The sequence below is a fragment of the Neopelma chrysocephalum genome, unplaced genomic scaffold (genome assembly GCF_003984885.1).
Source record: "Neopelma chrysocephalum unplaced genomic scaffold, ASM398488v2 Primary Assembly neopelma1_76, whole genome shotgun sequence".
NCBI classification, from domain to species: domain Eukaryota; kingdom Metazoa; phylum Chordata; class Aves; order Passeriformes; family Pipridae; genus Neopelma; species Neopelma chrysocephalum.
Window position 1 is genome coordinate 1,626,448 of NW_020897737.1, and position 72,089 is coordinate 1,698,536.

General features: G+C 41.3%; 1 protein-coding gene across 1 annotated transcript; it reads left to right on the forward strand.

The window, feature by feature from the left end:
- The first annotated feature begins 17,675 nt into the window (after positions 1 to 17,675).
- Positions 17,676 to 39,378, forward strand: GRPR (gastrin releasing peptide receptor). Its single transcript, XM_027689218.1, has 3 exons — positions 17,676 to 18,118; positions 35,024 to 35,375; positions 38,284 to 39,378. The coding sequence occupies exons 1-3, from the start codon at positions 17,700 to 17,702 to the stop codon at positions 38,674 to 38,676; spliced, it is 1,164 nt and encodes a 387-aa protein (XP_027545019.1). The 5' UTR covers positions 17,676 to 17,699; the 3' UTR covers positions 38,677 to 39,378.
- The last annotated feature ends 32,711 nt before the right edge of the window (positions 39,379 to 72,089 follow it).

The window sequence follows — 72,089 nt, forward strand, 5'->3', positions numbered from 1 at the left end:
GAGAAGTGGAGATAAAGTGTAGATAACTCATAAAAGTCTCCTGTACACCAGTGTAACAGGGCTGTCCAAAGTTCATGGCAGGGAAAACTTGCCACAGAGAATCTGGCTTTGAGAAAGAGTTCCCTGCAGGTGAGTTTCCAGCCCTGGGTGGGATGATCTGATCACTCTGAGAGCTCAGTGTACACACACACATGAGCACTTGTTGCTGGGTGTCCTTAGGCTGTTGAGCCTAAAGTTACAGCCCAGCTTTGCTGCTGGGAGCCAGGCCACTTTTATTCCCAGGTTACCTCTGGCCTCATTTTGCTCTTGAAAAGGACTGCTTTTCCCAGGCAGATGTTGCTCCAGCACCTGCATTTTCCTTACTCTCTGTGCTCATTCCTCTGCTCTTCTGTTCTACAGCTCCAGAAGTAAGGCAGGATCGGCTCCTTGTGACTGGCATGTGGATGTTCCAGGGAGTTCTCTGTGGCCTGCAAAACGCTCTCCTTGCTGACAAGAGTAGGTCTGCAGTGCTACTCACCTTCCAGATGAGGTGGAATTGATGGTATGCTTGTTTTGTTTTGGATCAAAAAAATGTGATCAACTTTTGATTTGCCCATGGATACTGTTTAGTGCATACTTTTAAAAGGAAAACTTTTTGCTTTATCCTGCAAGACATCGAGCACTCCCAAATTTTGAGCAGCCTGGTCTGGTAGAAGGTGTCCCTGCTCATGGCAGGGGTGCTGAAACTAGGTGATCTTTAAGGTCCCTTCCAACCCAAACCACTCTATAAGTGATTCCCTGATCTAAATGAGAAATTATAATCCCCTGCATGACAAGGGAACCATCTTGATCATGTTCTGGTGACAGTCCCTGAGAAATGAGAGAAAGCCAGAGCTAAGCACTCTTCCTTTCAAACTCAGTATTCTATTTACTTGCTTGAAAATGTGGAGATTGGGTTTCCACGGCCTAGTGCAAAATAATTTCTGCCAAATAAGTACCTATGGAACATAGCTGTTCATATAATTTTAGACAGATAAAAAAAGAACAAGAACATTGTTGTGAAAATTACCACAGATAATGTTTTACTGTTTACCTTTTAAAAAAAAAAAGCAGTATCAAGCTAAAGACTACCTCTCACAACATCAAGAGTTTCTGCTAGCTAGGAGTTAGCTGGTTGATAGTGCATGTAAAATCAATACCAGATAACTTAATTGCCAACTAATCTCAATTCATACATTCCTAAGGAAAAGTGAACTATAGAGTCTACTGTGATTTTTATTCTCTTTGGTTAATGAAAAGGGAAAGATTCCTTCCAAAATTACCCAAGACACTCATTTTATAGATGGTCCTGTTGAAAAACACTGTTCTACAAAAGTGAGGAAACAGGAATCTGATACAAATCCGATACAGAAGGCAGTTGGGTAATTTATAATTTGGGCTCCATTCATAAATTTGTTAGCTTTATAAAGGCAGGAAAAATACTTACCCTCACACACACAATCTAACTCATTATCCCTGTCTGGTACTGTAGTTAGCACACTTGTCATTTAAGCGCTATTTTAACAATTTAAATTCATTAGGTACCACAATATCATCACTTACAGGGAACAGCATCTTATAGCATGAGTAGTCTCACCAACCTCACCTATGGAATAAGATATTGACTGACATCAGTATAGATTGCTCACCAGGGTCCTGGGTGCATGGTAACCATAGCAGAAAGAGCAATAAAATGTCACAACATTATGTAAGCATGAAAGGTCTTATTGTTCCCAGTCCAATCCTCTTTAGTCCTGAACATGTTCCTGTTACACACTTGCTGTGGGATATTCAAGCTATTTCAGAGTATTTATGATTCCGTTATGAATCTTCATAAACACAAATCATTGTCAGCATGAGCTCAAGTGAATTCAGCATTTCCAAAGAGAAATAAATAGCTATTTAGAGGTACACTTCTCATTTCATATGTCATCTCAAATACTGCCTCACATTAGTCAGATCTATACACTTTAAAATCTTTCCAGAGAGACTATGACTGCACTTTTAATTAGGAGCAGAAGCACTCAACAAGATGAAATGGAGTCACTCAAACAGAGGGAATGGATGTCACTGGACACAAAACATGGCAGAGACTCACAATGGAGCAAGACAACATGAAAGCCTTGACAGAACATGGGTTGTGTTCATGTTTTACCGGTGGCAGTTGGTTTGTGGTTCTTTTAAAGATAACAATCTTTGTTTCCAGAGGTGTTAAGTTTCATTTATTACTTCATTCTGTTCACCGTATAACAGCACTTTGCTTCTGTTTCTTTCTTTGAATCCCTCAGACAATACACAGCCTTTCTACCAAATGTAGGACACCAAAGCTTGGCAATTGTCTTGCAGGGACAGAAAGAGAAGTGAGTCACCACAAGTCTTTGCTCTTTCACAGGTCTTTGCTCTAACAGCCATGAAATTGCTGTATGATTACACTGATAAGGAGGTGCTTATCTGTCTGAGGCCAGTATTTCTATAAATCATTAGTAAATACCAGCAATTCGGTAACTAAATATTTTTTCTCCTTTGTCTGATAAGAACTGCATTTGTAAAAGAAGTTACTTAATTTTCTGGGAATAAACCATTAGCTAACAGATGTTTACCTCTTTACATTTGATTTAGGCTGTGATGCTTAAACCTAAAAGGAAGCACCGACCCACAAAACCCAAAATCAACATAAAGGAATATATATCATATCCTGCATCTCTCCCCATGGTGCAAATGTGAGGCCCATAGCATTGACCTAAAAATCTAAAATCCTTTCCTCTATTTGTAATAAATAATGAACTCGGGGGAGATGAGGAGTAGATATTCAAATCATGGTATCTCTTACAGAAAAGGTGGTAGTACTTCATCCCTGACAGGCATCTGCAGAGAGTTTGCCAGCTTGCCAATTCCTCTTGATTAGGGCCATTTGGGCCAACTCCAGTGAAAATGTTAATGATTCTATTGAACCAAGTACAGGAAGGATAAGATGGATGAGCTAGTTGGAGTAATGACTGCTGCATTCAGGGAAGGTGCAGAGTCAAAGGCATTAACGGAGAGTGCAAGGCTCAAGACTGGGAAGAAGATGAAAAAAGCCAGGGTGAGTAACATAAGGATGGCCAGCCATGGGAGGGGCTGTGTGTGTGCTCTGTGCCCTGGTCCTCGGACTGAAGTGGGAGCTCTGCCCCACTAAAAAGTCCTTTCCTTCCCCCTCTTCCCACTTGTTCACTTCTTCAGTGTGTAGCAATTGAACAGCACAAGCTACAGAAGCATCTTTGTTTTCTGTCATCACACAGTGCTTTTAACTCAAGGTTGCAGGGGTGAAATATTGGCTGTGATGAAGTCAGCATGAGTTTTACTGACTGTTTCTGTAGGTCCAGTTTCCCCCCAGCCGTGCATATTTCCAAAATTTAGCAAGCAGTGTTAATAATTTCCTGGGGGGAGAAAGTAGGGAACTGCATTTTTCAGAGGTGAAGAGGTTACAGGTGAGAAAGTCTCTCTGGAAGAGCTGTGCCTCCATCGCTGCTGACCTTGGTGGCATTTAGAAGTCCTGCAGCTACCACTAGGACCTATATCCATTCTCAGGGCTCAATCAGGTGGACCTGGCCCCTTGGGTATCCTGCAGTTTTATGAACCTAATTTGCTGAACTTGCGCATTTCAGATTAAAGTTTACAGTTTTGGGAACACTGAGAGGCTTATACTGAAACTCAGAGTAGGAGGCTTTGAACACCACAAACAAGTTGATAAGTGATTTCTCAGCGTGGAAGTATTTTGCACATAGCTTTTTATTGTGGCTTACTTTATCCTCATGAAACACTGAATGAGCACTGTTAATAACCGTTCTGAGTGAAAGAACAGCTTGGACAGTGAGGTGAAGGGCCTCCACCTGCTGTCTTAGCCCAGACAAAAACAGCACTTCAAATTGTCTTTACACACACAGAATTCACTGTCAGAAAAGGTATTTTCATTTATTGGCTCCCTCACAGATATCTCATAATAACACTTTTTAGCTTTTCTGGTTCTTCAGTCTTAAATCAGAGCTGTTCAGATGGGAAATGTCAGGTGTCTTTCTGTGTACAAATAAGTTGATACTTTTAATCTCCAGTTTAGGTAAAGGTTTTATGTCAGGAAAATGGCTGTGTTTACATATTGATAATTTTTACCCTATTGTTGGTAGGGCAGCCTACCAATAGTAGTGGAAAACCTCCCATTTGACTACCGAGGGTTTAAAAAAGAACCACAGAATCTGTACTGAGTTTTCAGATGTGGCTGAAAGTGATACAGCTGTGTTGGATTGGGTCTGCCTGAAAATTGTTTTAGATACTGCCACGGACATGGCTTCATTTAACCTTCCTCAAATTTAACATGCTTTTATTTTAAATTATTATTTTTATAATATATTAATTATTATTTTATAATTAATATATTATTTTTTATTTTAACATTTGCATCATACATTACAAAGAACAGCCTGAAATCTTACTGTTGTTAAATATCTTATCAATATTACTGATTTTTTTTTAATCTAAGGGACAGAATGTTTTTTAGATTTGGATGGCAAAGCATATAATCATTTCTTCTCCTAGCATTTTATACATTAGTATGATATCTGCATTTTGGCATACCCAAAAGAACAGACTGGATTAGGCAAAAAAAGTTTAACCTCAGAGAAGGTGGGTGAAGGATGCTATTGTTTTCAGCCATTGCTCAAGTTCCTAGAAAGGATGTGCTATGTGACAGCATAACTGGTGTGTTAGAGGTGTTGATAATTCAGTCCTCCAATGGCTTTCTTCTGCCTCTCAAACACCAGAACAGCTTTTTTTTCTGAGAGTAGCTATTCTCCTTTTCTTTTATTGGCAACATATTTGCAAAATAAATGCCTACTGAAAATCTTGTCTTTCCTGTCAGATTTGTTAGGTGGAAACTGAGGACTCCAGTGTTCTTCATGTAGTCCACAAAATGTTCATATTGTCTAAGTTTTTAACTCCTTTACCTGAATAGAAGTGAATAACTTAGCATCAGCTGCGAATTTCCTGACAGCTATAACAGTTCTTTTGCCTTTTCTAACACAGCATATCCTATCCAAATTAACAAAACAAGAAAACTAGGAGTATGCTAATAAGTAGATTGTATGGTGGATGAAAATCACCCCATGGTAAGTAAGTGTCCTATGTACATGTGTTCCAAGTAAAGGGATCAAAGCAAAGTGTCACAACTACAGCTCCAGTTGAATGATTGTATAGAGTTGTTCCTTGGTAGAGGATCCTCAAAGCATTTGTTAGATGCTTTTTTCTTTTCTGTATTCAAAGTTTCACTGAACTTCCAGGATGATATAGTCACTTTGCACTTGAATTCTCTTCTAATATTATCTGACAGATAATAGGATTAGTTCCATGAAATGCAGAAAAAGCAATAGTTATACTTGTATTGTATCAGAAGCCACTTATTTGGGATTTCTATCAATAGGATGTTTGCTGAAGCACAGTGATTTGCTCAGCAAAGGATTCAGAAAGTCATTTATTTTCCACACACTTGTCTGTCTGCCCAGAAAACCAATAATTTGTTTATTCAGTTAAATAAATGGGACACTGACTTGCCAAAACATAGAAATGAGTGTTGAGAGCTGTCAATACATTCATGAATACAGATAGTGCTTTACACTGACTTTGATTTAATTTTATCTGAGGGCTTATGCATTTTTTGAAAGATTTTTTCCCTATGGCATTCATGGTGAGCACTGTTAGGGCTGTAAATTCCAGGGATCTTCCAGCTCTCTTTTATCATATGGATAACATCTGTTGTAGGAAGAAGAGCTGTATTTTAGTGGAATGACATAACTGAATTGAGGTCTTGGTAAATCATATCCATTGGCACATTGTCTACATACCTTTTGCAGTCTGATTTATGAGAGAAGTTCAGGAACATATTTATGAATGAATTCTCCACAGATGGAGTGGGAATTGCACACTACACCTTTTTCCTTACAAAGGATGGTGAGCTCTCTTCTTCTGATTCAGAGCTGACTTTTTCAGTGCACTCATAGTTCTGCATCTCAATTTTGCATCTCTTGCAGTTGCTATAAATGCAGAATTGAATTTGCTGAACATTGTTATGTGTCTTTTTCTGGTAAATCAAGACAGCAAACCACCGAGTTCATGGAAGTTATGCCATTAGAAAAGCTGTGTGATATCAGAATTGGCTGTCTGTCTCATTGCAAGAAAAGCTACACTCCAAATAAGACTAAGCTTTACCCACTTCACACTTTCCCTTCTGATGTAGTATCTATTCTGGGCATAAAAGCTCAGTTATTTCAGCCTTGGAATTCTATTTCAAAGCCTTTTTTCCCCCTCTGTCTTCATTGTAGCTAATCTAATTTCTTGTTGCAAATGATTGTTTTTCCCCTTATTTTCTCCATTAGTATGTCATACATTAGATGCTCAGAGAATATCACAAGACCATTCTGAATACATGTCAAACCTTATATTTTCAAAAGCCTCTGCTGTCCTCAAGGTCCTCTCTCAGGGAGTTTCTGAACTGGGTCTTAAGTCAAAGAGAGTCCTCACAGATATGTAAAGTAATTTCCTCCTCCCAGCCTGCTGGCAGCTTATCACCAAACCGTGACACTGAACACCACGTTAAATTGAGAGCCTGCTCCAGTACAGGTATCTAAGTTTTGAATAACTGTTCACCTGGTTGTAACCTCCAACTTCTTGCTTTATTTTGTTTCTAACCTCTCCCTATCCTGGAGTTTTAAACTGCAGAAAGTCACAATTCCCCTGTAATTTCCTATCGCTTTGTGGTTTTCATTTGATAACGGAGTCCAGTGAAACCAGCAGATCTTTAGCTGCAATTTTCTTTGACAGTTTTTCTGTAAGATCAACTAATCAAAATCACTGTGATTTGGTGTAGTCATCAAATATTTCTTTTAACTCTTCATAAACTGATAAATCAGTAGTTTGTTGCAGGAAACATTTAAATAGGCTACAAAGAAATCCAAGAGTGTGTTCATTTCTTTGGTATTAGTCAGTTTAGCTTTTTTTCCAAGGGATGATGGCTTAGCTTTATTTGAGTTTTAATTTTGTTCCTCTTCAAAAGCAGAAGGATGACTGTGCAGGCTACAGCAGGGACAGGGATAGCACAACATACATGGCCCTCTACAGAGGCTTTTGTGTTTTTTATAAGAACAACAGTCTGATGGAAAATACGAAACCAAGAATCTAATCAGGAAACTCCAACTAAATTTTTTATTTCAGTTGAATTCAAACTGGAATCTTTAATTTTCCTGAACAGATTAGATAGGCCCCTTTTATCATTAATAACAAAAATACATAAAATTACATTTCACATTAGTCCTCTGCTGCATAGACCTGTAATTTATGGTCTGATTCTCTTGTATGGATCCAGTTGTATTTTCCAGGGTGCAACTGTGCATTTTTTTTGTGAAGATGGTGATGTGGAGCATCATAGAGGATGCCATAAGATTTTGCTTTAAAAAGGAATTTCTGAGAGTCAGCTTCTCCTATAAAAATTTCAAATAGTAATGTCACAAAATGGGAAATGCAATTACTTATTCAGCTGAATTGAAACCAATTAATTTGAATTTATTAGAAAACACTAAAATGAAGCATTTTGAGTTTATTACCAATTGTCCTTACTTGAGTTAAGAAAAAGAGTGAGCTCCCCCAGTTTATGATGGAAATCTGGGATCTCACTCAGGGGAACTGAATGGCAAACTAAAAACATGGTTACTACCAGAGCAATCCATATTTGTCTGGAACAGTAGTTCCTTTTCATTGCCTTTCTGTCTAGTTAATTAAAAGATCTGATAACGGTGATAGCAAATTCTGGGGTTTAGGTTTTTTTCCCTAACATTCTGACTTCTTAAGTTTATGTCACCTTTAGCAGTCAGTGTAAACATCACTGATAAGTAGAGCTGTGGGGCTCTTTGAAGTATCACTGAGGTGGTGATTACATCAAACACCAACCCTTTCCTCAGTGCCCAGTATTGATAGACATTAATCTTCACCTCAGCTTGGATTCTGATATTGGGATACTCATGACAGTGATATATTGGCTAGCACATTGGCAGAGCCCAGGGCTCATATCTTGTCCTCACAGATGAAATCCAAGTGTCCATCAGAGAATGTAACCCTTGGCTTTGTCAGTATGTTAATTAGCACAAGAATGTCAAGAGCATCCAGAGATCATTATTTAAATATAAGCCATGTTTTATCAGTTCTGTTGATCTATAGCCATGGAATAAGAAGAGAGTAGCAGATGAGTGAATTCACAAAGCATTTAAGTACTGAAGTCCCAATGATGACAGTGAGTTATGGTCCTAAATGTTTTTGTGAATCTGGACCAATGGTCGTTACATGTCTACCATCTCCCTATGGATGACTTCTGGAGGTATGGACAGTAATGTCCATGGGTTTGGTAGCACATGACTAGTTTCTCAGCACGGGACAATGCAGTACTTTTATTTGAAAACACTAAAAGCTAAAGATCTCCAGCCTATGCTTCAGCATTGCCCAATTTTCTTCTGTATTGCAAATAAGTATGTTCCAGCAGCCTCAAACACCACCATGTGATAATTGCTGGCAAATGCAGATTTAAGACTTTTAACATCACACAGAGCTGTTCCCACTGTTTAATACAATTATCGCTGCAGTTTGTAAGGGACAGGAAGCCAAGGCACTAAAACGAGTGACTTGTTCCCTCCTTATTCCTTCATCATTCCTTCCTTGTTTTTCACCTTTAGGTCTGTGTGCGCTGAGCAGATATTTTCAGAGAATTAATCACAGCGATGCCAAGGTTGCTTTTCTTATTGAAAAGAGGGTGTTTAGATCCTATCAAATGATTAGTCAAAGTCATTTATTCCCGTGAGTATGAAATTGTGTTTTTTGTCACCAATTGTCCATCCCATCAACCCAAACACCAAATTTTCTACCAGTCTTAGCAATCAGCTTTCCTCACTACAGCCTTGAGCAACTCAGGATCACCAACAGACTTCAGCTCCTCACAACTCACTCCCTTTTCCAAATCATTGTTGAATATTTTGGCCTGCACAGAGTTACAGGATGTCTCCCCAGGCTGCCTCTGGTCACCCTTCTCCTTGGCAAAGAGTGCCTCATAGCTACTCCTAGTATCTTATTTTGTAACCTTTCATAAGCCCTAAGTTTATGAAAGCTTTTGGAGAGTCCAAGTACACATTTATAGTCTGATTACCCTTATTAACAACATCAATGGCTGATAACTTAAATAGTGTTAGGTTTGAGAGTTATGACTTCCTTCTATGAAAGTTGTGTTGATTTTCCCCCTACGCTGTGTATTTCTCTGTTTGGCTACTGATTTTATTTTTTAATATACAGTCTTCTTCAGGTACCAGAAGTGAGGTGTCTGTCCTGCAGCACCCTAGCAGTTTCTCCACACTTCTTGGACATCAGTGTGACATTTGCACCACCTTTCCTTTTGCTACCCAGAGCAAACCCATTACTTGGCACAAAACCCAGCACCGCCAAACTCCTAGGAGGTGTTTTAAGAAATTCAACTACCCTACTGGATGGCTTTGCTTTCCAGAAAACCCGCTTTGTCCCTTGCTTCTCAGATATGCCAACCTATGCCCTCATATATTAAATTCAGCTGGAGTTAAGCAGTAAGGATTGAGTCAGATGCTCTGTTGATATGCAAAGCCACTAAAATGAATCCTGTAAACAAGTGCTGGGGACAGCCCACCAAATAAACAAAAGTTAATTAACCTGAGACAAAAGCAGAAGCCCTGCCCAACTTCTGCCTCTTCCTCTAACTGCTATAGGAAGATCCTCCAAATCTGTCACTATCATCGCAGCTCAGTGCAGTGGCATCTCATTTTCCCATTTCTCTGAGTCCTGCACAAGAGTAGTGACATCCCCTTAGCCACTTTTCTGTGCTAGACAGGTGGACTTCTTTTCAAGTTGTCACGTGGGATGCTTTCCAAACACCTTCACAGGTGGTTCTCCACCCTTCTTATGTGGCTTTATTTGTGACCTTATTAAAGATTTATTTTTTTTCTTTGTGCTTTACATTTTCCTACCAGTTCCTTGCTGGCTTCTCTCTCCTGCTGACGCAGAAGAGGTTCTCCGCCAGCTCTCGCTGCCTGTGTTGAGGCGGTGCCGGGGTCGCCGGAGGGAGAAGCCGCCGGGACTCCCACCCGGGGCCGCAGTGGCGGTGCCGGGAGCGCCCGGCCCAGCGCCGCCCTCTGGCGGCCGCGCTGAGCATCGTCCCGGGGGCGCCCGGGGGGCTCATCCCCGCCCGGGGGCTCGGCCTCCGCCCTCTCATGAGAGAAAAGGTAACAGACAGCAAATCAGATACTAGATGTAGATAAAACCAATTTGTTCGGAGTTAGCATTGCTGAATGCCTCTATATTACCTGATTTTCTGCTTGAAACGTCTCTCAAGTACAGTACAAATAAGGCAAATGGCAATATTACCTTGCTGTGTTTCTCCAGCACATTTTTTGGTGAGTTATGCTGGCCAGCTTTGGAACCACTCGTTTAGAAAAAAAACAGCCTTGTTGGTTATGGGTTTAATTTTTTTTCCTCTCTAAAACATGTATTTGACACTGAGTTGTTTAATTTCTTCCAATCTCCCAGAGTACAGTTCTTATTATTAATAGTAACTATTATTAATAATAATTATTTCCCTTTTTGTGTTTTTCTGTTAGGTGGGGAACTGTCCTTTCCCTTGACAACCAAGACGGAAAAAAAAAGTACATCTTACCTTATGACAGGAAAAGAACAGCATGCATTCAGCAATAATTTATTGCACCAGCTGCTTGTCAGTGACAACATTGAAAGAAAAAAATGTTCCAACCCCAGGAACCCAAGAAGGATACTGAGATGTTGCAGTTAAGGAAGGGAGTGAAACTGGGGGTGAATCCATCAGCACTGCTGCGCCCAGGGAAGGGTGGCATGTCCTGAATGTTGGTTTTGCATGCCAGGGGTCAGGAGGGAGGATTCATTCTTGTTAAATCAGCACCTATATATGCCAGCTAAGGACTGATGCTCACAATCCAAGGTCTCAACATAGATCTTATAGTCTTTAGCACTGCTGTCTGGCCTTGACAGAGTTAATGTTCGAATAAACTCTCAGGCTGACTCTGCCCGGGTTTCACCTACCAAGTAAAGTCTTTTAAATTATTACTAAGGTAACTCCTAATGGTCCCAGTGGAGTTCAGTGCTGTCTGACAGTAGATCCTAAAAATAATATGTTAGTAGGATGGATTTGTAGCCTTGTGTTTGGTGTCACAGGCCTGGGGCTACCTGTTTTGCAATGTGTATGCCATTCCATGCTCTGCTGTACTCACCTGTCTTGCCTGGGGAATGCTTCCATGTTCCTGCTAAGGGCCAGCAACTGCAGGGAAGTGCTGACTCTGCTGACAGCCAAGAGCAGGAGAGCCTTCCAGGAATGTTTGACCGAAGAGCCATGCTATAAACTGCCCAGATTAAGGTGGCCTTCAGGAAGAGTTAGGAAACCAAGGACAAGCATGGGTTATGTGAACTTTTCTTGCCCTTTTAATGCTGCTGTCCTCCACCTTCTTGCACTTAGATTCCTTTTTTTTTTATCTTGGAAAACAGATGCATGAAAGAAGAGCATCTTCTTTTTCAGGTCCAGCCCAGACTTTTAATCTGGCTTCCTCCCCTTCCACTCCACTGAACTTTCTTGCACAAAGGTCTATGACTCTTTCTTTTAAGATTCCTCTAGCCTAAACAGTGCCACTAGGCTCACCTTACTTGGCCATGTAGTTACTTAAGATGATGTATTTGATTATACAATTAACCCAAAATCTCAGCTTTGCCTGCTTTCCTTATCTGCCCTCTCTTCTTCTGCACACTTTTCCCTTCTGTGGTGTCTTCGATGGATTCTTTATGTCCCCCTTCAGCTGTTTGTGGGATGTTGAAATGATCTTTCCTTTGTACCCTTCTTTGACACTCCAAGCCGTCTTTATCCACAAACTTGTCATCTTTTCATGCAGATGACTTTCAAATCTCAATGACTTTGCCTCCATCTATCACGATGGGAATCTTGTCTTGCAGTATTTCCTTAGGAATAATTTGTTGCCAACATGAGCTCAACATGGTTAGAAGAGATGTAAATGTTTTCTCACCAAGGTGGCAACACTTTTCTTGACTGCTTTTCACTCAGTCTTGCTTTCTTCTTGTTCCTTTCCCTGCATCCCGAGGTCTATCTGTCTTGCAGGGTGTAGGGGTGTGTGTAGGTGTGTCCTACAAAGTACGTGGAATGTAGCTTTTCCTACCTCTTTTATAGCTAAGGTTTCTTGCCCAGATGTCCATATCTTGCCTGCTACAGCATTCGTTCCTCTCAAAAATTGCATTGTTCCTCCACCGAGTGCTGCTGCCAAGATCCTTTTCCTTGCATTGGGGTCACATCAACACTATCTGTGCATCTTTTCCAAATGTGCCTTCCTTGAAAGCCTCTCACTTGATTCTCAAGTCCCTTTTCATCCCACATTTACCAGGCACAGGCTGGTTCCTTGCTCCTACTTGCCCACCATGCAACCTTACTCTTTCACTTACTGCCTTTTCAGGTGCCATTATGGCTGTGTCACTCTTAGAGCCTGGCAGAAGATTCTTGTATATATATGTCTGCATGGTCTCTCCTTCAAACATTTCCTTCTCCATGAGCACACATCCAAGGTGTTAGGCAGTTCAGACAGCCCTTCCAGCTGTGTCAGTTTTTGATTACTGTGTGTCATGATGAAATGCTAGTAGTGAATAGGGGATTTATGAAGTTCAATAACACACTGAAGGAGTTGTCTAATTTAGGATGAATAAGTTATTTTCAAAGGCACAGTGGGAGTACTTCACATTGTGTGGCCTGCATCTTCATTTGCAGTACAGGCTGTGCATCAGCAAGGCTGCAGGATGAAGGAGAAAACCTGACAATGCTTCATTTCCATTTTTTACACATGCAAGAAGCCAGCATATCATATCCACTCAGGGGACTTTTATGCTGTGCATGATAATCAGTTCCCTCCCCAGCCCCTCCGACCTCCAGTCATGCAGGTATGAGTACGGATCACTGCTTAAAAAAAAAACAACTCAATATAATTAATGGAATTTACTCTCTGTAAAGCTCTGCTGTAAATCAGATGCCTGGAATGAACTGGATTAGAAAATCACCTTTTTGTAAACAGTTTCTGTTAACTTTCGTGACTGAAACAGAGTGGTGAACTGAGACACAGAGCATGATATGAGCACGTAGGGGTGACAGCAATAAAAATGAAGAATTTGCTTGAAGAGATTATAGGCAGGATGCTTTACACCGCTTTGTTCCCTCTGAGAGATGAACAGTTTACAGAAGAAGAATATTCGGTAAATCAGCAGATGTTGCACTCCACAAGCTCAGCAGGGAGTAATCCCTGGTTCACTGGCTCCTAGCCCTGGTAATGCAGTTATCAGGAAACAGCGGAACGCTGAGCACACAGGCACCTCTCCTGACACTGGACAGCGAATGCAAGTTTATCCATCTCCTCTAAGGAGGTCTGCAAGAGGCTGCTACAAAGGAAAGTCCTACTGTGGCAAGATAACAAACGTGACACCCTTGGTGAAAAGCCATGCTCTCTGGAAGATGATTTCCATCACCCCATATCCCCTGGGTGCTGGAGGTGCCTGGTGTAGAGGATGCTGCATGGGCTGACTGCCCTGGTGCAGCAGGTGTGCTCCTGCCCTCCAAGACAATAGCCGTGCCAGCCTTGGCCAGACTCAGGATCTGCAGGTGGATGCAGCAGCGTCCTCTGGCTCTCATCACGAGAGCTTCTCCCACAGAACCTCACACCCTGCTTCATTAGATTTTCCAAAGTGGTCCATTTAGATATGTAGAAAAAATTATCAGTGTCTTTCAAAAGACCTCATCACACTGGCTGTTCATGCTCTTTAAAATCCTCCTGTAGCTGTGACTGTGGCAGCTGCAGCTCTGCAAGGCCTTTGAAAAGCAGGTTCTCATGTACTTTTCTCAATGCAAACTGCGTTTGTTTGAAACTCTGTCTCCGTTTCTGGGTGGAGAGCTCATAAGCAATGTAGGAGCCTCAATTCCATTATGTTTCGTATAGATTTAGCTGCTTTTGAAAATTTTACCCATTGAGCTTTTACAAATCTCCCCCATTGTGCACAATTAAGGATTAAGAAGGTTGTCTCTTTGCAGTTGTCATTTGGAGGTTGGATAAAGGTTGGGAGATGAAAAGAAAAAAGCATCTATTGAAAGTATCTGTGGAATCTCTCGTTGTCCAACAGAAAACCATTATAATGCAGGACCAGACTTGTAAGACCTGCATTATTCTATTCACAACTCTGCCAACAGCCAGTTAAGTAATTTTGTGCTACAATTACCTCTCTTTTTTTGCATACATGCAGGTTACTGCAATGATGAAATATGGATATTGATGCTCACCTTCCTTTGGAGAGAGGATTGGGATCTTGAAATGAACACTACAGCAGAGGTGGCTATGAGAATACAAATACCCAGACATTTTGCCTGCTAAGGGAAGATAAATGCTAGAGTGACATGACAAAAAAGGTACACCATTTATAATAAACAAAACCTCTCAAATGCAATTTATGACAAGACAAAAACATGTCTGGGAAACATCCTCAGCATTTTTAAGTTACTTCTGGGGAACATCTGCAGACTGGGCAATGGTGAATAAAACCTGTGTCCTTCATTTTGTTATCAGTCATCTTCCCTGAAACAGTCTATTTACATCTGACATAAATAATGAATGATTTTTATAATCTAAACAAAGTTTCAAGCATTACAGGATCTGTTTTTGTTTGGTTTAGGTTCTGGGTTTTTTTCCCTCTTCTGCCTTTGTCTTTTCAGTTTGTCATTCTCTGTGCTCAAAAGAGTTTATCCTAAACCTGAAGCCTGGGTTTGTCAAAACAAAAAATTAGAAAGCTGCAACTGTAGACTTGAAGTGCTTCCTGAAATAATCTATCAGCCTTGCAAAGTTGAAGGTGAAATGCATCCTCTCATAGATCATGAAAGCCTCTTCCTTCACTGATGGACACCTGGGACATGGGAATGTGCCTACACCTTTGAAGGAACAGTGATCAACACCACCGTCTGCTGAAAGATAAGAAAGATTTCCAGCATCACTTCTCTTTTCTTCCTTTGCTCACCCCACATAGTTTGCCATGTAAAGGTAAGAGAGATTTCAGTGTAGGAGAGTTTAAATGGTGAAGAGTGGTGACTGAGTGATTCTATTAGAAGATTTTTGGCAAACTGATCGCTTCAATGTCCATCTGGAAGAATAAAAGCTCGTGATGAGAGCTAGAGATATTACATTTCTGAGTGATGGGTTTACAAATCCTGGAGTCAACAAGTCATTTGAATGGGAAGGGACACAAGAAGCCTCTGGTCCCATCGCCTACTCAGGGCAGGTCACTGTCAACTGCTGACCAGGCTGCTGGGCACAGGGGTCCATCAGGATTACACCAAGTGGCTGCTACCAACTCCAGAGGTGTCCTTTCCACTTCCTCTCAAAGCTCAGAAAGCAAAGAGGGAAGAGAGAGGGAGGGGGGGAAGCATGTATGTCTTTGTCATGCAGCCCCTATCACCAGACTCCCAAATATGTTGGGGGAAGTTCTAGGAGAGGTGTCCCACCACACTGTGTGGCTGGGCTGCTTCAGTAGCTCCACAGTTCCTCTCTGTGCCTTTGGTACATTCTGCTGTGTTAAACATGGCATTGCCTCCAAATGGCATCCACCCAACCTGGCAGCCTTGCACAGAGCTGGCCCTGACCCGCAGAACTGCCTGTGCGCCCTGATCAGACTGTGCACAGTAGCTCCACGTCCCCTGCTTTTAACAGTGGCAAACTCCAGCCTATTTTTAAAAGCATGCTTCTGTCTGAAAGGCATACCAGAAAATTTAACTTCTCCTCTGTACCCTCAAGCTCCCAGCACAGCACTGTCATGGGTGTTTGGCTTGGAAAAAAACATAAGTAGCCCTACTTAAAGTTAAGGGTACACATAAGTCCCTTGTTGACTTAGAGTGAACAGCAGCAAAGCAGCTGAAAATACTGACCCAGGTCACAAGAATGAGGCAGAAAAACAGCTATTGAAGTATCCTGCTCTGAATCCCACCCTGGGACATGGCTCCCAAACCCCAGGACAGTTTCCAGATTGCGTCCTGAAATGCTTCTCTTATGCAGAAACCAGCGATCACACTGGTTTGAATCACCTTCCCCTTGACTTCAAAGTAACTCTAGCAGTTGCTAAAACATTCTTTTGCCTGCAAAAATGAGCAGTCGCAAGGGGAAATGTAAATTACAGCTTCATTTAATTCTGCAGGCTGGTTTCCAAATTAACTATATTTCTCTGCCGTCCAGAAAGTCCTCGTATATATTCATAAATAGCCTGTTATAAAGCAGTAAGACATCAGTAATAGCTATATCTTAATTAAGTTCTAAGAAGGAGCTATTTCAAGCTGTTATAAGCCAAGCAACTTTCTCTCTGTTGTCTAAACATGTATTACCTATAGATGCCAGTATGGTGGGTACTTCATATATAGAAATGATCATGTTGAATGGCAAACTTCATGCCTTGGTGTTGTTACCTGCAAATTATAAAAATTAACAAAAAATGTGAAGAGTTCAGGCTTCCCTGGTTAACTTCAGGCACACATTGCTAATATTCATTTGCCTCCCTTAACAACGTTTATTTTATCTTAATTGGCTTTATTAATTTCATTTGCTTGGGGGTAGAGGGAAGGTGAATTTGGCTTCATATTATCGTTCTCTTTCATTGGAACAAGTGAATACCCGAGTGTGAGGAAAATATGTGCTCTTACTTGAGAAGGTGGGATGGCTATTGTGATCTATTTGCAGTGACATTAATTGGGGGAAGTGGGGGGTATTTTATTTTTATGTTTGATTGGTTTTTTGTTTGGGGGTTTGTTCTGGAGCTGTAAGTTAACAGACGTGTATTTTTTCGCCTAAAGAGTTAAGGGGGGTGCTGCCCCCCCACCCCGCGCAGCAGTGCCCGGAGCATCCAGCAGGCGGCCGGCGCTTCCCGGCGCTTCCCGGCGCTCCCGCCGCGCCGGGAGCAGCCCGCGCGCACCGTGGGAGGGAAGCAGCGCAAGGATTGACGTCCAGAAGATCCTGCCTATAGGATGCGAGCCGCCAGCCGAGACCCGCTTTTCCCCTCACTTTAAATCCAGCTGGCGGGGGCAGGCGCTGAAAGCGGGAGAGGTTGGCAATGCAGCGTCGCAGCAACTCCCGAAAGTTCGTGCTTTCTGTAACTCCCCTGTTTTGGACTCGGAGCTGCTCGGCAGACCTGAAGCTGGGAGTTTAGCAAGCCCCGTTTTTGAAAATGCCTGCCACTTGCTGGTCTGTGAATTTGATAATTGGCCTTCCAGAGCTGAGGAATACACAACAGCAAGACAAGTCTTGGAGGGAAAAGCAAATTTCAGGATTCAAACTATGCTAAAAGATGTTCTCCTTTTGCCTTATGGAAACAGGATTGTGGAGCAAGCTGCAGGTGCTTTTCAGTTTGATTATCATCAAGATGTCTCACAAAGTGATATGACTTTTAAGCTCTTCTGACTGCTTAAAGCCAGCAAGCAGCAGCAAAATTAAAGCAAGAAATTTATGTGAGGACTTGCAAAGAGGAAAGCTGTCTTCCGAGAAGAGCAAAGTAGGACAATGGCATCTGGAGAGTGCCTTCTGCTAGACCTAGAGACAGATAACTTCATTCTCTACAACTTCTCTGTCAACCAGAGTGCAAATTTCTCCCTCCTCGGCGACGACTGGTTCTACCCAGCGTTCCTCTACGCCATCCCCACAATCTATGGGATAATCATTTTGATAGGCCTTGTTGGCAATATCACTTTGATTAAGATCTTCTGTACTGTTAAATCAATGAGAAATGTCCCTAATTTGTTCATCTCCAGTTTGGCTCTGGGAGACCTGCTGCTTCTAGTGACTTGTGTGCCCGTGGATGCCAGCAGGTTCCTTGCTGATGAGTGGCTGTTTGGCAGAACTGGATGCAAACTTATCCCCTTCATACAGCTCACCTCTGTAGGGGTGTCAGTCTTTACTCTCACTGCTCTCTCAGCTGACAGGTAAGCTTGGCTGCTGTCACCTTGAAAAGAAGCCTGCATAATTATAACTCCGTAAAATGCACAACTACAAATGTGTATTTTCAGGTGACAAGTCTATTTTTCATGTAATGAGGGAAAAAGAACCACCCCAGGTAATTTCTGGTGTTTATTAGCACAGAACTTGAAGAGGATGTGGACTGAACACAGGATACTTTTTCTAGGCTAAAATAAATGTTTGTGCAATTTAGCTAATAGTCTACATTAATTCAAATAGAAACGAGCAGATCAAGCTAAAGACCAGAGAGAGAAAGTGCCGTTAATGAAGCTCTGCTAAAAGGTAGCATGTTCATATTTGCCAAAAAGATAATTGATCCATATTTCATCAAATGTGAAGGCATTGGAGCAGCAATTTAAAGTGCAGTGAAAATCAATTCTTTCTAGTGGTTTGCTTCCTTAAGGCCAATTATAGGTGAGGCAATATTTCATAAAATATTTTTCAAATATTCAAATGAGGATGCCTGAAGCCAGAATCTCAGTTTGTGATAGCCGGTGTATTTCCCTTCATTAAACTGTTTGCCCCTTTTCCAATCAAAACTGATCTGTGCTGTTGTTTCAGAAACTTCATCTTCCAATAATGTTTGATAAAAAATAATGTGCAGTAAATATGCTATTTTTGAATATGTTAAAAACACTTTGATTTTAACAAATTATATGTTTCTAATAAGCCAGCCCTATTTTCAATTTCTGTGAGGCTTTGAAAACTATCTCAGAGCATTCAGATTTAAATTCAAAAGACATTTCCATTTGAAGGTTATTTGGAAGAATGGAGCCTACCTTTCTGGAGAGGTTGTAAGTATCAGACATTGGCTTTTATGGAAACTCTAAAGTACATCAGAAAAGACAGGATATTTTGCTTCTAATTTGGATACTTCAGAAAGAGATTAAGGAGCACATTGTCACCATGCTGAAGTGACACCAAATAACTGAGTGAAAAATTATTTCAGTTTTGTTTTGCTCAAAAAAGACCTGGGAACTGTATCCTTGTTCACAAGTAAGTGAAACTAGGTTTACTTTGAGTAGTCCCTTGCATGCTACTCTGTGTCTCTCTTTCTAACCTGCTTGAAAACATAAGACTACTTTTTTCAGATTTCACTGTGGTTTATGCACATATTTCAATATACTGTATGCAGTCTCAAAGAAAGCAGATGACTCCTTAGAGTTTCAGAGACAGAACAGTCAATGTTTGTCAGCTCCATGTTGGGATATGTATAAAAATAGCACTGCTTGTCCCAATAGCAGATGGCAAACAGACCTATATGTAGATAACAGTCTTAAATCAATGTACTCTAAAAGTGTTGAGAAAATAGGATAACTGCACAAACTCCCTAGTAAAGGACCACCTACACTTTTTCCTGACTTTGATGTGGTGGTTGGATCCCACCTGACTACTCTGAAGAAATTATTAGGAAAACAAGAAGTATTTCTCCAGGAAATTTATCTTTCCATTTTTAAGGGGTGTAAGAAAAGGAAAAATGCATTGTAAAGAAGATTATGTTATAGAGAGATTGTTGCTATCTGATCACGTGCCACATAAAATAAACATTGCAAATGCTTTTACTGAGTAACACATCAATAGCACTTTTTGCCTGAAGTGAAAGAACAGAACAGAAAACAGCAGCTGTGCCAAGCTTGGGCTTTGGTGACTTTAAGTTCTGAACTTCAGCTTTATCTGAAACCTGTTAACCATCATGCTTTACTGGTTATCAAATATTACCACACTTTTCAATGTTCCCATTTCCAAGGGATCGTTTTACCCTCTTCTAATGCATCTGTGATCCATTGCAGAAGGAGATAATAATGAAACTTTTAACTTTGTTAGATCTATGAATCTGAACCACTGTGCATTGAAACACAATTGTCCCTTATCTGTTAGATTTGCTGAAGTTTCTGTTTTGGTAAGTTAACAGCAGTGCTGGGATAATTTTGTTAGAAAATAATGCAGTCTGTATTTTGTCAGCTCACAGCCCATTAGTCTATTTTCTTAAAATTGTCACTGTGAACTGCAGACTCCAGTATTAATCATGTCAGAACCACTTGGAAAATAACTGTAAAATGTAAAGGGAAAACTTCCAAGATGTCAGTTGAATGTGACCGCCATGGTGATGCCTGTCTGGGACTGTGGAGGGTCTGTCAGCCCAACACTCTGCTGTAGCCCCATCTCCGCAGGGAGATGCAGAGCCTGACATGTGAGATGGTTTCATAGACAACCACTTCTGAGGACAGACGTGACATTGCACAAAGGGAAACACCTGCAGAAAAAAGGGATGTGGTGGTGAGACTGGGTAACATGAGGTCTCAGTAGTCCAGCAGGTAACGCTACTCGGGCACAGCTCATCTCACTTGGCTTTTGCTGTCTGAGGTGAGAAGCCATTCCAAGATAGTCAGCAAGGTGTCCTAGTCCATGGAAAGAGATGCCTCCAAAACAGACAGGATAAATCACCACATCAAGATACCTATCTCCCTCCTTGGATATAGAGGAAGCCTTGTTATTTAGCACAGATTACATGCCTGTATTTGAGCTGGCTAATGCTCAGGGATGTGAACCCTACCTGAGATACTCATATGAGGCATGTAAACGTCACTGTTCTCATGAATCAAAGCCACAGACCATGGGAAAGGAAAAAATCTTCTAAACCATCCACTGTGAATAGCATCACATGGCACTGTATCCAAAGAAAGTGGGACTTGTCAGTGTACTACAGAACTTTTGTCCATAATTCATCTTCTGCAAAAAATTATAATAAAACCCTCTTGGTTCCAGTGTCCTTCTACTGACAAAAGTAAGTGGGAACAACTGCTGGCATCACTGAAGGTATCGTTGTGATGCCTAGAGAGACCTGGCATAGCAGGGGTCAGAAATCTGCTGCGTAAAGAAAAGCATTGGAGTGTGATACAAGAGGGTCATTTCCAGAGACGTGGCCATTGAAACATAAGATGAAAGGCAGGGTGTAGGTGCGATGGGCAGATAGAGTGTATGAGAGAGTGGTGAGACACTTTTATGCTGCATGTTTACAACAACGGTACAAATCGTCTCAGCTGCTTTGGATCACCTTCTGGAAACGAGGGGCCCAGTTTTAATAGGTTTTTGCGCATCCCATATCATGGATGCAAGGGTGTACCTTCCTGAGGTGTACTTTTATTCTTTCCATTTCCACTTTCCCCTGTGTTAGGAAGCTATCATCTACCAGTGACTGCACTCTGCTAAGTGCCAGCCTCCAGCACAGAGCACCAAAAGCTGCTCAGTGGTTTGACCCGCCGAGACCGAGGGGTTCTCTAGAGGATTGACTGTTCACTTGCAGAGTTCTTGAGGAGAAATACAGGGACAAACTGCTTATCTCAGCTTTTCTGCAGTGGGAGCCTCCCAGCCTGCAAGTGCACTGTGTACAAATGGACACAGAAGAGCACACCTGCACAGGTTTGAGCAGGAAGGGCCTAGCCAAAGGGTGCTTAGGTTGGCTCTGTGTACAATCAGAAATTAAAGGTAAATTATTTCAGACAGTATGCAAGAAAGGGCAAAAAAGAGTTAACAATATTAGAAATGTATTTCCCGTGGTACCACTCTACTGGCTGCACAGTGCTTGCACCTGTCTGTCTGCTTTTGCAGGGGCAATGGGAGCTGACAGGTGATACCTGTTTTCCTGGGAGCGTGTCATATTTGCAGAGCAGCCAGGAGAAGGTTAAGGCATGTGGTGTGCTTACAGCCACCTTCCATGAGTGATAAGGCGCCAGGGCTGAGTATACAAGAGCAAAGAAACAAGTGTTCCACGTGTGTGCATGCTGTTTGTGTGTTTTAGAAAGACCGTAAATTACGTTGGCAGGGAAAGGACATTTGTCTGCCCTGCTGCTCTGCACTGTTGAAGCAGTGGGTTTCTTCAGCTACTGCTCAGCTCATCCCAGAAAAAAGGAAATTGGAGTTCTCCCATCGGCTTGCCCTCCTCCTCAGTACAAGGATAAGGGGTACAGGGGCACTTGTGAGAGCTGTGACACCTGGGCTTCTAGCCCAGGCAGGAAAGCTAAGGCTGGCTCAGCCAGGGACAGGAAATTAAGGAAAATCTTTGCACAGTAAGAGGAAAAGCAGACCACTTAATTGCCCATGTCATGGGAGATGTCTTTATTTAATTGACTTTCTCCCATGACTGACAGAATTTATACATTTGCATTTGAATTACCCAGGCTGTCAAGCATTGATCATAGTTCCCCACTGTTTCACTGACATTGTAAAAAATCGAAATGCCCTGGTGCTCATGCAGTGAAGCCTTCCTGAGGTAATGCTATTTTTACAAGCACACAGCAGAGTAGGTGTAAAGTGTAGTTGAAGTTTACAAGCAGTGTCTTTACTTTAAGCACCTTGGATTATCTGGATTTTAGTACTGGAAAACCGCAGCAATGCCTGCCAGCCAGAGGTGCCTGCTGTCCCATGGTGGGAGGGAGTGACAGTGTAGTGAGACACATGGAGTGACATTGAGTGTGAGATTAGGTTGCTTACCTTAGTAAGACCAGCTGCAGACAGGAGGAATTGCAGTCATGTGGGAGACCTGAAATGAGGATGTTAGCTTTGGAAATGTTGACCTCAGTGCTTTGGGTGCAGGGATGGTTTCAGGGATGCTGTAGTGCTTCCAGCTGTGCTGAGTCCCTTGGAATGCGTCACAGACATGACTTTTGATGTTCCTCTGAACTCATGTGACAGTTTGTTTATCTAAGAAATAAAAGCTTCAAACAACCTCCTCTCCAAAAAAAAAAAAAAAAAAGCAGTGGTGGAAGGAAAGAAGCAAATCCAGAATTTCTAGAAATACACTTTTAAACATGCAAAAGTCTTTGTTTAGTGGACTCATGTCTTCTGTGATTTAGATGTCTCCAGCCCTTACTATTAATACTACATGCAAAACCAGAGGAGGAATAATATCTACATGTCAGTTCATTTATTTTATTTTACAATCACTGGATTATGTCTCCACAAGAGGATTAGGGGAAGTATGCCACTCTAAAATAAAGCTATGGAAAGCCAAACTGGATTACAAACCAACACTTTTTTTAAAAAATACGATCAGTTGTAAAGTGTCAGGTCCGTGATGGTTGTGAATTTATTCTGGGCAGTATAGCCATGGCATTCATGAAATTCTTTCAGGTCACTAAGGCACTATTTTGGCAATTTACTAGTGCTGTAATTTACTGTGCAGCCCCAGGAAGGTTTGAGGGGGTGGCGGAGAAAACTGCTCTCTGAACTACGAAGACAGCCTCTAATCCCGTCAGTGCAAGTCAGCAGAATGATACCCCACGTGTAGATTTTGGATCCAGTGATGTGATCTCAACCAGGAACGTCGGTCCTTCCAAGCCAGGGAAGAAAACTGGAGGGGCAGCCCCATCTCAACGCTCACTGCTGGCACAGTGTCCCTCCTGCTGCTCTTCCCATGCTGATGGCACAGGGCACATGCAGAGTGACATACCCATATCTCTTTCAGCTGATGTACAAGAGTCTTAGATCCTCGTTGCTGGCCACTGTGTCAATATAACACAAACACTCTCAGCACCCTTTCCTCAGCCCCTGAATCCATCTGCACCAAGAGCAACAGATCAAACAGCACAAACTTTCTGAATATCTTGATTAACCAGAGCAGATGGCCAAAACACAATAGATGCACTTCTATAACCAGGAAGATTAGAGCTCCCGTTTATAGCAGTGAGACTACTGCGCAAATCCAAGGTTAGGGTCAGTGCTAATGTGCTGGAGACTGTCAATATTTAAGCAATCAAAAGGAAGAAAAGTTAGATTACCTATTGTTTACATTTCAGTAAAACCTAAAACCCCCAATCAGTTGTCATGGTCTCATGGTACGAAGTGCTGTACACACTGTTAATAAGGAGAGCAACTGGCCACGGAGAATTTGCCAGCTGCGTGTCCCAGCAGTGGGTTGGGACGTCAGCGTCGCTGCAGGGAGGTGAGTTTACGGTGGTCCCGTCAGTTCATGTGTTAGTTACCTGATGTTCAGATGTGGACAACAGTCTGGCTGAGAAGAGTAGAAGGCAGTTGAGCTGAAAAAGAAGCAGGCACAACCTGTCCCGTATATGCAATGAAACATCCAGTAACTGCTTTGCTCACAGAGAGTCCCTGTTTTTCTTTATTTTTCAGAGACTTCACCGCTAGCCCTATGGAGTCCTCTCACTTTTTTCTCAGCAGTTTGACACCCAGGTGCCCTCCTTAGCCCATACCATCTGGGACACCCTGGGCCACAAGCTCCTACCTGAGCTCCTGCCTGTAGCAGGCTCTTCAGTCCCCCACACATTGTCCACCGTGTAGGGCCTCCGGCAGAGTAAGGGCTTCCAATATTCAGAAGACCAGCCTGTGCTCTGGGGCAGAAAAAAAGGACTTGGGCCTCTTGCAGTGCTGAGACACCAGAAGGCATCCCAGCAGCAAGCCAATTGCTATGCTGTAGAGAAAGGCAGAAAGCTGGAGATCCCTTGCAGAAAACTCTCCTCCTGATGTCAGGCTAGTGATCAGTTTAACTGGACTGCTGAAGACTGTGGAGCATCAAAGGGAGAAGCATTGTCAGGGCTTTGCCCATCCTGTCCTTGCTTGCCCTCTGGCTACGGTCAGTCCTGCAGCTCTCTAGGAAGGCAGGACAGAAAACAGTACCACGACACCCTGAGAGAAAGAAACATTTCTTCACACCTTCAGACAGCCCTGAAGTGTGAGATTTAGATGTGGACAGTCAAATGCCTTAGGAGAACCAGAGATATAGATGCTGGACTAGGAGCTACTGTGCAGTTCAGCAGTGTTTCTTGCCCGCACCTGTGCACAGAGGCTACTGAGTATCTCATAGGATTTGGATTAAAACAGATCTTTTTAGTGACACTGGGTTACGTTCTGAGTATTCAGACTAAAGGCTCACATACCACCCTGCCCCTCTCTTGTGTGTGTCACTATGTTATCCTCTCTGCTTAGAACTTATGCCATATTTCAAATCCAAATTTGTTTGACCTTTAACCACTGCATAATAGTCCAATTCACAGCATAGCTGAAAGGTTGAGAGAGTTAGGGTTGTTCAGTTTGCAGAAGAGAAGGTTCTGGGGAGACCTTATTGCAGCCTTTCAATACATGAAGGGGTTTATAAGAAAGACAGAGAGGGACTTTTTACCGAGACCTGTAATGACAGGACAAGGGGCAATGGTTTTAAACCAAAAGACAGTAGGTTTAGGTTCAACATAAGAAAGAAATTTTTTTATGATGAGGATGGTGAGGCACTGGAACAGGTTGCCCAGGGAACGGGTGGATGCCTCATCCCTGGAAGTGTTGAAGGCCAGATTGGATGGGGCTTTGAGTGACCTGATTTCACTGAAGATGTCCCTGCTCATTGCAGGGGTGTTGGGCTATTTGGCCCTTTAAAGATCCCCTCCTAACCAAGCTGTTCTAAGGCTCCATGATAAGAGCAGTCAAGGATAACACTAGATTGTTCAGGCCCAACGTGCTGCTGAAAGTTCATGTAGTCGTGATGATCTCTTATGACACTTATGTTTGCTGAAGCCACAGAAAGGACTTAAACATGGTTTAACTGTATATTGGATTACGCTGGAATGATGGGAATCCCACAGGATATCTCATTCTGTCATGTGCAGGAGAGACACACTAATGCTTTCTCTTGGTTTCCTCTTTCCTTGAAAGGGTACTAATTTTTCTGCATCACCTGCTCACTTGGGTCCTATATATACTATTTTACACCTGGCTGAGTTAAATGGCTTCTGTTAGACTATGGTCATTTACCCCAATGACTCTAAAATAATTTTAGTCTGGTCATCCACTGTGTCATCTGCAGACTTTCCCAGCAAAGCTTTATAACCTGCTCAAGGGAGCTGCTGATATGCACAATAAATAACACTGCAGCTAGAGCAGGTTCCCAGGACTCAGGCTAGAAATGGCCCCACACACTGCTACCTTCTTGCCAGCATGTTTGATGTGCTGCTGGGGAGGTCATGGGGCTCCGAGTCCTCCTCTGGAACAACTTCACCCCCCCCCCAACCCCCCCAGTCCAGGACTCTGAATTTTAACCCTTGCCCTATGGGAATGGGGCAGGGTTAGGATGCATGGATAGGAGAGGGAGGACCACAGGTACCCAGGCACACACACGTGCATATCTACATGCGTGGTCACTCATGCCAACATGCCCATGGCAAGCTGTGCCTCCCTTGTACACCAGCATGGCCCACAGCCTATTTACATCACCTATCACATTGTGACAAGAGATAAACCCCCCCTGAAATCTGCTGTACCTTAAACAAGACAGCCTTATGTTAATTATCATCTGTTAGTAGGATTAACCTCTCTGTTATTCTACCTACAACGGGCCTTGGGCAACCCGAGTACTTGCAGTTGTCTTGGTCACACCTTTTCTGAACTTCACAGCTTTGAAGCCAGTTCTCAATTTCTGGGGAAATCACCACTCTTTTGAGACTTGTAAAAAAATTAACACCAGTTGTTCCTCAGGCAGTTCCTTTAGTACTCCTAGGGGTAAATTATTCAGGCCTGCTGGTGTAAAACTGGTTTGTGTTAGCAGATGTCGGCTCACATCTTTAATACATCTGACAAGTTTTCTGCTATGGGTGTAGTACTGCACACATAGTATAGAATCACATAAATCTCCCACACATTTGGTTTTGAAGACAAATATCTGGTCATTGCTCATCACTTTGTCTCATCCTTGTTCATATATTCACCATTTATGTGTATGCCTGACTTACTGATTATTTTTTTGTTCCTGATGTATTTTAAAATGCACATTCGTCTGAATGTGACCTTTGATAATTTGTTGGCTCCTCCAGCTTCTCTTATCAATCACCAACATTTTAAAACTCCAATATTTGCTGTCATTTACTTTTCCTTTTTTCCCCATCTGTTGCATATTGATTTTTTTAATTACTTCTGTGAGGTTTTAGCATGACTCCTCAATTTCTCTTATTTGGGGCAGCTTTTTGCCCTGCAGAGTTTTTTCATGGCAAGGTGGGAGACACCAGGGAGCAGGCTGGGGGTCAGCTACTAGTGTATAGTTAGTGTTGTCACTTTTATGTTTGTATTCTCAGTCAGTTGATTTGACAGCTCCTTTTAACTTCAAGAAATCCCCTTCTCTAAAGTTCACAGAATCATAGGGAGGTTTGGGTTGAAAGGGACCTTAAAGATCATCTACTTCCAAGCCCTCTGGTGTGGGCAGGGACACCTTCCACTAGACTAGGTTGCCCAAAGCCTCATCCAACCTGATCTTGGTTTATATATATATATATATATATATATATATATTCTCTTTCCACAAAATTAAGATAAGCACACCACAGCTGCTATAGCTTATGGAAGTGCTAGTTTTTAGGTCAATGGTGTATTCTTCTTTCTCTGTCAGAACAAGGAGCAATATTGATTTATTGTACATCACAGGCAGAACCTTTGGGGTTGAGAAACTGCCATTTTTAGAAACTCTAATGAATGTCTGTAACTGGCTCTGTGGGATGTCCAGCAATTATGCCACCTGTTTAGGTTGGTCAGTGATGTTGTATTTATGCACCAAAGGTGGTACTTTCAGGAGAAATACAGCAGATTATCTAGTAAAATGAGTGGTCCATGTCTGAGGCCCCTGCTTTCATTGTCCTAGTAAGAGTTCAGTCCTCAGGCATGCAGACCCCCCGATCCCAGCTTGTTGACAAGCCTGGAGACTTGGACTGAGACACCAAAGCCTTGGACGGAAAGCATCAGTGGGGCCTGCTCCTTTGTGTGCCTGGTGACCCAGGTGCCAGCATCAGTTCTCCCAGCTCCACTCCAGATGCACACAACACATTACCAACCCCAGCACCAGCAAGCTACTCCACCAGCATATGTTTGTGGTGCCAGGTGGCGTGAACAGACCTCTGGCTGAGTGTTTTGAGCACATAGAAACATGTACGCTGCTGAGTTGGTGCTGGGGAGCTGGGACATTGGCTGTGAGGGGGAACTTGCTGTTTTTCAAGTTAAAGGATGTTTATAAATGAATGGGTCCCAGCCCTCCTTCTGACATCAGGTCTCTCATTTGTTTGCAAGGACTGCAACAAGCTGCAAAGCTGGCCCCATTGAAATCTTTGACTTGGAATCTACTGGTAATAAATACCCTGGGTGCAGTAGGGGTCTTTCTGATGAGAAAAGCATCATCTGTGGGATTCACCCTATTTCCTCTGGTAACCTTTACAGCCATTGTTTTTGAAATATTTTATGCTCTGGATGGTCATGATTGAGAATAGCACATTCATTACGAGTTGATTACTATTTAAATTCTCCTTCCCCAAAATGTAGTGCAGTTCAATGGTCTCTAAAACACTCTACCTCAATTCTGAAGTTAGTCATTCCTGGACTGAAATTCCCATTTGTCCAGATTCCAGGATAATGTAGCAGTGTGCAGGTATACAGACTGAATTTTGAACACATGCTTCAGAAAGTGAGAACTATACCACTTCCGTCAATGCCTCCTTTTTCTTTTCATTTAAATGTTACATTAATAAAAAGAAAAAGTAGGCAGTACCTGCCAATGTATCTAAGACTTGCCCATTAGAGATGTCTTTGTGCCCATATGCAATTTACTGAAGATTTTAATAACAGATGTTCACTCAAGAATCATGCATAATAATGATAACTAAGTATGCAGAAAGCAGATAGACCCAGAATAGATTGTCGGAGTGTGTTGATGGGTTAGACAGTCTAGCAATTTTGTGGATTTATTGAATTGTCTTCAGAGCTATAAATATTCATAACATTCATGGTGGAAACAATAAAGAAAGTTTGTGGCATCTCATTTGTCATAAATTTCTTCAGATATTTAATAAGACTTGCTTTTCAAGTGGAGTTTCACAACAGGCCTCCATGTGCTTCATTTATATAGTTTTTCCCTAGCATCAACTTTGTTACCTTAGGCTTTTTTGCATGATGATTGAGCCAGTCCTTCATATTATGTGGGCAAAACAATAATGTGATACTAGTAGAACATAATTAGAAAATCTTAATGAGAGGATTTTTGTTCAGTCTATTGTCGGGCCAGGACCAGATCAATGTACGTGCATTAAGCTTACAAATGGGAATGGATGACTGGGGATTAGAGGGACTGTAAATTGCACATCTTTTCTCCCAGTTTTGATTACAGGGGGGAACAGAAGAAGTGTGGGGATGTGCTGACTAAGAGGCAGTTCTTTCATCATTACCACAGGAAGTTGTGCCAATTTCAGGAGCTCATTTTCTAGAGCTGGGAAGAACTCAGCATTTTCACTTCTCAGCAATTTACATGACTGGTTTTTTTAGGATATCAGTCCATTCCAACTAATCCCTGCTTTCTTATTTAAATTTGAGATTCACATTAGCCCATCTTCTCAAAATAAAACTCAGTTTAAACAGATTCAAAACTTTATAAGTGGATTTCTCACTTTGGAGATAAAGCAGAAAGTGGCAGTATGGCACATCTTTCTGCCAGCCTGATGCAGTCTAAACAGTGGGACTAGTAATGAAGCAAGGACAGGCAAGGCTTCTGAAATTCTGTTTGAACAGGTCTTAACACACTTGTTTTTTTTAAATCATTATACAAATTCAGGAGCAGGGCCCAGGATCTTTTTATGTAAACAGTGTAGGACATAGTAGCAGATGATACTATTTGGAAGAAACTTTCTTTGTCACTGAAGGAGTGAAACTTTCTTTGTCACTCCTGCAAATTCATTTGGGAGGGGCAGGGTCCATTTCCTCTGTAGAAAGGATGGGGGAGGCTTTTTTTTCTCTTCTTATATTTCTTGCAAGCATGAGGTTAAGCTGCAAGAAGATGGACATGCTTGGAAGGACTGTGATAGAAAAGAGCAGTACTCTGTGGCAGAGTCTCTTTTAGCTGTTTTCTCTGCTACACTCCCACTGCTGAAAAAAGTAAAGAAGCAAGAGTTATGAAAGCAACTTAGTGCCTCTTTTTAAGTCAGATTCAATCAATGAGAGGGAGGTAGTGGCAGGCACATGGCACTATACAATCTGTGCTGTCATATTCGGTCACCAGGAATATCTCTGACAGCCACTGACCTCTGTGACCAGCCACCTTCACTGCCATGAGGGAGGGATGTTCCTTTCCCACTGCCATCATAACAGAGGAAAGCAAACTGAGGCTGCCTATAGAACCAGCTTCTCCACACAGCATAAAGTTACTTCCCTAAAAACACAAACCCCAGACATTTAGACATATGGAGCGAAGTTGATTTAAATTCAAGGGAAACATCTGATTTTCCTCCCATGCTTTAGTTGTTTTAATTTAATTTTTGTGGCTGTTGTAGCAGGCATAAGTAAGTGGATGAAGGTGACAGGAAAAAGCCATGAGGAAAGAACTGAGGCTGCAGTCTTACAGCAAAGGTCCTTTCTTCCTCAGAGAGTAAAATTTCAGCCCTGCACGTCCCTATGCTTAGAAACATATAGACATAATGGCTTTGCAGGCAGAGTCTCTTTATGCTTCAGCCGATATGTATTTTCTTGGCTCAGCTGAGGAGCACAAGGATAGATAAAGTATTTTGTGCCAGCAGAGAAACTGCTCCTAGGAAATTTTGACATCTGTTTGGGGCCTTATTTTGATCTGTGTCTTTGTAGAGTATACCTGGAACTGTCTTTTCCATGGTAAAGCTACTTCTGTGCTTATATTTGAAGCTGCAGCTTTGGGGCTAAGTACACAGTATTAACCAATGTTTGCATAGTCCAAGTTTTAGAGTACATTAGGTGATGCTGTCGTTAGTTATGTTATTATTAGCACAAGGATAATGACATAGTTTTCTATTTGCCTGTCATATTAACCTCATTGGGAAAAGTATTCACCACAGAAAGACCTTTGGTGTGCCACATTTTAGTGGTTTATGGTCATTTCAGTAGTTTCAGTTGTGAGAAACAATGACTCAATGAGTACGATAGAGATCCTAAGAGATGTATATGACATTTCCAAGGATTCAGTGGACATGCACATGCTCTGTGAGATCTTACCAATCCACAATGAATTTTGAGGATTAGTTTAAGAAGTGATCAGGCGTTCTGGGTTGAAGCAACCCCCTCACCAGCTTCCTCTTGGAGGCCTGGAGATTGACCTGGGACAGCACCAGAGTGGTGACTGTGGCTGGTGTAGGAGAGGATTTCCCTACAGGGTGCATCATGGTGCCTCAGGAACTGCAGTTATATTAAGTGCACTTAAGAGTGCCCCATGTGTAATTTCTTTTTATGGGCTCCTTTGAACAAGGCTGAGAGGAATGGAGATGATTGGCATCCATCCTGGCCCAAAGGCAGTTGCAGTGCATGTAGCAGGTTGCTGCTTCACAAGCACAGGGGGAACAGAGAAATTCAAAAACTGGGCAGTAGTAAAGGTCAGCACCTCTTTCATATTTCCAATCAGATCATCAACCCAGTCATTTTCATCTGGGCTGTTTGACAACTGGAGAGAGATTGGAGTTGACATGAATTCTTGACTATCTCTTTTTATTCAGCTGAATCTTCAGAAGGCATATTTTTAAGTTTTGGCCTTTGTTGTAGGACATGAATCCTACCTCTGGTTTATAATCTTTTTCAAAAATTTCTTTAAAAGCAGATACGGAAAGGAGTTCAGTTGAAAAAAAATAAATATATTAAATAATAATTAGAGACTGAATGTAAGGTGATAAATCCAGGGCCATGTCCAGATTTACTGCAGACAAGTTGAACATGTGACACGTACTGCCTGAGCCCATGTTTCTATATGGGTTAAAAATAATGCTGTGATAAGACCTTTGCACGAAAGCTTACTTGGCTGGCCGTGTAGGTCTGTGGCTCCACTGAGGTATATAGGCATATTCATCAATGTCCCCTTCAAAGAGGATAGAAATATTCACATGCTGGATGTTAAATGTGGGAAAGTTATGTGCTGTGTGCCTCAGGCTAACTCATTGAAAAAGAAATTGCAGGGGACAAAGCTGTGGACAGCTTGAATTTTTATTTAACATACAAACTGGAAATATATATGCTGAAAAGCAGAATGAGCTGCTGCTCAAATCCAACCTACCTTGATGAAGTTCTTAAGAAATGTCAAATAGATTATAAAACTCGGGGTTGACCCTGCCAGGAAGGTGGTGCAGGAAAGTAAAGGAGTGACGGCGTTTCTGAGCCCCCCTCAGAAACCAACCAGGATCTGCAGCTTTTTCACCCCCTGAACACCGACTAGAGGAAAACCTCCTAGTGGTGTCTCAGCCCAAGCACCAGCCAGGGGGTCCAATTCCTCATGTGTAGCCCCCACCCCCTGTGCCCTTACTGCAACAGCAGCTGCTGTCCAGGACCCAAGCTGGCAGGGGAGAGGGAATTGCTGCTGAGACACGAGCTGAGGAGGGACCCATTGATGCATCAGCAAGGTGACTGGAAATGGAGACTCCCATCAGATCAATACTGATCAATCAAGCTTTAATACTCAGAGACTAATGGAGATTACTGAAGATTTCTGAGTAAGTTAACCCACCATCAAAGAAGTCATGCAGATAGTCAGCAGAATAATTTGATTTGATTGTCAGGCTATGAAGATAATATCTCCCTGTGGTTTTGCACCTGAGAATGTACGTTTTCAAAACCTATTTTCTAGCTTTGTTCCTTCTGTTTTATCTTTCTGTTCTTTCACCCTTATGCTTTGGGTGTACACTGAAGCAAAACCTCTGTCAGATCTTCTCCTTTATCAGCTGTAGGAGGCTACATATACAAATAAACTAAACATCTAGTAATCAGTGCCAGCATTCCTAGCCATTTCTAATTATGTTCTTTCACAATTACATTGTTCATAAATGCCATCTCTAATTAAAATATACTAATAACTTGAAACGGATGCATTTTCTGGCTTCCCCTACTCTGTTAGTGTTAATAAAAATTAAACAGAGTTTCTCTTTCTCTGTATTCTTTAACTTATTCATGTTCCTGGAAATTAATGCTGTAAAATACTCTCTCAGCTGGCTATATTTTATAAGAAAATCCCTGAAATAATCATGCTAACATGCCATGCTGATAAGCATACAATAAGCATCTGCAGAAGGACCTTTGCATTAACTAAATTTAATACTTTGATATATTATTAATTTCCTTCTGCATTTCTCTTCCTTAAGATTTAGTGAAGATTTTCAGTTAGCTAGTGTTTCTGTCAATAATCTATATCTGGTCAGTTAGACTGTAAATCAAGCTATTTCAACAACACTGTTTTAGTAATCTGCCTTCTGTTTTATTACTGCAATAGCTGTAGCATCATATTTGTTTAAGTGCCATGATTTTCTTGACCTGAAATTATGATCTGGTGCTGGAAGGTTGTGCTTTGTAGTATGACACCACTTAATTCCCAGTTTTAGAGTGCAAGTTAAAGAGATGTTAAGCAAGCCTTAAAAATACTGTGTCTGGCCACTGCAGCTGCATAGCTGGATTAAAGGGGAGCTGTAGAGTTTGAAGAATAAGTGATTAAACAGCAAACTGTTGAGCAAAGTGTCTGTAGTACATGAAAGGAAAAATCATCTACACAAGACATCTGTATGAAGGAACATCTGCAAATGACAAAATGTCCAGATACAGTCTTTATAAAAATAAGTATAAATAAATGGAAATATGTATGTAATTATATTTACATGTATATACATGCATCTATAGATATAAATATGTTTATGTATATAAAATATACTCAGAGATATGTAGACACAATCATACCTACATAGAGGGAAAGAGTAGGTGTGCTGAGCAGGATATTGAATATAATCAGACGTTGAATTCATGCTTATCCTGCAAATGAAGCAATTACCCAGCTAAAACAGTGCAGGACTGATAGATTCCTCCTTCAAATGTTGAGCCTTAGGATAATGCAGACTGTAGTAAGCGGGGAATCATGAAGTGTCCCTAGAGCATGGCTTTTGGCCGACCAAGGGGGTACCAAATGCACCTCAGGCAGTGTGAGGTAGATCCTGAAAGAAATATCCTACAGTTTGTAATTTGTATGATGATGACCCTAAATACTAATTTAGGAAACCTGTAGATATTCCTTCCTAATTATCTTTTTTTTTTCTACCATGTTTCTTACATGCATATGTGAGTTCTGGTTTACTTGGAGTGTGAAGCTCTGATGTTTTCCATTCTTCTAATTACACACAACAACTTCAAATAAGTTTGATTCTATGATTTTCTTGGATTCTAAAGTACAATTTTCTGAAAGGCTGAAATAATGAAAGACAAAATTTCAAATCAGAAATGTCTTCTACATATCTAGCATAGCAAGAAATAATTTTTTTTCTGCAAGAAACTCAGTTAGTAGTTCTGGCTACTTAATCTGAGTGCATTGAGTTAGGGACAACTCTTGCCAGCTACACCACCAAATAGCAATTAAAATAGGCAATATGCTCTTTGTAGCTTGACCAAAAATAAGCTGTGGCTTGCAGGAGGCTAGCACACTCACAGCTTGAAATGTGTGGCAAAATCTCAACCCAGTTTCCTTCAATACTATTCTGTGAAAGCTGCTGTACGCTTTTGAAGAGAAGTCTATGATTGCACTTCCTGTCTTAATGCTATTTGGACACATATTAATGTCATTAATATTAATTTACATGTTAATGTCAGGCAGCACTGTGCTTTGTTGGGTCGATTGCAAATTAAATGAACTCATGATCAATACACGTGAAACTGAATGGACCCATGACAGGTGGCTCTGGTTTAAAATGAGAAATCTATTGAAAACATTGAAATTTAAAACATCAGAAAATAAATCAGTCTTGAGTAAAGGAGGCTTTCATTTGGGTTTTTATTTCTGAATGAAAGGGAAAAGCAGGAATACAATGCCTGAATGTTGAGGTCAATAAACTATTTCCTTTTTTGTTTGTTTTTTTTAGGTATAAAGCTATAGTAAGGCCAATGGAGATCCAAGCATCCCATGCACTGATGAAGATCTGTGTGAGAGCTGCTATAATCTGGATTGTATCCATGTTGCTTGCCATCCCTGAAGCAGTGTTTTCAGATCTGCACCCTTTCCATGACAAAGGGACTAATAAAACCTTCATCAGCTGTGCTCCTTACCCTCATTCAGATGGACTGCATCCCAAAATTCATTCAATGGCATCATTTCTCATATTTTATATCATTCCCCTATCTGTAATTTCAGTATATTATTATTTTATTGCTAAGAATTTGATCCGGAGTGCTTACAACATCCCCGTGGAAGGAAATGTGCATGTGAGGAAACAGGTAGAGATTTGACTTTCTTAAAAAATCCACATTCTCTTTGAATCTGGGAGGAAAGATGGAATACAGAGAAATTTATACCGGAACAGACTGCATTTGTTGTGCTAATTTTAATAGATTACTTGGGGTAAAAGAATTAAAATTATTGAAAGAAGCCATGACACGGGGCTAAACAGTTAAAGCATCACCTCCTGTTTCTAAGTTCAGAGACTTTGGCAGAGTGGTTACCATGGCAAGCATAGCAGGAGACCCATGCCAAAGCCAGGAAAGGTATTGACTGGGATGCAGGGAAAGACGCAGAGCTGGATACAGTGTTTGGAGATTGAATCAGAGGGGTGGCATGGGAGAAAGTCAAAACTTCTGAAAGTTGTTTCATCAGAGAGAGGACCTTGGATAAAGCCTTGCCTGTTTCTAAACAGCTTATTGACCTTGACATATTTATTTTATTTGTCTCACCTCTTCCTTTCAACTGAGGTGTGCTTCAACCTCAGCTAAACCGACACAAGCTGTTCTTCAGCTGAACAATTGTCCACAGAATTGCACCCAGCTGACACCTCCACCTTAGGCTGACCCAACACAATCGTGTCACATAGCTTTCAGGTGCTATGTTGAAGCAGTAGGCCTGGAAAGACTTGGGTTTTGCCCATCAAATAAGGTGCAATCTCTGAAATCCTTATCCTTTTCCCCTTCTGAATGTGCATAAATCTTTCTCTCCTGCAGGTCATTTCTCTGCTGATCCGATGGCTGTTTTGATTAGTGACAATAAAGTGAGCAGTAAAAGCAGCCCTTTCACCCTTTGGTTTTGGGGAGAGAGCTCTAAAGAAAGCAAAAGGCCAGGCTGCAGTCTAGCACCCTCAGTCCATCATTCCTGTCCTGCAGTGCATTCAAGAGCTATAGGTCTCCATCTGAGATAACTGGTATCGATTTCTTTATTGCATTGCTTCCTTTCTTCATAGTGCAGATGTGGCCTCAATAGCCCTATATCAAATTAAGCATACATTTAAAAAGAATATATGGTTAGCCAAGGAGAGCCCTTTCTCAAAGGATTTAATTTTCAGCCCCGCTCTCTGGAGACATTGTCACCTGCTACATGTCAATCCTTCCTAAGCTCAATGGCTGATTTTCAGTCAGTACCATTAAAAGGGCACCAAATAAAGTCAAAATGGGCTTGTCAGGTCTCTCCTGCCTGCTTCCTGGTTGCAGCTGCCCTGAGGAAAGATCGGCCTGTGTAAGATGCTCAGTTTCTGATTTACCTGTGCAGCTTGGAAGGGGAGGTAGGATAGGAAAGTGTCCCCAGAGTCTGGCCAGGCACTGTAGCTGCACTGGGGCAGGAGCAAGGGCAGTGGGGCTGGGGCTATACGGCAGTTTCAGGTCATCCGGGTCCTACTTAAATACAGGGAGTGGGATGCAACAAATTCCCTAGGAGCACCTGTAAAGACTTGCAGGGATTGCCAGAGAGAAGAACATTACTAAGCCCTAAAAAGTCAGCAGTGTTATACTTTCCAATCCTGCAAACTCTGGCTACAAACTCTGGCTGCTCTCTCCCAGAGAGCAGTACATTTCTGAGCAGCTCTGTCTGTCCTCTCCTTTTGGGCAACCTCCATCACGGCTTTTGTGTTCATTAGGAAGAGAGATCACAGAATCAACTAGGTTGGAAAAGACCTCTGAGATCATCTAGTCCAACCTATGACCTCACACCACCTTGTCAACTAGACCGTGCCAAATCCAGTCTTTTCTTAAACACCTCCAGGGACTCCACCACCTCCCTGGGCAGCCCATTCCAATGCCCATTCTTTCTGCGTAGAACTTCTTCCTTAATGTCCAACCTGAACTTCCCCTGGCACAGCTTAAGACCATGCCCTCTTGTCCTATTGCTGGTTGCCTGGGAAAAGAGACCGACTCCCCCTGGCTACAACCTCCTTTCAGGTAGTTGTAGAGAGTGATGAGGTCTCTCCTGAGCCTCCTCTTCTCCAGGCTAAAAACCCCAGCTCCCTCAGCCACTTCTCTGTGCTCCAGACCCTTCACCAGCCTCGTTGCCCTTCTTTGGCCTAGTGTGCAGCACTTGTGGACAAAAGACAAGGTATGGTTTACCTCAGCTCCCCTCGGTTGAGCAATACCTTTGGGTTGACTCCAAGCATGTAGAAGTAAGTAAAACAAAAGTGCATCCTTTGTGTATGAAGGTTGTACTGCATGTTAGGTGGCTTTGTAAAAGCACCTTTCCCTGACGAAGCTCAAATTGTGCTCAGAGGTGTTCATCCATCTATTCGGCACCTCTGTCTGTCTTCTCCTGGTGGCTCCAGTGCTTTCAGCTGAAGGGTCCACCTTGCCACTGCCTCGGTGTTTCCCCAAGTACAGAATATCCTTTCTCTGTTTCTCCATCTCCTTCAGACTCTGAGTGCTGCACTTGATCTCAAAGGGCTGTGAGCTGTTGACAGCACTTTTGTGTACATATACCGCATGGCCCCATGGCAGAATGTCCTGCATCTGGGCTCTGTGAAAAATCCCAGGCTCCTACTCAATAATTAATTATAATAATAGTAATAATAATAAAGTAATATATTAAAATTGCATATGATTGTATATATTATATGTGGATAACTAATGCAAATGTCCACACTTTTGTTGCCTGAGCTGGGATTTTGCAAACTGACAAGTCAATGGAATTTTGTCTCTAAACAGGAAAGACTATTTCTTATGTAATAAATTTCCAGAATTATTTGGTTTTGAGGGAAGGGAGTTGAGGAGAGATGAGGAGAGTTCTTGACTCTGTTCACCTGCAGTCCAGACTTCCCTGCTCTGCACATGCCACCTGCCATGGGCTAGCCCCAAAGCTGCAGTGCTGGCAAAAATTGTCAGCTACCGGTCTGAGCTAGGAATAGCAGCTAATCTGCATCTCTCTTTCTTCTTCCAGATTGAATCCCGTAAGCGCCTGGCCAAGACTGTACTGGTCTTTGTGTGCCTCTTTGCCTTCTGCTGGCTTCCCACTCACATCATCTACTTATACCGGTCCTACCACTACTCCGAGGTGGACACCTCAGTGCTGCATTTCATTGCCAGCATCTGCGCCCGGATCCTGGCCTTCACTAACTCTTGTGTCAACCCATTTGCTCTCTATCTGCTCAGCAAGAGCTTTCGGAAACAGTTCAACAACGAGCTGCTCTGCTGCAGAGCTCGCCTCCTCATCCGGTCCCAGAGCATGGCCAGGAGCACCACACGAATGACCTCCCTCAAGAGTACCAACCATTCCCTGGCCACCTTCAGCCTTATCAATGGCAACCACCTTTACCATGAGGGCTATGTCTAAAGGGCACAGTCAGGCACCACCGTATCGTGTACTTAGCACGGCTGCTTGACTTTGCTCCAGGGGGGTGGTGAGTAGCACGCACACGAAGGCACACATGGATGCACGGAGGTCTGATGTGCTCAGAGAACTCAGAGGAGCTTGAAGCATCTAACATTTCATCTTGGACTGAGGTTGAAGTATCCAGCATTTCACCCTGGACTGAGGCATCATCAGAGCATCAGATCATGGAGCACCAGCCCACAGGAGCTCCCTGGGAAGTGCTGCAAGAAGTTGCTTCAAGACCTGCTGCTTCTACTGAGAGCAAAATGAGCACCTTAAGATCAAATATTGTTTAGCTCTGCAGAATCTTCATCACTTTCTGCTCAATCCCAAACTCATGCAGATTTACAGCAGTGACAAAGATCATATCAGGTGCACACAATTTGTCAGAGCAGTTTCATTCATTAGTTCATGGTAAAATATATTTTGACATAGAAATAAATCCATTTAAATAAGATAAATACTTTTACAAAGGAGTTCACTGCAGGTCATTTACAGACTTTTCAAGTATTTATTAATGTTCTGAGTACAGTATTAATTCATGGTATAAAATGTTTCAACAGTTTACTGGGGCATGTCAGTGGCCCCATCTGAAATGAATAGTATCTCGCACCACATCAGTGTGAAAGCAGTAACATGAATAAATGTGAGTTGGAATATGTTTAAAGTTTTCAAATGTGTGAGCTGTTGCCATGTTGTGGAGGAGACAGCAGGGTGATTTCCAAACATTACTGTTTTGCTATTTCTGTCTTCAAGGTGTGAGATAGTGAGTGTTTCATCACCTAAGGGGTACCACAAAACTTTAGTTGGGTTTGTTTAACGGTGGGCAGTAACAGAAAATCAAGTACAGCTATTTTTCATGTAGTAGTGCTTTGTAAAACACTCTTTCAGTAAAAGCTATCAGCAATGCAAGGTCTGATCTCCAACCCATATTTTTTTCCTTCTATATTCACAAAATTCTGTGGAGACAGAGTGCCAAAACTGGCTAACAGGTTGGAGAATCAGGTCTTCTGTAATGTTCACCCCAGAACAGTTCCTGTGCCAGGTACCATCTATTCTGGAAACAGGAGCACAGTGTCCTGCAGATAACAAACTCTTGAAGCATGTGGGCCATAGGACAGGCAATGAAGCTGCACACCTGATAAAGAAAACTGCTGCCAAATGAGGCTATAAACCAATCACTGTAGCAGAATATTGAGTTTTTAATGGCCCTCATCCTCTTTGACGATGATCCTTTTCATTACCACAGCAAAGGATAAATGAAAGCTAGTAAAACTTTGCATTGCGTTTGCTCTGTATGTACAAAAAATCTTGTGTGCAGTGTAAAAGCATTCAGCCCTGCATCTGCAGCTGCTTTGGGATGCTGGCGGGAGCTGCTGTCTCCAAGGACTCAGAAGGGCTATGTTGCCAAAGGCAGAGCTCTGAAAACTTCAACCGATTTTCCCTTTTGCCCTCTGGGTGAGGTTCCACACACAGGTAAGTGAGCTCAGGATGTGGCCACACCACTGTGCTGATGTGCTGCTAAGGGCTATACTGCCATATTCCCCACCACCCCCGGACACTACCACCTGTGTCGCCCCCTGTTGCAGTTGTAAGTGTCCCCCCACCCCAATCAGCCTAAAAACAAATGTGATAGGATTATTTTACAGGTGAGAGTCAATTCCCTTGCTCAGCTGACTCTGTCACTGTGGTATTAATTTCAATTTACTGAGCTATCTGATATCCTCATGTACTAAAATTTTCAGTGCTTTCCCTAATCTTTAACAAGAAGCCACATATAGTGTCAGAAGACCAGTCTGTGACCATTTCAGAGAGCTTGGTCAAGCTTTGAGCTGTTTATGACATTTCAAAATGAGCAAAATTCATCTGACCTGAGGTATTTTTACTAAATATTTTCTTCAGACTTGTAAGAATTTCATCAAATGCAAGCAGGAGTTAAATACTTCAACAACGGCCACACCAACTGTGCTACACAATGTGTCCTCTGTTCGATAACAAACAAGAGATTATTGTTGCTCACCAAGAGACTTCAAAAGTTGCTGAATTTTTTTTTCTGAGAGAAGGGGCTATAATCATAAATTATGAATCATAAAAATGAGAAAATCATAAATATGGGGAAAAGAACATTGTTATAATGCTTAGGGCTAAGCTGAACACTGACCCTGCCTCCCCGAGAAAGATGCTGTTTTGAACACAGGAGAGTTATGAAGGTACAGCACCCTAGATTTAAATAAGTACTACCAAGTTTACCCTTTTCTTCCTAACGGAGCTTGTGACTCCTCCAAGGACAGGAAAGATGGTTATGGCTTTGATCTGGAAAGTGCTTTCCAGAAATGCAGCTGCAAGTGTCCACATGTGTCACAGCCTCACTGTTGCTTAATTTACTCAGTATTATTTACTGGGGGACTTGGCACTGCTGGTTGGACTTAATGATCTTAGAGGTCTTTCCAACCTTAATGATTCTGTTATTCTATCATACCTTTTGACTTTCTTTTTGAGGCTGATAGGCATAAATTTAGGGGGAGTTCCATGCAATCATTTCATCAGAATCTAAGATACCTACAACTTCTTTTAATAATTAGCAAATTAGATCAAGTTTTCTTTTCAAACAAAATGTCAGTTTTCATTAACATTCTTCATTTTATTCAGATCCTTGCCCCTCTGTTTAATATCTTTAAGACAATTAGGTGGTTCTGTGAAAAAAATCCATTGAAAAAGGTTCCTTGCAAAAAGTAGTCTGAAATGTATTTCACAAACTTGCATTCTTTTTCCAATACGATTGGAAGAGCAAAACTGAGGTTAGAATTGTTTCTGTCTCACCCTCATATTAAAATAATGAAAAAAATACAATGCAACAGTTGGGGTCAGGGAAGGAAGATTCAAGAAAGTTTTCTGAAATATCCTAGCACGTAACTGAAATATTTGCAGCTGCAATTTTGTTGTTGTTTCTCACTCCTTGTCTCATTACCTTGGTTTCAAAAACACGATGTACTTTGCACTGCTGCAGCAGTCTGATCCCTTATCTTGAGCTCTCGCAGTGTTTGCTGGCACAGCTGCAGTGCTGATTCTTTCAATTTGGAGTGTTGTCCGCAGCGTTTCATTGGATAAATTTTCAAAGTGCCCAAGATAAAACCTGTCCCCACGATATAACCCAAGAAAACCTGTGCCCAGGATATAACCCTGGCAGGTGACTCCAGCACTGTGCCCTCAGGTACTGCCAGGTCCTGGGAAGCTTTGCAGTCCTTGGTGGGGAGGGTCCCTGGCTGTGACCCTACGGTGGCTCTGCACCCAGTTCTCAACTCTGCTCTCTCCATCAGCACTGGGAGCATTACAATAGTGATTCAAACCACGTGGTTTAAGGAATGCTATATTTCAATGCTTTGAAAGACAGTGTCCCTGAAATGCCTGGCTGCTGGGAGACTGAGGAATTTTCTGGCTGGGTCCACACAGACACCTTTATAACTGGACACGTGAAATTCCCTTTGAACCAGATATTCCTTTGGGTTCACTCTGCTCTGTCGTGTCTGGCATGTGGCAGTTGTGTCATGTTCCACTGTATGCAGGTTGTGTGTGGGAAAAATGGTCTCTGGGTCAGAATACTGTATGTTACACCCTGGGGCAGTATTGCTGTTTACTACAGTCAGAGTTATTAGAAACACGTAGCTGCCATTAGCTGAATTGGTGTGAAGTGCAAAACTAATATTGAACAGGGATATATCCAGTATCTGAAGGGGGACTACAAGGAAGCCAGGGAGGGCCTCTTCAGCAGGAACTGTAGTGAGTTATGGTATTAATGGGCTCAGACTGAAAGAGTTAGGTTAGATATATGGAAGAAATTCTTTACTGTGAGAGTGGGGAGGCACTGGAGCAGATTGCCCAAAGAAGTTGTGGATGCCCCATCCCTGGAAGTGTTCAAGGTCGGGTTGGATGGAGCTTTGAGAAACCTGGTCTACTGAAAGGTGCCCCTGCCAATGGCAGAGGACTTGGAACTAGGTGATCTTTAAGGTTCTTTCTAACCAAAGCCGTTCTATGATTCTATATTGAGTTGTGTCCATGCTTATATTGAGTTATGTCCATGCTTTCTCAGGAGAAATTAAATAGGATAAAGAATTGTTCTTCATTAGGAATTTAAATTTTCTGAGACTCCTGAATTCCCTTTGCTCCCCTTGAATGCAGTGGGAGAAGATCCGAAGTAAATCACAGCTTTCAGCAGTTCTTGCTTTAGTTTAGGATTATTCAGTGCAGTTTGGCTCAAAATTTTTTTCTTCTAGGATTGGAAAATCACCACAAAGAACCAAAAAGTAGAGAAACTTTCTAATACTGACACCAGGTAAAGAATTCTGAATTCCTCAGCTCTGTCCATGAGGGGCATTTGTGTTGCAGTGTTTCCAACTATTGCTTTTTAGGAAATGTTTAAATATGAAAAATCAAAGGAGTGTGTTTCTGCTGCATGGCCATAATAGTTGTAAGCAAGAAAACATACCAGATGGTGGAAAGGAAGAGTTGTACTTTTAAACACAAATATTTATTTATTAAAATATTTTTTTAATTCAAATATTTGTTTTAAAAAATCGATCAAATAACATATAAAGTAATTAATTTCTTTTTTTAAAGAAACAAACAAACAAACAAAAATTCAAAGCCTCTTTATTCACCTAACAAGAAAACAGGAAATCTGTTACTGATACGTGTAATCCCGATTCTCCCAATTAGCTTGATTTGTGTGGAATGAATGTTATAGTTAAAACCCAGAAACATTATATTTTTATGCATGGTTTGGCAGAAATAATATACCTTCTTGCTCATTTTTCTGACAAATTACATTTTTTTTTTTTGAGTAGAAAACCATCTGTGTGTATTCAGTTGGGAAAAAAAGCCTCGTCTTTCAGCCTTCTTTAAAGGCAAGAAGTTCAGAGCTGCTTATCTGAGCCGTAAGCAATCCCCTGAATGTTAACTGCATGGCTCATCGTTAGTGCTAGGCACCATGATAACAGGGTAGCTTATCCTCTCCACTCTAGGAAGCCGCAGCAGGTAATGGGCCTGTATCATTTACCATAAATCATTAGAGATTACTGATCTTGTCCTTTCTAAGAGGAAGAAGGCAGCAGTTCAAGGATGCAAGGAAATATTTAGATGGCATTATTCAAACCTGAGAGTTTTCTGCACCTTTACTGAAATATTTGTGCTACCCTTACTCCATTTCTTTTTTTTAAATTTGTATGATACCATCTTTATACCTGACACTGTCTTTTAAGCCTGAAAGACATGCATGGAAGATAACTGATTTGGGTCTTCTGTAAATTGGTATTTATTTAGGAATAGAAAAGTTGTTGTTGGGCTGTAAAATGTGTTTTAGCTTGGGTAGCTACAGACAGCCCTCAGAAGCGAGTTGAGCCAGCCTGCAGCTGGGGCTCACAGGGGATGTTGAGCTGGACAAGCAGCACTCGCTGCAGCCCTGCCCGGCACACGGTGTGTCTCGCGCGTGGGCTGTACAGCCAGACTGCTCCCCTCACTGCCCTGTGCCAGATCTGTGACCACACATCTCTTCTGGGAAGACCACCTTGTCCCTAACCTCTCTCTCTTCCCATAAGAGCTGGCAAGGTTTTCCCCCTGCCATCCTGCCTGCAGCTGTGGCTGTAAGTAACTGAGTGGGCGGAATGCTCTGATATGTGGGAGGTGGGCACAGCCTCCTGCTGGACTCCTGGAAGATGAGGCAGGACACATCTCCAAACCAGGTGCTGTTAACTTGGGTCCAGGTTGCAGATCTCCTATAATTTACTTCTCGTTTGTAGTAGCTTCTCTAGGAAGCCTGAAGTATAATTGTACAGGCCACCTTAAAAGGCTCAGCACCTTGAAATTGGTGGAGCTGGATGTGGATTCACACTTAACAGGAGTCCTCACCCAGGTAGGGCACCCGTGCAGGTCGTGTCACAAAAGGGATGAAAGAGTTCTGTTTGGAAAGAGTCTCTCCTTGGAAAGTCCATCACTGCTGGCCAGCTCAATCAATATTTATGGGTCTACCTTGCACTTCATAATAATTGATCACAACAATTGTAAAATCTTTAAAGAATAGAGACTGAACGACATTCTGCTTAATGTTAAGATTATCAATGAAGACTATATCTAATTTTATATTAAAATCACATCCAAAACTAATTTTATAAGTGCCTAATTGCTTGTTTATGGAAATAGCTACTTCAAATTATTTCTGTGATTAGCTTGACTGTTTTATTGTAAGTGGATATGAATTAAAGAGAATTGATTCCAAAATTCTTTTGAAATAAAGAATTGAATATATCTTAATGTAAATTAATTAGACAATATCTCTTTGTAAGTGCTGTTCTGTGTCTTCAAGGCAAGGCAGTTCCTTAGGTCCACCCAGTATGTTGCTTTGAAGTGGATGGATCTGGACTTTGTGTCAGCACTTCCAGCCATGGATCCAGACAGGTTTTATTGCTATTCACATCAGCATCTCCCTGCAGCTGGGTTTTAGTGGGTGGTGGATTTGACACCAGGCTCTGCACTGTGAGGCAGAGAAGGAGGATTGTTACACCTGCCCATCGAAAAAGTCTTCTTTTCCAAAGAGCTCCAAAGGGTTCAAGAAGAAAAAAAAGTGACGCCTCTGTCTGTGTTTTATGATTGGCCTAAAACCAAGCCAAAGTAGGTAGAAATGGATGGCCTACTGTCCCTGGAGGTCAGCAACAGAGTTGAGCATAGTCCCCAGGGATGGGGTGCCTCTCTCCTACCTGTAGCCCTGAAAAAAACAGCCACCTGGCTTCGTCAAGCTGCCACCTTGTCCTCACCAATCCATGGAGATAGATAGCCACATTCCATGCACATCATACCTCCTGGTTTGGACACCTACCTTAGCATGAGATGCAGTGCCCCATGTCTCACCAACCAGACCAACTCTAGATGACCAGCATAGGCTGAATGCCTAACTTTTAAATGGCTTATGTCTGTCCAGCCAAGTCCCACCACACTTATCTGAGTCTCTGTCCCGGGTCCCTCTCTGTCCTGCCCTGTCCCCATGCTGGCCAGCAGAAGGGTGCACATGATGCCCCATTTTTCTGTTCTTACCAACTGCTGCCTGGAGTGCTGTCACCACCATCTGGCACATTAGACAGGCTCTTAAGATGGTTTAACAAGAAGAAAGGGTCTTTACTCCCCGTAAGTAACCTTAATGAGGCACATAGGAGACCTCTTCTGATGGTGGTTCAAACCTTTGCTCATTTGGCCCTCTGTTGTCTAACTCCCCACTGACATGATAAGGGGAACTGGCTGTGAATACACTCCCAGTGGCCACAGTGATCCTTTGGGATGACTTTAGACGCTTTGCTCAAGCTTTTTTAGACTGTAAGTCTAACCTGTGGCCTGTCTTCCCTGTGCCATGTGGTTACTCATGAACCAGACTAAACTGGGAGGAAAATTCGGAATAAAAATGTCTTCTTGCCATAGGCTCATTCAGAAGAAGATAATAGCAAATCCAGAAAATTCTCAAGCCAATCTCATGCCTACAGTGCTTAGAGTTTTGCTATCTATGCCAGATAGATGAAGATGAAGAGCAAGACCAATGTAGGAAAAACATAATTTACTGATGGCTAAAAGGATTTGTGGTGCTTTTTGAGAAAATTCAGTGCATTTCTCCCTGTAAGTGTAGTGTTGCATTTCAGGGAAGAGGTAAGTTGTGTTGTACCATCTGAGGAACAGAGTCTAGGTTGAAAAACATTCTGATTTTACCATGAAACACTGCCCTCACTCAGCCGTTAGGAGTGTCCTGGCAGAACCCGTCTCATTCCAAGAAGCAGAACACTTTGAAAGACAGGTGAGTGCTGAACCCCAGGAGGGCATTTCAAGTTCAGTTGTTTGTTCCTGGAGGAAAAATCATTGTGCACTTCTAATTGTTCTGAATGTGCATTCAGGACCAGTTGCTGGCAATCTAGAACAACCCAGAAATCGATAGAGGAAGGGTGGCAATCCATTACCATGACATACAATTAAAAAATATCTTAAAAGGACCACAGAGAATTTACTTTTTATAAAAACAATGACAGCAAGATAAGAAGTGGTTTGCATATCATATCACAGATTGGCTTTACTAGAAGTGCACTCTGAAGACAGCTGAAGACACAACCCATTTCATATCAGTTTTCAAGTGCATGTGTGCAAAAGCTTATTTATGAAGTACAAGACTACATAATTCATAAAGCGTGTCTAAATTTAATATCTCCTATGAATATTATTTATTGCTTTGTAAAGTAATGTATGTATGCATTCAGCCCTCTGTATAGAATGTAAATGTCTTGAATTGCTGTGCACAGAGGCAGTGCAGTTTATTTTATTTGAAACATGCTTTGCTTTCCTTTTCCAGAGGATGTATAATCTGATAAGAAAACCACTGAAAAATAATTTCCTTATTAAATGAAAATTTGTATGAATGTTAATATCTCAGCTCTCTTGAAATAGCATTTAGAAGGAAATTTAAAAGGAAAAAGTGAAAAAGTAAAAGCATGTGTTGTAATTTGGATTTTTTTCATGCCTTTGTATATATTTTCTAATTTTATACACTATGCTTTTAAAAATGCTCATGAATGACCTCTACAGAAATGTGGGCTCAAACTGAAGACTCTGTCAAAAAGTGAATGTTGAATTACACAGAACTTACAGCTAATAAAACATGATGGACAAAATAAGATTACATTTGTTGATTTTTTGTTAGAAAATAACCCACAAGATTCATAGGCATTTTAATTCATTTGCTTTTGCATCAATTTTTTAGTATCAGAAAGGCTTATATTCTGACAACCAAATAGACAACAGCAGAGGATGTGTCACCAAAAAAATCCCACTGAGAATCCTCACTGCAGATCCAGTTTGCTCCCTTGAGCAACACTGGACTAACAACAGACGTGCAGACCCTAAGGACTTGGCAAAGGTTTTTGAAAAGTGTAGTACTCTTGTTTCTGTTGTCACTGGCCTGCAGCAGCACGGAAGATGCAGATGCAATACAAGGGGACTGTGGATGGAGCAGGGGAAGAGAGGAGGCCACAGACAGAGCAATGAAAAGCTGCAGTCAGCATTGCCTGTAAAAACAAAAGGATCAGAGTAATTGAACATATCTAACAATTATTGGCTGTGAAACTCTGCTGCATAAAGTTGATTAATTAATGAAAAAATACAGAGGCGCGTTATGAAGGCTCTCCTGTGATATGTTGGCATCAGTGGGCTGTGTTTCTGGCTCACTGGAAATAAACTAGGAGTGACTTTTGCTTCAAGATCCATACTACTTCAAGCATTTGTTACACAACAGTTTGGGCCCTCCAAGAATCAACTGTAGCTCACAACTTGAAGGAGGCAGTGCTTTTTGTTGAGTGTTATTGCACTGGAGGTCATCGATCCAATCCAAGCCTATAACACCTTTTCCATTCTCATTACAAACACTGTGAGCTGGATGCAGACATTAGGTGTGTAGGAGTGCTGTAGGAGGCAGAGTATCTTACTAACTTCAATTTCTTCTTCTTGGCATTTTTGGTTCAGATTTACATTGCACGCATGCTTTGTTCCATGTTTGACTTACTATTAATAATATCATTTAAAGCTTAAACAGTATAGGCAACTGAGAAAGGACTGCTTATTGGTGAGATTCTCTTTACATGTTTGCACTATCCACCATTTAAAACTTCCTGTTGGCTACAGTTCTGTTAAATATTACTACATGAAAATGCTTCTTATATTACATTTTTTTTGCAAGTGATCAGTGTATTATGATATTAAACACCATGAAATAAGCAGAATACTCTGTTTGAGTAGGTATTTTCACACTGGACGAGTATCAAAACTCAGACCTTCCCCTGTGTATTTGGCATGTAAAGGTATGGAGTACACTAATATCCCATTAACTTTTTTTAATGTATCATTTTGCACAAATTGCAAAGACCCTGATACTCAGTGGAAAAACTGTAGAGAAAAGTGTTACATCTCACAGCACTACATGTGATGAAGTGCCCGGAGACTGCAGATTCTACACGGTCTGCAGTCTGGTTTCTTTCTGCTCAGGCAGACATGGCTAGTACAAATTGTACTGGCACATCAGTGATTTCGTGACTTGAACACATGAAAGAGTAAAGGATAAATTAGGTATCTTTGCATAGCTTTTAAGACAAGGATACTTAAGGAAATCTGGATGCTTACTGATATTTTCAAAAATCCTAGTGAGAAATTATCTGAATAGCTTTAAAATGTAAATGCAGTATTTGATATTAATGCTAGATCATATCTTCTAAAACTATACTAAATTGGTTATTGATTAACCTTAGGAACATTTTGTACTTTTGCATTTAGCATGCATTAGCAATTCTTTTCATAGAATCAATGACTGGTTTGGGTCAAAAGGGACCTTAAATATCATCTAGTTCCAATCCCCCTGCCATGGGAAGGAACACCTTCCACTAGACCAGGTTGTTCAAAGCCCCATCCAATCTGGCCTTCAACACTTCTGGGAATGGGGCATCTTCAGCTTCTCTGGGCAACATATTGCAGTGCCTCACCACCTTCACAGTAAAGATTTTCTTCCTAAAATCTAATCTAAATCTATCCTTTTTAATCTTAAAGTCATTCTCCATTGTCCTACCATTCATTACATGACTTTTTAAAAGTCCCTCTCCAGCAATCTTGTACCCTTTAGGTACTGGAAGGTGCTCTAAGGTTTCCCCAGAGCCTTCTCTTCTCCAGGCTGAACAGCCACAACTCTCTCACTGTCCTCGTAGGAGAGGTGTTCCACCACTCTGATCATCTTTGTGGCCTCCTCTGCACCTGCTCCAACAAGTCCACATCTGCTTATTTTGAGGACCCCAGAGCTGGACATGGCACTCCAGGTGGACTCTCACCAAACTGGAGTAGAGGGAGTGAATCCCCTCCCTCGACCTGCTGACCACTCTGCTGTTCGTGCAGCTGAGGTGAGGTCACAGTTGGCTTCCTGGGCCATGAGCACACATTACCGGCTGCAATTCTTGACCTGCTTAGTCATACAATACATAGAAAAAATCACCTTGTGCTGCCTTATATTACTTGTAGATAGCAGAAATGTTCTAGAGCAGAACTTCTGTGCTTTTCTTTGTTTCTGCTGCATGGTGCCCAATGTTGGCATTAATTGCCAGTTTGCACATATTTCCATTTGCATGGGAGATCTTGCAAACTCTCTACAGGGAAAACATATTTCTTTGCTGTTTCCTACCACAGACTTAGGAGTTTATTAAGATAGTCATTAAGAAAATCTGTCAAATCTCTTACCTAGTAGGTTTTATTAAGTATTTTGGGTTTATTAAGTTTACTGAGTTTTATTAAGTTTTCTGCCACAGGCTTAAAGAAGATCCTTACCAGGCAATGGAGTTAATGAAGCATCTATTTCCATATTCTATTTATCTTAGGAAGTTTATCTGCGCCCTCATTCAGAGCAGGTCAAATGTGGATAAGGATATTTTTGCTGGAATTTAGTCAAGGCTCCTTCAGGCCACTTAATCAATTCGGTTTAATTAATATGATTAAGAACTGATTCTTATGCTTTCTCCACCCTTCACAATATTGTGTAACCTCAACTTCCTGCTAGTCTTGCAAGAGCAGAGAATATTGGCCTTTGATTTAGGTAGATAATTATGTTTAAAATAATTTCTAATTTATTTGTAGTAACTGAATTTGAATTTTTTAAAGCTCCAGGAGACACTCCAGGAAACTTGGAACTGCAGCATCCATGTAAGAAGGGAAGAGATCTAATAAGAGGTTACTATACATTCACACAAACACAAACAGATCTTAGAAAGGGCTCTAAAATTCAAATCAAGGCAGAAGTCTTACAAGCACATTCTCTTGCACTGAAAAAGTAAATAAAACATATGATCTTGAGGGAAAGAAACAAATGTTTGCTGACAGAAAAATGTGCTCTCCCTGCTGCCTTGCCAGCCCAGGATAACTTTCTGCAATGGCATTCTCCGAAGTCTGTCCAGTACATAGAGATTTTCCAGGAAAAAGAATGAGCACATGCGGAAGGACCAAGTGAAACATCACTACAGTTGAGTTGTAGTGTGCCAGCTGTGAAATTGAGAAATGTGAACTGAAACTTTTCAGATGTGAGAGATAAAGTGTTACCTACAGAAAGGAAATGCCTCCTATTCATTCAATCTAATTTCATTTAATGTAGCCCATTAACAAGCCTCTCTGAGTTCAAGACTGTAGTGGCAGATCAGTCTTAAAACGTCTCCTGAACCCTACCAATTTACTTTTTTCAGCTCCACATGAGCACAAAGGCAACTCTATAAAAGCATGTGTCCACCTGCAACAAACCTGTGCCACTCTGCCATTCACACAGCAAACCGGTTTTACTGCAAGCAGCGGGACCTGAACCAGCAGTGGGACCTGAGCCAGCACTCACACATATTGTACGACCCTGTAATGCAACCTGATTAATTAAACATGCTACCTTCTTTTTGGTTTCTGTAGCAGGACCTTGCTGATTTAAATATAGTGTATGCATATAAGCAGGTATATATTGTGAGCATCAAAATTGTCACAATCAGAGGACCAGCTGTGAGCACACTCTGTATACAAGCACAGAGGTGACATAAAGTCCATGTTAAATAGTCTCTGTCAGCTCTTTACAGCAGCTTCTTAGCACATTTTTTCTAGATGCCACGTGAAAACAAGGCTTCAAAAAAAACTGCGAAGAAGGATGGGAAGAGCCTTCTCAAGCAGTGCAAAATGTTTGAGAAAAGCAGATCAAGTTGCTGTGCCTGGGAAAATGAGCAAGGAAACAACTGAAAAGAAGTGATGGGGATAGCTAAGAGAAAGACTGAAGTTTGCAAAAGTGATTGGCCATACAGGCTAGCATTATTTTCAGAGAAGAAAACAGGGTTACCCTACTCCTTTTGAGGATCAAAACATCAAGACACTTCTCAAAACACCGCAGCCTCTGCCATTACCTCTAGCGTGGGCACCGCAAAGAGCTAGAGCCTTACTTAGCCTTTGCTGAGCCCTGTTCATTGAAGAGAGGGAGTCACACTGTTTTCACTCCTGCTAAATATTTAAATCCTTTTCATTACATTATTTGAATGTGCATTATTGTTGTTCTGACTTTTTCTAATAGTGCAGGATCAGCTTCTCATCTGAAAACAGATGTTGGTAGCATACAGAAGATTTTAAAGTGGGTCTAATAATAATTTTCAAACAAAAGTAAAGGCATATGAATACAGACAAAATAATGATTCTTTGGTTTTAGACTTCGCTTCTCTCTGCAGTGAATTTTATGATTAAATTAGGTGCACTATAGACAAAATGTAAACATCATAAAAACACTGGTTTTGTGCTTTTATAGGCATCATTGCCATAAGAGCTATATCTTCACGGGTATCAGAGAAACAAAAAGATAATGTTAAATTTTCATGCTTCTAAATGATGAGGAAATCTTGACAGCTCCCTCATAAAGTAGTCTTTTTGATTAAGCATTTATCAGTGTTGTCAATCAGTTTAAACTATAATCCCAGTGACAAACAAAGTTAATCTTCTCCCTGTGGGCTGCAATGATTATGAGCTGGACACACACCACAGAACACGGAAGACTCCTCACTTGCTTTGGGAATGCATGGTCTATCAGCTTCAAGGAGATTGTGAGAACCTGTTAGACTCTTCTTACAGAAGGATACATAGAGTTACGTGTTGGTTTGGGTTGAATATAGCTTTCCACACCTTCCAAAGTGGAGAAACGTGTCTGTCTTGAATACTGAAGAGACACATGTGAGTATGGACCTTCTACCGTATGTATCTGAATGGTCCTTGCCTACTGATGATTGCTCCTGTGTTTGTCTGACAGTGTTTGAAGGGCAGAGGTGCTGAGCCCTACATCAGCAGATCTGCTTGCTTTTGGCATTCTCAGATCCTTTTATTTTCTAAGTTGGCTGTGCAGGGTCTTGTCGGGCTACTTTCCCACAAAAGATGAAAGGCTGGAGGGAAAGTTAGTCAGGGTGATGTGGGTTTAGAGATGTTTTAAAAAAGAGTTCTCAAAATGCAATTTTTAATTGTCATCTTATACGTGTACAGGATGAGTCATTCCTGTGGTGTTTGTTAATGGCGAATTCTCACCTTAAAGGGAATATTCTTAGCCACAGATATTGGTATCAGACCACCCTGAGGCATCCCAAGGCAGCTCCCATTTGTACCACTGAAGTCTTTTCTAATCCTTGATAATGATGCCACCAAGACTGAAGACTTGGAGCATAGGTTCACACTTCATTTCAACAGTGCTTTGGTGAACACGTGTCCGTGATAGTGGTTAAGGGGCAGGAGAACAGCATTCATGCTTGATAGACTACAAGTCTATCAGCTGCACAAGCTTGCTGCAATTCTGCAACCCTAACCTTTTCTGGTGTCTCATTCCAGTACTGTATTATGCACAAACCTGGGATTTTTAGAAAACTTCCATGTAACTGTGGCAATTGTTTTGTCTTACAATGCATCTAGTCTGCCTGCAGCTGATGGTGGCATACCTGCCTTCAGGCAACCTGAGGTAAGCAGAGATCCTAGCTGGTACCAACATGTTCCAGAATTTTCCAAAGGAAGATCCAAGACCTAATTCTGTGAGTACCTACAGAATTGCTTAGAACCCTTTCCATGGGAAGCTGCAAATGCAGCAGCAGTCAGGTATGGACATCATGACACCTGCCCTGGTACAAGCTCTTTGCCCAAGTGACCTGACTGTAAACACAAGGTACCCTGGTCTTCTCAGTCTGGGGACAACAACCTGGTGCTTAACCATGGAGACAAAGTGTACACATGCTCCATTGCGTCAGAACACTGCAAACTTACACTCCCAGTTACCTTCCAGTAACTTGCTTGCATGACAGTTTTCATCAGCAAAACAGTAAACAGTAGTTGAGCTGAGAGATTCAAGGGCATTTTTCAGTGAGGACATGCTTGTATTTGAGATTTATGGCACCCTGCATAAAATCATGACTTAATGCTTATGCCATAGAAATTTCAATTCCCATGATAATCCAATCTTCTTCAAACCTAGTCAAGAGATGCCTTATTATACCTCTTGAAGTAGATCACAAAGTCTGAAATTCCCATTAGATTAATTAATGTTTTGAAGGCACACTTCTAAGACACATTGTGAGAGCTGAAGATGAGAAATAAATCTCATCATGACACCCGCTCTGGTGCCGCCTTCCAAAATGCCCAAACCTTTCAGGGTAGCTCATCACTCATGTGCCATGAGCAAAACGTTTATTAGATGCTCTGCATCCGTCCTTCCTGTCTTTACAGAATCTTCTCTTGAATCTCTCTAGACACAAATTCTATTACCATTTTCAAATTGTCTTTCAGAACTTGTTAGTCTTCTGAATTCTTCAGTAGTTATGCAAGTCTCTCTGAATTCCTGAAAGATTATTTTAGTGTCAGAGTTACCAGAATTTCTTTTTAAATATAATTTTTAATCTGCACTTTAATAGTGAATTATTATTATCAGTAGGAAATTAGGGTATCATCCAGACAATATGCAGAAAACTAGGACATGAGAAACAACAGTAAGCAATAATTCTTCATATAACTGTATAAGTGCAAGATAAATATTTTGGGAATTTATTGCTTGTCACCTTGATTATTTGCAAGATTGATATCTCTGGAGCTGCTAGAAAGAAGTGAGAGAAAAATCTGTTGTGCTATGTTTTTGTCTGCCAGAGTGTGCTGGTTAATTCCTTCATGGTAGCCAGCATGGGACTGTGTTTTGGATTTGCACTGAAAATACTGCTGATTACACAGGGATGTTTAGAATCATAGAATAGAGTCATAGAGTGGTTCGGGTTGGAAGGGGCCTTAAAGTTCATCTAATTTCAATCTCATGAGACAGGCAGGGATGCTCCCTACTAGATCAAGTTGCTCAGTTCTCCATCCAGCCTGGTCTTGAACACTTCCAAGAATGGGGCATCCACAACCCCCCTGGGCAACCTGTTCCAGGGCCTCACCACCCTCACAGTAAAGAATTTCTTCCGAACATCTCAATTAAACCCATACTCTTCTAATTTAGGACCATTGTCCCTTGTCCTATCGCTATCTGCCTATAAAAAAACCCATACTGTACGTCATCATGCTCAGCATATAGAGCTGGGGGAAACAGGAGGAGGGGGGAGACATTCAGAATGATGGTGTTTGTTTTCTGAAGTCACTGTTATACCTGATGGAACCTGTCTCTCCTGGAGGTGGCTGGACACTGTCTGACAATGGGAATTGGTGAATTAATTATTTGCTTTGTTTTATTTGTGTGTGTGGATTTTGCTTTGTCTCTCAAACTGTCTTTATCTCAACAATGAGTTTTCTCAATCTCACCCTTCTGGTTCTCTCCCCCATCCCACCGGAGGCAGTGAGTGAGTGGCTGCACGGAGCTGAGATGCCAGCTGGGGGTAAACCAGGACACAAATCTGCTGTCATTTAGAGTGACCTGCAACCCAACTTCCCACTCTTGTGATATGTTGCCAAGCACAAATATATATGACTTTTTTCCCCCTAGTGGATGTTTGTGTTTGAGAAATCAGAGGGGATGAAGCAGAGATTAATACCTCATTTCTTTTAGCTGTGCCAGCTGAACTAGAACAGACAATTTAAAAGGTTCTCTAGTGCTCTCTTGACTTCAGAGGTGCAATCTCCACTCTCACCCTCTGCCACCCCTCCTCCAAAAGCTAGAAGAAGAAATAAAAATTATTTTTTGCTTTTTATATTTTGTACTACATCCCTTTGGACAGCCTATCAAACATTACCTCTCTCTCTCTCCCTAGGGAAAGTTTCCCAGCTAAAAGCCATCCAGTTTGCAAGTTATGACACCAACTTCTGCAGCTGTGCACATCTCATTCATGCTCCACTCCAGCTCTCTCGGGTAAGTTGCCCTTATGACCCCCTTCAAAAAGAATTGTTTGTGACAGTTGTGTCTGAAAGCTTTTGCAACTAATAAAAAAATAACCCTGGGCCTTGATGACCTGTAGTTTGTGCTCTGATTCCTTGAAAGGTCTAGTGATAAGTTTTGCTAACTCACATGGTGATGAGCAGTGACTGATGTCTCAGACCTAAGTCAGCCTTTCACAAAAATTTCATTACTCTGGTTCACCAGGTCAAAAAGGCTTAGGAAATGAGACACTTAGCTGTGACAAAAGGAGCGGTGAATGAGCAGGAAATTAAAAGGGCTTCTTGCCTGCAGCAGTTCCTGCTGCACTGACTCGAGAGGAGCCATCTGAGAAGGGACTCAAATTGTTCTGACGTCTCCATTACTAGGGAGAGGCATAAATTCTTCACTGCAGCACCTCACTGAGGAAACACAACCAGAGTCAGCAGGGTCAGGTTGTCAAAGGGAGCAGATTGTGTCACACTCCATGGTAAGCATGTACCTACTGTTCCTCCTCCTTGCTGTCCTGGGAGTTTGTTCCTTCTCCCTTCTGCAGTTGTATTTACAAGGAAATACTGTGGTCTGCATGTATTAAATATTTGGTGATCCATATGTGAGTTGTAGCACAGCTGTACATACTTTACTGTAAACATAAATTATATTCAGCTGCCTTGTGTAAAGATACATAACTCTTCCATGTAACATTTTGGTTGTCTCATTAAATGATCTCTGAGCCAATTAAATTATGACAGAGGTAAGGTTATTATATTCTAGAGACGGATTGCAGAATGGTCACAAATTGAAAGAGGGGAAATTTAGGTTAGATAATAGGAATACAATTTTTACTATGAAGGTGCTTAGACACTGCAACAGGTTGCCAAGGAGGTTGTGGATGCCCCACTAACAGTGTTTAAAGCCAGGCTGGATAAAGCCTTGAGCAACCTGGTCTAGTGGGAGTTGTCCCTGCCCATGGCAGAGGAGGTTGAGACTAGATGATCTTTAAGGTCCATTCCAATCCCTTAACATGCTATGATTCTATGATTCCATGTTGACTGCAGGGGAGAGAAGGGAAGAGAGCAAACCAGACAACATAGGATCATGTAGTCTTATGTCAGGAGCTGTAAATTGTGGAGAGCTAGAAGTGAATGGTGCTGAATCCTCAGGAGACTGGAATGGGGAAGTGTCAGGGGGTAAAGTCCTACTAAATCAGTTTGGTGGCTGCAAATAATGTGTGGGTTCAGTGCATTTGAGTGTGATAATTGAAGCTTACTCACTTCCATTTTGCCTATCCCATTCTTATCCCATTCTTTCTATATAGGCAAAACCAACAAATACACAATTTTAGCTGCTTTTATATTTCGCTACCAAAAGATAGGACCACAAATTTCAATTAGCACAGTATTGCTAGGGCAGTCCCAAGCATCTGCAGTGGGAGAAAAATTATGTTACAAGCCACATTAGCTATCATGATTAAAGATTTTCAGCTGTTCTTCTCTGTAGCAGTGACTGGCTCAACTGAGAAGTCTAGAAAACAGGATAGACATCAGAAAGATGTATAAGGGGGGGTCTGAGTAGCTTCTTCTCTGTCATAGATATGAGCCAGTGCTGCCTCAACTGGCTAATTATGGAAATTTTGTCAGACCCTTTTCTGAATTGCTCTTTTCTGCATCCAGCCATTATTGTGATTTTACTCCTTGCATAGCTTCACTCGGTTTCTATTTGATCCACACTTAATCCCGCTCCACTTTGCAACACCATCTCAGTCACCTCCTAGAAAAGAGGGAGATTGCTGTGTGCTGAGGAAGAGGGCTTATCTCGCCACACCACACATGAGGAACGCCAGTCTCCTCCCAAAATACCTTTTGGAGCTTCATGCTGACTCTGGTTTGTCAGGGAAGAGGAATCCATCCACTATGAATGCCTTCAGCAGATACCTTATCCCAGAGAAACACCACACTTTAACTTAGTTGCCTTCCTCCTTCTTTTCCATCCAAGCTACCACTCAGTTTAATACCTTCCTTCATGACATGAGCCCAAGTATATCTATGTGGAAAGGGATGCATACTGACTACAGATTAACTATTTAAGAGGCCATCAACAGGTCCTCTCTGAAAAGTTCTTTATTATGCAGCCCTTTATTTGGGAGAAAGGACAGTGGAGGGGATGGGGAAGTTCTCATCTGTGCTATGAAGTTAGTGGAGCAAACAAAAGACATGATGTGAAAGCACAATTGATTTTGCAACATTTGTTTGAAAATACTGTGAGAAGGCATGACTTAAAGACTTCTCATGCTGTGATGTTACAGATATAGAGTATAGGATGAAAATGAAAAGTATATCTCTGTATCAGGTGATGAGAAGCCTAAGTACAATACAGCATGAAGGACCAGTAGCAACCATTGAGTGGTAAGCGAGATCTTGCCCTGATACAGAGAAGAGCAGACTATTATGCAAAAATAGAACTAATACACTAGTTAAAAAAGTGAAAGCCAGAATCTTTATTCAGTGATATCCTCTGTAGATTCTTCCATTGTTCCCCTATAGAACTACTAAACACAAGAAACCAAATCCCAGGGAAAGGCAGAGACACACCTACCTATTAAGAAATTTCTTTTTTTTTTTGTCATTGCATGTCCTTAAATCATTAAGTTAACAGACAGACTTTGCACTTTGTAGCGCTTTGAAAGCATCTGTGCTGTAACTCATGTTATTCCACATGTTCATATGTCATCAGGAAAAATGAAGTAATGAAATTTTCTGATGATACTCTATTATTTAAGGCAATAAAATGTAATTCAACTGTGAAGAGTTGCAGATGTCTTACAATACCAAGTGATTGTGAGAAAAATGGCAGATGAGATGCTGATAAATATGAAGTATTGCACATGGAAATAAACATTCTTAACCATGCATAACATGCATAACAGTGATGGGCTCTAAATTAGCTATCAGCAAGCAGGAAAAAAGATCTTTGAGTTAACATTTACAATTTCAATAAAATCTCAATATCATGCTCAGGAGTCATCAAAAAAATAAATAAAACATTAAGAATTCTTAAGAAAGGAACAGAGAACAATCAGAATAATAATCCTCTGCCATTGCATGATCATATTGAGAATGTTATGTGCTGTTCTGATTCTTTCCTCCTCTAAGAAAACAGGAGTAGAATGTATAGAGAGGAAGGCAAGAGCAATCAAAGTTTCATGATGTTTCCTGTCATTGGTCACAAGAGTGAAGAGGTCAGTGCCTACCCCTCCTCTTCCCCTCACAAGGAAATTGTAGACTACAATGAGGTCTCCCTCAGTCTCCTCTTCTCCAGGCTGAATAGACCAAGTGACCTCAGCCACTCCTCATATGGTTTATCCTCCAGACCCTTCGCTATCTTCATGGCTGTCCTTTGGATGCCCTCTAATAGGTCAATGTCTCTTTTATATTGTGGTGCCCAAAATTGCAAATATTAGCTTTTTATAAGAGGAAAGGTTAAAGAGCTCAAAATATTTTTATCTTTGAAAGAAAAGGCCAAGAAAGGAGCCTATGTATCTTCATCTCTACACAGTTGTGAATGGCATGTAGCAGTGAATAGAAATTGATATTTATTATTTCTTACAACAAAATATGTAAAGGTCAATTGATTAAATTATCAGGCAGCTATTTAAAACTTTAAAGGAGATGGTGGTGGTGATTATAAAATTAAGAATTTATCCATGGATTAATCATTACATGATCTTGTGGCTGCCTAAAGTTTACATTGATTCAGAAACTGATTAGATCAGTAAGTGAGGGGAAAGCCCATCTAAGACTAATAGGCCATCTTGTTATTACCTCTGGCTCAGGAAGCACCCCCTCGCACATGCACTATTTTTATGTCACTTCCCTAAACCTCTTTTACCAGCCCAAATTGGGGATAGGATACAGAATTAGCTGAGACTCTTGCTGAAGACACTGTGGTCAAACCCTCCCAGCATATCCTGTGGTTTTTCTCCAAAGAACTCACCTTGGGGAAAGGTGTTCATACGTGGGAGCTGGAGGATGGCCACTCTGGGAGAGTGCAGCTCAGAGACACATCCTACTCTCATGGGAGCTCACAAGTGGATGGGGTGGGGATTAGGACCACAGCACCCATATGTTCAGAAGATGCCTCTGTAGTGATGCATCTTCAGTCAGCATAATTAATGCCATTAACTTCAAAGAAACTATGCAGGCTGCTCTACCTGGCAGTCTGGGCACCTAGATGAAAGAGGTAATGCTGTGTGTGTTTCTTTCTGTACTATGTGTTCACATTTCCCACTAACACAGACGCTTAAAAACTGTATTTCAAAAAAATTTCAGCTTATATCAATCACAGCTAACAATACCCTGAGCCCCTGTGATTAATTCAGACACATGCACATAATTGTCTTGGCAAGTTCAGTGCATTGCACAGTAACTTATGGCTTGAATTTCAGGAAGCCCAAACCATACAATGAGGTCAGCAAGCACTGCGATTGCTTCACCACTTGCAGAGTTGGGCAGTTTATGCCGCTTGGCTTTCAAACACCTTTGTCATTCCCTAGAGCACTTCCTTCACAAATTGTTCATGATAACAGTTAGGAAGATGAGCATGTTGAGTTAATTAAGAATCAGACACATATTTTAAAAGTACAGTATCATTTTCAATGATAAAATAATAAATCTGTGTTGCACTTGAAACACAGGCAATTGCATAAATGGTTATTGCTGCTATTTAGAGCCTTGCATTCCCTCCATATAGCATGAATCCATTACATCTGCAGGATTAATAAATAATATAAAGTCCCAGTGTAAGAGAAGATCTCAGCCTGAGTACTCTTTGAGTGTTTTACAGGCTGTACAGGCAATTTGGTGCTCGGGTACCTGCACAGCTCAGCCTCAGAAACAGCTTAAGTGCACTCTTCCTGTGTGTCACCCTAAAGCTGAGATTGGTCTTCCAAGTACTTCAAATGTCACTTTCAAGAGGTCTCCTTCTTTGATTTCCCAGTTGAAAGGTCTGGGTCCAGCTCTCTTTTCTCCACTTGTTTGCTCTTGCTGGACTTTGCTCCCCAGAACTGTGGTACTAAGGAACTAATTAATGTTGGTCTCTCCCAGTCCATTCTTCAGGATGACCTTTTTTTGTTCACCCTTTTTGCCAAAACATTTTCCATAGAGATTGCTTCCCCTCTGAAAGACCATCACACCTTTCAGACACTTTGGTTTTCTAGGAACAGGCCCATCTTCAACAGGAATGCCTTTCTTCCCTCCTGCCTCGAAGTATAACTGGCATTTAGCTACACTCATTCATTTTTCACAAAGTGCTCTGTTACCCCAGTCCTTAGTGTTTGTTGACCTCCCTGCTAACCTCTGTCATGCCTGTGGTTTACCAGAAGTGACTTTATATCTACTTGCAGGTCACTGATGAGGATACTGAGTACCTGAGGCAGATCCATGAGGAAGATATTCTCATTCAGTGACCTTCCTGCTGACAGAAGCTTGAAGTCTGTCAACGAACTAATTATTTTTCCAGTAAGCCTGTGCCTTTTTTTCCTTGTAATTCTGTATTTTTCATCAGAGTATTGTGGAGAGTTCCTAAATGAAAAGCCTATACATGGTGTGAGACTGTTATATCAATGCAGTTATCTTTAATCATTAAATGTCATCTTATTGAAGAATGAAGTCATATTTGTTTGACAAGATTTGTGTTATTCAGAATATTTTGATAAGCAACACTAACTATATTTCTATAATTTAGTTCATGGGTTTTTTGGCTTTTTTTAATCAAACAATTATATTAGCTTATGTGGTATTTTAACTACAATTTATATCAGGTTGGACCATGAAAAAATGCTCCATGGATGGAGAAAATAGGAGGTTCTCCTCTCCCACCCATCATTAGGCATTTTGTTCTGCACAGTGTTGCCCAAGGTGATCCCAATCCATTTATAAGAACTGAGGAATTTTTGAAATATAGTCTAGTAACAATACACAAATTATTCCCCCCCAAGGTAGGCAAAGATAGATGGAAGAATAACTTTTTTCCTTTCTTAAGATGAAGTGCAGAGCAGTGAAGCGATAAAATGTTGGATACATTCTATTTGGAAGCTGTACAGAAAATCCCAAAATTGAATTACTAATGAATAATATTTATTTCTATTTGATTATTTAAGTGTATTATTATAGAACAGTTTCTTGGAAAGGACCCTACTTTCACTCAAATATATATTTTTCAGAGCTCAAACCCTTTCAGTAACTCTGTTTATCTACTTTTTTTCAAAGCAAAAACTCTAGGCATTCCTGGACCTCTTGACTGTTCTCAATTTTAAGTAAAATATGCCTTTGATAAGCCAAGAGTTTAAACATTCTATTGAATTTTATTTCAGTGTCCTATTGGGAAATATGATTTTTTTCCTCCACAAATTTACTTGAAGGTGCCTGGTCAGTAATAGTGCGTGTTGCACTAGAGGCTTCCTCTGAGGATCAGTTCCCTGGGGATCTGCATGGACTGGGTCCCAGACATCTTGCAGAGCTTGAATGAGTGACCCTGCTGGAATATCGGTTGTTGCGGGAGAGTACTGGGGATCAGCTGGGCCAGCCTTGGAAAGCTGGATGAGCACCTGAAAGTGCAGTGATGTCACCATCTGGGGGAAGCCCACATGGCATTTTTACTGGCTGACAGCTGTGACCATGGACAGAGCTGACCTTATTCCCACAGTTGCAAGCATGGACATAATCAGATAGGGCAGTGTGAGTCCTGTACCACTGTCTCTCTCTTAGGACCCTGGTTTTGACTGGGGAATTCTGACCCTGGAGTCTGGCAGGTGGTCCTAATCATTACTCATCTTAGAAGCTGATAAGGGCTTTCAGAAAGTCAGAGCCTGACATTTCAGCTTGCACCACAGCTACTTTTTCTTAATTTCCTCCCAACCAGAGGGAGTCAACAGGCCACCACAGTGCGTGACAACCCTGTGTATGTGCAGAAGGCACAGGCACGTGATGTGGTACAGGAACAGGAAGTGTTTTATTCAGTCTGAGGTACTTTGCTGCTGCAATATTGATGTGTCCAGGTCACTATGTGCCTTGTTACTTCCTCACTCAATGCCTTCTCTCTTTCCACAACAGTGAGTTGTGAGAGAAGAAGAAAAGCAAGCTGACTACATACAACAGAGTTATGACTCATCACAGCCTTACCCCGCCTAGTCAAGACCATGGGCACATTTCAGAAGGAAAAGTGGGAACAACTCATATCAGCCCTTGCACAGTTGCTCTTCTGCACCCTTCTGCTTTCCCTTCTTCCCTCTTGTACACTGTATCCAACTTCTGCGATGATCTGTCTCAGCATGCCTATCCACACCACTGACTGCCACTGCTGCCATACTAAGTCCACCACCCACAACAGATCAGACTTGGCAGAACCTTGGCTAAAATGCAGAGTGTAAAAAACACATTGCTACTCAATGCCTTTTCTGAGCATGTGTTTCAGAACTGTCATGTCAGGTTATAGATCCAGAGACTTGAGGAAGAGGCTGCAGGGAATGGTGACCACTCATCATTTACACTAGACTTTTACAGCTGGTCTAGTATATGATTTCAATTGCAATAATTTACTTCCTTTCACTTCTTAGAAGGAGCCATCTTATTTCTTCAGGTCAGTGATAGTGACTCTCCCAATGATCATAAAAAAGGATGTGGAGAATTACACATCAGTGAGCTTAAGAAATTATTTGAATTAAATGATGAACTATTTAGAAAGTACCTGAAAGATAGTTAAGTAGGCAGTGGGGATTTGTAAGGAAAAAATTGTATAAAAATAATCCAATTTTTCTCTGCAGCAGAAAAGCAGATGTGGAAGTAATCTATAGAACTTCACTTTGGGAATCACTCTTTTGACTTGATCTCGCATGACATTCTTATAACCAGCAAAAGAAATACAGTCTGTATGAAATCACTAGATGGTGTATACAAAACATGTTCAATATCTCTACTGAGAACTAGTTCAATAGCAAAATACAAAGAGGCAGCAAGAGCTCTTCCAGAGGTGTTTCTGTTCTGATTCTGCTCAGTGATTGCATTGGTGATCCCAATCACACACTTACAGATCACACAAAACTAGGTTGGAACATGGATTTTGAGTTTAAACTTATCTTGGCAAAATAGAGAAAAGGCATAAACCCCAAAAACAACTGCAAGGAAATGTTCTAAGAGATGAGTGCTCAACTGTATGGGCACAGTATATTTAACACATAGCTAGGTTGCTGTTTTTGGAGAAGGATCTGTAGGATTGTAATAGATCACAAGCAGAACACAGCAGTGTTGTACTGTTATGAAAAAGGCAAACAGCGTGCCACAATATATAAACACACGTGGAGTTGGCAAAACACCTAATGTATCAGTAAGAACCGAGCAGGAATATCTTGTCCAGTTTTGGGCACTGTGGTTCAATGAAGATGGGAGCCAATTGGGCAGTGTCAGAAGAAGAGCAATGTGAGGGCATCTGTACTGGGGAACTATTTTACCGTCTAAAATTGGCTGTAGCCAGACAGCTCCTTGGCCTGAGCTAACTCATCAGGTATGTCCTGCAGCTCTTCAGGAGAGTGCTCGCTCTCCCAGGTCAAACTGGGCCTCCGACTGGTTGTCATGACCTAAAGGGTTATTCAGCCTGTGGGTAGAGATCAGCACTGTGGGGTTTTGCAGGATTTTTTAGTACACAAGGACACAGAGTCTTTATCTTCCAAATTTCTGTATTTTATTATAGATCATCACAAATGCAACACAAAAATCGCCATTAACAATTATACATCTTAACAACAAAGTTTGTATAGATCTCAGGCCATTAAAAATTACTATCAGCAATCAGTATAACATCAACCAATGGTATAGCAACAATCAATTGTATAGCAACATATAGCCAACAACTACTAACAGCAACAACTAAATAGGTGTATATACTATCATAGGTTACTACAAAGTCATCATTAGTGAAGCAAGCTTATCAACTCTGTAGAACCACATATGTTTATTGCAGATTACTTATATAGATGTGTAATACTGGTGTCAAGTGAATTAGATTGCAGAAGGGGCCAAACAATCTCAGAGGTGAGAGGACAAACCAAACTGACTCCAAAAGTGAGCCCAAAGGGTGGCTTATAAAATAACAGAGAGACTCTCACTTCAGAGATTATCTCACATCACAGAGCTTGCAATCAGTCAGCTTGGTCTCCAGTGAGAGCCCAAGATCTTGTAGAGAGTTCATGTGGAGAATTCAACCAAGAAGGAAGTGTGCACTGCATGCATTGTTCTCCGTTGTTTTACCAATTTTGAATGAAAATGAGGTCCTTTTCATATAACAGAGATGTAAGTGAGCATAGACATCATCACTTCAAGCAGCCAAGAGATGCTGTAAACTTTGATTTTTCACATGTAACAGATGATAGATGATATTTTCTATCTTTTTTGGAGCTATTATTATTTTTCCAGATTCTTTTCCACCCTTTCAGATTATAAGCAGTTATTATTGTCCCTTATTTTTACGCTTACTGGTGGTATCTCAGGACATCTATTGTTTCTAGGTACCCTGAATGTACTTCAAAGAGACCAGCTGCTGCACTTTTCAAGGATGTTCTTGGTTCCCACACCTGGTTCCCAGGTTCACAGCTCCCAGGCTGGCAGCAATTTTCTCCATCAATATATTTCAGATGACATTTTCTTCTGTTCAGGAATTTTTCCCCTCTAATCATGTTGCACTTGAGGTGGCTCACATTAGTCATTTTACACCTACTTCCCAGAAATACTTTCTGATGTTGTTTGAATTATAAAAATAGACAAAGTTTATGTTTTTATGAATCTGTGGATTTCATTCAATTTGGTCTGAAACTGGGGAGAGTTTGAGACTCACTGGAGTATCAAGAAACACACACCAACACACTTTGTGATGAGGTCTTAAATCATCTCCAGAGCCAACTGTTGTGGAGAACTTGGACCAAAAAGGCTAAGATCAAAAGCTTGTGTATTTAAACATCTACTGTGTGTTGTGAGTGCCAACATCAGGCATTTAAGCTATGTCTGAGTACACTGATTTCTTTGGTATTTGTACTCCTGAGTGAGTTGTCCTGTGTTATACTGAGTCAGCTCTTTAAATTGGTTTGGAGTCTATCACAGGAGAAAAGAGAGCCCTCCAGCTTCACAGAGGACAAAATGCTTTCTCAGGGGAACATACATATATGTAGTAGGAGTCCATTACAAAAGTGAGGCTCCTCTTGCTATTTGGGCTTTTTGCTTCAGAGTTGAGGTAAGAAAAAGCTGGCTCCCCATGAAGCATCTGCTTTCAAAAAGGTCAGAGGAGGTGCTCTAAGAGAGAGGGGGATCCATCCCATTAATGTGCCAATAAGCTCTCAAATAATGAGGAACACCTATATGGGTCTATTCCTTGACCATTATTCTTGCAAGTGAGAAGGTTTTTAATCTGAATGACGCACTGCTTCTGGTATCTCTCAAGGGATACCATGTAGGACAATGATGTTTTCCTTCTTGTGTTGCTCAGGAAAAGCTCTAGTTTTCCTCTTGTTCCATGGGGAAACACACAGATCCTGAGGGGTAGCTGGAACTTACTTTTGTCACCATGGCCTGATCTTTGGATCTCTGCTCCCTGTAATGCTTTGGAAAACCTAGCCTGGGCCTCCAGGATTCCACAAGAGAAAGCAACACTGGGAACAGAGTATTTAAAAAACTTGTTTAAAATCTATACCAGGCAACATTCTTAAGTTGCAGATACTGAACTGCACACTGCAATCTCATGCCACCACTTTCCTGGCCATCCTGTTCCAATGCCTGACCACCCTTTCAGTGAAGAAATTATTCCTAATATCCAACTTAAACCTTCCCTAGTGTGACTTGTAGCCATTTCCTCTTGTCCTGTTGCTTTGTTACTTGGGAGAAGAGACCAAATCCCACCTTTCTACAACCTCCTTTCAGGAAGTTGTAGAAGTTGATAAGGTCTCTCCTGAGCCTCCTTTTCTGCAGGCTAAACAACCCCAGTAGCTTCAGCCATTCCCCGTAAGACTTGCACTATCCATTTCTAATATTTCTTTGTTGCAGCATGCTTAGTCTTTGTGTGTAAGATACTTTCAGGAAGAAGTCTCTTTGCATGTAAATATAGAGTGTGGGAGGAGAAGTGGATGGTAAAATGCTTCTTCTTTAGCATACCTAACAGACAAAACTCTGAGAACCTAGTGTGTCCATTAATTTCCCAAATGAATGAACTTTTCTAAATAGCCACTTGCGAAAAATTTGGTGTATTTTTTATGGTATCTGAATAGCAAAAGATTTCTGACCACATGAATACACCTTCAAATCTGATCTGTGAGAGTGGTCTCATCTGTATGACTGTATCTCAATGTAAACTGAATTTTCTGCACAAAATAATTTGAAGGAAGTGATGACAGCTGTGGCATCTGGGAAAACCCATTCCAAAGTTATAGTAAAAATGCAGACAGATGCCATAAATGTTGTGCAGGAGAAACAGAACTCTGTTGACAAAAAAGCAATTCAGTAGTTCTCTAGAGGTACATTAGAAGTCAGATGGTGTTCCAGAGCTATCCTGGCAGGCCTTAACAAATTGTGAAAAAAAGAAAGGGAAAAGAGCACCAAAAGGCATACATACAACACCTGAGACTGCTTGAGAAATATTGACAGTGATAATGTATTTATGACATGAGCTTCCCTCAGGTTTGCATCCTATATGCAGCAAAGATGCAGCTTTGAAACCAAATGCACTGAGTCCCAAAGAACAAGCAGTCATCCAACTTTAGGTACACTGCATTCTAGAAATGCAAGAACAGGCCATTAAGAATAATGATGATGCAGACAGGCAGAGTATAAGGATATTATTCCTCTCCACTGGCCCTGTAAATTTATTCTGTGGGGGTTGTTTTGTTGAATTGCTTGGCTCGAAATCCCAGTGGAGCCCTCATAACAAAATATCAGTAATCTACTTTTTTCCCTGATGTCATCCTTATACAGTCATTTAACTTCTCTGAGAGGAAAAAGGAGCTTGAAAATATGAGTAAAAGCTTGGAAGTAGTTAGAATATGCAATGTAAAATTTCACCACAGCTTGTTGGACTTTTAATTGAAAATGTTTACCTTTCCCTTCCTATCCAAGGACAGTAAAAGCAGATGAGTGCGTTAGACTCACAAAGAAAATTGTGCTCAGTTGGATTCACTACAACAATCCAATCATCCTCCAGGGGTGGTTAGATGGGCCAAACGGGAAAGTAACTTTTAGATTTGTTTTCCAGTGAGTTACTCCAAATCTTACTGCCTGCTATTGTGGTATACAACATATTGCCACTAGAGTCCCTGAGTGACAGATGCTTGATAAATATTTTGCAGTCTTCAGCCCAAGGCAGAAGTCTTCAAAGAATATAGCTCTTAGCAAAGAACCATAGAAACAGAGTTGAACTTCTCCACGATAAATCCTGATCTAACTAAATGCTCTGATAAATCAGATATACTGGCAAGATTTAATCAATTTCTGTACATGCCTCTGTTCTCCCTTTTGAAAGCATGTGTTAACAGCCTTAGTGAGTTTATATCTTTCAATCTTTCCAAAAAGATGCATGGAAAACAAGGTTGATATGCCATAGGACCGTCAAAATTGCGCTCCTTCTCTGAACACCCCCAGGACACTGAGAGCTCATCTATTCACAGTGCTTATGCACCCTATAAGCTGCACCATACCTGAACCTGGAAATACCAACTCTTACCAAAATCCTAAATTCAAACAGTGGGTCTAATGTTACCTATGTTGTAGTCACTGGGAGTTTTGTTATTGTCTTTAGCAACCCCTTTAGGGTTTTAAAGTATTCCACACATTGCAGAGGATGTTAACATGTACCCAGGATTGATTTATTCTGCACTGCCTGTAAATTTTTTTCCTAATGTGACATTTTGATCATAGGGTAGAATTAAACTTCTTGGTCACTTACACAGATGAGAAATTTTGGCCTCTATTTCTGGATTCTGGTAAATTTAGAGAGACAGAGAGAGAGAGAGAGAGAGAGAGAGAGAGAGAGAGAGAGAGAAGATGCTGAATGAGCATAACTAGAAAGGAACACTTACCTTCCACACAAGACAGAAGAGGTGAGCAATTTACAATGAGCAGTTTTTCTCCAACCCTCCATATTTTCCAACTAAGTATTTTCTTTTATAGTATTCTTACAGTGTTAAGTACAAGTTAACTGTGACTGATGTATATGTCACAGTCCTGTGAAAACAGATTGAAAATGCGGGTCATGAGAAGAAACAGGTGATGGTGAAGGGTATTTATTAAGTGGAATGAGCAAACAAGAAGCAAAGATACTTGTGGCAGGGATGGGTAGTGATGTGGATTAGAGTCAGCTTCCAAGCTACCAGACATCTAAGGAGGCACTGAAGCAGGGTGTCATAGAAGATTTCAAAGGTGCAGCTGTCAGAAAGTGAGAGGGAGCTCCCAAAACCATGTGACATAGGATCCCAAGGAGGGGCAGAGGGGGAGTGCTGTTTGAATGATGCCAAGGAGCCACTCGGACTTGCTAAATGAATTGAAATTCCCATAGCTGAGGTGGCTGACGGAGAAACAGACAAAACAGCAAACAGAAAAAAGCAAAAGAATTAGGCTGTTAGGGAAAAAGGCAGTAACAGGAACAGCAGGCATATGAGTTGGAACAAAAAAGTAGTTAATTACACTAGAAAAGAGAAGGAAAAGGCAAATCCTTAAATATATTACTTTTCCTGTCTGGTTTCTTCAGCCTTTACCTATTTCTTAGGGAAAGACCTTCCAGCACCTGTTCTGATTAAAGGCTATAGACTTCTTGTAACAAGCAAAAGTCTATTAGTGTTAATCACTACTTGTCCACACGGGCAAATAATGCTTTGTAAATGTCAAACACTGTATTAAATAGCCATGTTAAAAACTCTAGGCACAGAAATATTCACACAGGAGAGATTGTGCAGATGCAGACTGAAGCATTTATAAACCTTGCAACAACCTACACAAGCCCAAAAGCATTTCTGCTGATTATTTGAGTAATAATTTCCAAGGATATTGGCCAATATCCTTCCTTCATTTTCTTTTAGGGACATTTGATAAAACTCTCTGGTTTTGAGCTGTGACAAGAACTGACTTCTTTTATTTCCATTGTCTCCAGTAATTTCCCCTTCCTCCAATCTTCCATTACTCCCATGAAGAACATGATGACAATGCTACCTTTTCTTGGCAGAAAACAAGTCTGCCACATCGTGATGTGGTAAGAAAGTCCATATGCATTCTTCTGAAAAACATCAAAGCCCAAAAATATGACCTTAACAAACTTTGGTCTCTTACTGCATGACCCCACAGGCAGCTGTGGACCACCACACACTTGACGGTAGTCTCACTGCTGTGTTTCTGTGCTTATCTCTGACCATGCTCATCCCAGGACCCTGGAGTCAGCACCTGGGGATGCCTCACCCAGGTGCCTGGTCAGGACACAGAGCTGTGACATTCCTCTCCTGAAAGCCTTCCCTAGGTAGTTATTACACATCAGCATAATCCTTTCCACAGAAAAGGCAATTGTAATTGCAATTTATATTCCTTTCTGGCCACAGCTGAAGTTGCATTGGTACCCTCTGTTGTATCCCCAGCTTAGGGTAATAGGTAGGTAATAGTGCAGGGATAGCACCAGTACCCAGGCAATGGGAGATCAATGCATCTTCTCCTTCACCTAATGCTGTATGTCTTTGTGAAAACCTTTTAGACAGCAATTGAAGTGGTTTTAGATAGTGTACAGTACAGCTATTTTGCGAAGTAGTGCATGCTTAATGAACAGAAAAGAAACAGGTGACAATTTATTAAAAACTTCTATCAGGTGATGGATGTACTCTCAGATTACACAAAGCAAAACTCCAACCAGAAAAACAAACAAGACCTGTCAAAGGGCTTCCTTAAGGAGTGTGAGTTAAGAGTGCTAATACTTTTTTTCTGTAGTTGAAGCAACACAAATTATGAGGCAGATGTAAAAAAAGAGTGTCTAATCCTTGCTCAAGTGGAGATCAAGCGTAGTTAAACAGCAGCTGCCCGTTTATCTTTGAAAAGATACCTCTGAGCCCGGTGAAGAGTAACAATGCTGAAGGATTTTTTTGCTTCACATGTTTAGATTGTGAACAGTGCTTAGTATCAGCTCAGTGGAAATGATTGCCTGACCTTAAAGAATGATTCAGCTCCAAATGGCAGGCTGCTGATGGGTCACTGCAGGAATCAAGGCTACCTAATTCATGATTAATCACAATTCCTTTTTTTCTTATTTTCTCTGTTTTATTTTGCTTTAAATAATGAAAAGGTCTGTAGATTTCTGTTTTTTGGCTTTCCCTACTGTGTCCTCCTCAGTTACAATCCCAGGGTATCTCTTTTTGGTGATATCTCCCTCCTCATCTCACCAAATGTGACTTAGAAAGATATATAGAGAGGCAAACTCATCTCAGAAATCGCTGGGCATATTTCTCTTTTAAGTTAGTTTCTCTTTTTAAAGTACTGGGAACTGACACTAGTTGAGAGTTTCATCTCACCAGAGGTAGGCTTTTACATTATAGTGCATTGAAATTGTCACCCTGGCCTCCCTCTACGGTCAATAAAGAGCAAGAGATATCTCTACAATGTGATTCATCTCTGTCCAAAGAAGAATGAATCCAGTCTGAAAATGCCTGTTTCTTCCCACTAGCCAGTAAGGGACCCTAGGATCACTAACTCATACACCATTCCAGTTTTGTCTGGTGTAACTCCAGCAGACAATGACTCTAAGCCCAAATATTAACTCAAATTGTTAAGATAGATAGACTAGTCTAGACACATGGACACAAACTACCCCTTTCCTTTCTCCATGCCAGTCTTGGCTACTATCTGCATCACACACAAGGTGTGCTCTGGACTCTGGACTTTTTCCAAGGCGAGGAGTGAAGTGCCTGGACACATTCAATGATATTAGCTGGGCGCAGACTCACATTTTCTGATCATGTGGATCAACATGGGCAGAGCTGATCATGCACAGTCCTACATAACATATACAGAATTCATTTTCTGAGCCCCCTGTATATCGTGCCATTGACAAACCTGTGCAATTGCTTTGCCCACAGCACTTTTACCAAGCTGTGTCAGTTGAAACGTCTCTTTTATTCAGCTCTTTTATATGCACTCTATTAACATGTGGAGAGCAATACGAAACAAAATCCTGTTTCTCCAACCAAGTTTCTAGTTCTAGTCCTAGAACCAAGTTCCTGTTTCTAGTCCTTCTCTAATCAAAAGAAAGAGCATTTTTTAATTTTGGCCTCATGCTACTTTAATTCCTCAGCAGGTAACTTAACGTTGGAACAACACATGGGTGAATTGAAACAAAAAAGAGAAGAATTGCTACATATGTAATGTTGTCTTCTGAAGAACCTGATGACTGATTAGCTGAGAGC

Excerpts from the sequence above, each read along its gene's own strand:
- GRPR (XM_027689218.1), top strand. The coding sequence starts at position 17,700 with ATGGCATCTGGAGAGTGCCTTCTGCTAGACCTAGAGACAGATAACTTC. Across the intron at positions 18,119-35,023 it reads ACTGCTCTCTCAGCTGACAG|GTATAAAGCTATAGTAAGGC; the intron begins GTAAGCTTGGCT and ends TGTTTTTTTTAG. Across the intron at positions 35,376-38,283 it reads ATGTGCATGTGAGGAAACAG|ATTGAATCCCGTAAGCGCCT; the intron begins GTAGAGATTTGA and ends TTCTTCTTCCAG.